A 68,113-nucleotide genomic window follows, 5' to 3' on the forward strand; every position below is an offset into this window, starting at 1 on the left:
CGCCTGGGCCGCCCCGTGTCCCCGGTGGAGCCGCCGCCGCCGCCGCCAGTAGCTCGATGCGGACGGAGCCCGGCCCGGGCCATGGGGATCCTCAGCATCACGGACCAGGTCAGCCCTCCTGTCCTTGCCCGCTTCCTCCTTCCTGGGGCCGGCGCAGCCGCCACGCGAGCCCGGGGATGTGCGGCCTAGGCTGGGCCCGAGCCCAGGTCTCCCGCGGCTCCCGCCCCGCCCCACGCCGTGCTCCCCTCAACCGAGCCGGTGTCCTTGGGGGCCTGGCGACTGGCCAACACACCGCGGGAGTCCCCTGCAGCCAGGACCCCAGAGCGGAGCCCCTCCAGCGACGCCCCTCATCAAACCAGGTGTCCCCCCCCTACTCCCCACCCCCAGTTCCGCTCCGGCCCGCTCTTTGAACGCTGGTTCTCCCTGCAGCCGCCCCTGGTCCAGGCCATCTTTAGCCGAGATGTGGAGGAAGTGCGTTCCCTCCTCTCGCAGAAGGAGAACATCAATGTACTGGTGAGTTGGGATCAGGGAGGATGATGAGCCAGTAATCTGGGCCCTGGTGTTCTGGACCCCTCCCAACCAGTGGGGCGGCTTCGTGGCTCCTTGGCTTGGATGAGGCCGCAGCACTTTCTACCCTGGGATGGGCGCCTGCTCTACATTTGGAGATGGAGAGCAGGTCAGGCTTGAAGCATAGACCAATGGGGCTGAAGATGCCCAGAAACGGTGTTCTCTCCTGAACCATCAGTGTCTGCAGCGCCCCCACCCCTCCTGGAAGAAGGAGACTGCCTCACAGCCCCCTGGCCCTGACCCCTTGACTCCCTGATTCCCAGACTCTCTGACTCCAGCCTCCCTAGGTGCTTGTTTTGAGCTAAGATTGGGATTTGGGAGGCTGTAGAACCTATGGGAAGAGGTGGGGTGGGGAAAGGCCTAGAGCTCTAAAGACTGGGGCTGGGGTCTGTGATAGTTAACCGCCACAGCCGCTGCTCTTTTCTGCCTTCCCAGGACCAAGAGAGGCGGACCCCATTGCATGCTGCTGCCTACGTAGGCGATGTCCCCATCCTCCAGTTGCTACTGATGTCAGGTGAAAGTAGGGAGCTGGAAGGTGTGGCACATAGGGAGGGGACCTGAGGAAAGAGAATTTTTTTTTTTTGTATCCCAGAATTGTTCTCTGGTGTTTGGTCTGGGAGAGGCTTCATCTCTATCCATATTCCCTGGCCTGATTACTGGCTGCCTTCCCCACTTGCTCCCACCAAAAGAGGAAATTATATCCCCACAGGTGCTAATGTCAATGCTAAGGACACACTGTGGCTGACTCCTCTTCATCGTGCTGCTGCTTCCCGAAATGAGGTATCGGCCTCCTATGTCCTTTCACCCTTCCAAAGAGATGAGTTGGAAATTAAGGATTGGAGAGCCTCAGCTCTCTGCCCTAGAAGCTGGTCTACCCCTAGGTCAGGATATTAGACCTCGGCCCCTCCCTCCTACCCCTAGAACTGGCTGGTATGGGGGGCTGAATGTTGCCAGCTGATGTGACGTCAGGGGAGAGCTTAACACTGGCCTGGCAGACTGCAGGGGCCCCTGCTGCCAGGCCTGAGTGACTCATCCTTCCCTGGGGGGCCACCTTGGAGTCTGATCCCCCTCTGGGCACTGAGATTTCTTAACTTGTGATGGAGGGATTGGGGGTAGTGATCTGTTGCATTCCTGACTCTCAGGCAGCATCAAAGTTGATAGCACAGGGGTCAAACATGCCTCATCAATTGGGTCCATCAACCCTGAAGAGTGGGAGGAAAAGGAGACCTGGCTCTTGGTTTGATGGTCACTTCCCTGGCTCCATCCCCCAGGGGGAGGGACTAAGACCAACGGGAATAGGATGTTTTGTGATTAGGAGGAACATTTTAGCCTGGGTTTTGGAGAGGAACCAGTATCTGCTCACTTACTGAGGTAATAGCAATGATTTTGGTGCCTATGGAAGGACTAAAGGAGGGTATTCAGGGCATTAAGGCAGGAGTGGGTATTTTTCCTAGAAGTAGGGAGGGATTGGCATCCTCTACGTATGTGGATTTGCTTGGTAGTAGCTATATGGTTGATTAGAGTTAGAGTTGGGGAGCAATACCAGGTGACTTGAGGAAAAGGAAGGGGCATTTTTTTCCTCAGCAACGTGGGGAAGATTTTAAGTTCTAAAAAGATCCGGAAGATGGGAAGTAGGTATTGAGAGGCTACGTATGTTGGAAAAATGAGAAGACACTCTGTGCTGGGAGGGATGGGGCCCCACGTGCCAGACTGACCCATTCTTCCCTCCACTATTGTTTTACCTCCTGCTCTCCCTCTATTTTCTCTCTTATCCCCTGCTCCTTAACAGAAGGTGCTGGGACTGCTGCTGGCACATTCAGCAGATGTGAATGCCCGGGACAAGCTGTGGCAGACCCCATTGCACGTGGCTGCCGCCAACCGGGCCACGAAGTGTGCTGAGGCTCTGGCACCCCTATTGAGCAGCCTCAACGTCGCTGACAGGAGCGGACGCAGTGCCCTGCACCATGCAGTGCATAGTGGGCATTTAGAGGTGAGGACCGCTGTAATCTGTGCCCAGTCTAGTACCTTACCTTTCCTTTGCTTCCCTTCCTGCTCACCTTCCTCTGTTTCTGGGTCATCAAGTCTAAGGAGGAGCAGGCTGGATGACTAGGTAAACACTTGGGCTCAAGCACCAAATGAATGGTTGGGTTAGATTGAAATTCTTGACTTGGTCTTCAAGAGGGTGATAAATTCTCTGAAGTTGCACAGAAAATGTTTGCATACATGCCTTTTCTGAAGCGAGTGTCCATGTGTTTCCAAATGTTTTTGAAGATTGTTCAAAAGAATTTAAGAACCATCAGATCTTGGGGCGCCTGAGTGGCTCAGTTGGCTAAGCGTTCGACTCTTGATTTTAGCTCAGGTCATGATCTCACGGCTCGTGACTTCGAGCCTCACATTGGGCTCTGTGCTGACAGCGTGGAACCTGCTTGGGATTCTCTCTCTGTCCCTTCCCTGCTTGTGCATGTGCGCACTCTCTCTTTCTCACTCTCTAAATAAATAAACAAACGTTAAAAAGAAAAAATAGAACCACCAAATCCTATGAAGAGACCCTCTTGAGTTTCCCTCAAACTTCCAAACCTCTCTGGGATCTCCTTCTTATCTGCTTTCTCTGTTCCCTCTAGTTTTCCACATTGTTCTGTTCAAAAACAAAGACATTTGGCTGCCTCAGCCTTTTCAGGAGGTGAGGCTTCTGCTCTTAGGTACATTGAAAGCATGAACCTGGCTCTGAACAGGTGTGTTTCATATCCTAATGCAGACGGTGAACCTGCTCCTGAACAAGGGAGCCAGCCTGAATGTCTGTGATAAAAAGGAGCGGCAGCCTCTGCACTGGGCAGCTTTTCTAGGTGAGAAAGCGTTCATGGGAAGAATAGGAATTTGACATTCAGGATTTCCAAGGCAGGGCTGGGGATTGCAGCCTTTGGAGAGAGGCACCCAGGGTCTTAGGTCACTTCCACCCCCTTGAGAGTTTCCTCTCTCTTCCCAGGGCATTTGGAGGTCCTGAAACTGCTGGTGGCACGGGGGGCAGACCTCAGCTGCAAGGACCGTAAGGGCTATGGGCTGCTCCACACAGCTGCTGCCAGTGGCCAGATAGAAGTGGTGAAGTACCTGCTCCGGATGGGGGCTGAGGTCAGGGTGCTGAGCACTGGGGCTGGGCACTCAGGGCAGGGAGCTGGACGTCAGAGTCTGTGTATGGAGATGGGAGGGTGCTGGGATTGTTGGAGTGGTTTTGGGAGGTCGGCAGTATAAGATGAGATGTGGTGAATAATGCTTAACCATAAGTAATAGTGCGCTCAGTCTGTTGAGTCAGGAACCTGAGGTATCTCAGGCAGTTGTTGAGATTCTGGGATTTTCTAGGCTATCTGTGCCAGCTGCTACTTTGTTTAAACTGATACCTCCCTATCCCTTACCTGTACTCCTGAAAATCCAGATCGATGAGCCCAATGCTTTTGGAAACACAGCTTTGCACATCGCCTGCTACCTGGGCCAGGATGCTGTGGCTATTGAGCTGGTGAATGCAGGAGCCAATGTCAACCAGCCAAATGACAAGGGCTTCACGCCGCTGCACGTGGCTGCAGTTTCCACCAATGGCGCTCTCTGCTTGGAGCTGTTGGTCAATAACGGGGCTGATGTCAACTACCAGGTGCCTGAAGGGATGAGGCTGCAGCCTGGCTCTGGGGGTCTGGACCATATCGTCCCCTCTGGATAAGTCTGGGGAGTTTTCCACTTGCCTCCTGGGTTCATCAGGCATTGTCAGGGACCCAGGAGAATGTGGGTTGAGCGGATGTTTGTATGACTTTACTCCATCCTCAGAGATGTGTCCTTTCAAAGGGGAAGCAGAGTATTTTCTGTGCTTTACACTGAAAAAAAAAATTGCCATGTTTTCACAGAGCAAGGAAGGGAAAAGTCCTCTGCACATGGCTGCCATCCATGGTCGTTTCACCCGCTCCCAGATCCTCATCCAGAATGGTATGGACTCAGGAGACTTTGTGCTTCTTTCTCCTCCTCCCCCAGAGAGCTCATCCCTAGAAACCCTTTTCTTTCCTTAGTTTACCTCCCACATCTTCCAGTCAGTATGGGCACCTGGAGCTCTGAGCAAGGCACCTGTAGAAATGGCCCTGGTCTGCATGCCCCATCCCCTAAGGCTTACAGACCAGATAACACACACACATGGAAGGCTTAGCTTGGGACATGGCATATAATGAGTACTCATGTGGTAGCTGACTATTATGAGTGGTCTGGAGCCTAAGGTCTCCCTGAGTTTGTGTGTGTGCATCCCCTCCCAGGCAGCGAGATTGATTGTGCTGACAAATTTGGGAACACGCCACTGCACGTGGCTGCTCGCTACGGACATGAGCTACTCATCAGCACCCTCATGACCAATGGCGCGGATACCGCCCGGTGAGTGAGGCAGGGCCCCTTACATCTGTACAGTCTGCTCACCTCAAATGTGGAGGCACAAAGAAGCTTGCCAAAGGGAAGCTTCTGGAACCTCACCGTCTCCTAGGCTGGGGGCCGGGAAGGGGGGCACAGAAGAGAAGTATATAACTGGTCCCTCCTTGACTTAAGGACTGAGTCCCTCAACTTCTCTCCAGGCGCGGCATTCACGACATGTTCCCTCTGCACTTAGCTGTTCTCTTTGGATTCTCTGACTGTTGTCGTAAGCTTCTTTCCTCAGGTATGTGTTGACTGGTTGGGGGGTTGGGTACATGTAGGGGAGTAGAGGCCTTTCCCCACTCTGTTCAGTGCCCTCAGATGGGATCATGGCTGTTCTGGCCCTGCAGGTCAGCTGTACAGCATTGTATCTTCACTCAGCAATGAGCACGTGCTTTCAGCTGGGTTTGACATCAATACACCTGACAACCTTGGCCGCACCTGTCTTCATGCTGCTGCTTCTGGAGGGTACGTTCTCTCCCTTCCAGGTGCTGAGAAGGGTTCTGGGCAAGGGCCTGGACCCTTCTTTGCTGCCCAGATCTTTCCCCATCACAGTGAGAGCAGTCACAGCAGAAAGGTCTGTCCAGTGCCATCCTTCCTTAGCCCCTCGCTGTGCCAATGGCTCCTCTTTGAGGCTCTCCTTCTCTTAACCCTCATCCTCCTTCCTTTTAGGAATGTTGAATGTCTTAATTTGCTGTTGAGCAGTGGAGCTGACTTGAGGAGGAGAGACAAATTTGGAAGGTGTGTCGATATGCAGCAGTAGACACGGGGAATGTGCTATAAGAGACGAATGGTGGAGGGAGAGGGAGTGGTAGTGACTTGGAGACTAAGTGAGGAGTGTATTACAGAGCAGCTTCAGGCTGCTCATGTGGTTGCATTTGCGTCTGCCTTTGATTCTTTTATTCATCGTCCTTTGCTTCTCCTCAGGACCCCACTGCACTATGCAGCCGCCAATGGCAGCTACCAGTGTGCGGTCACACTGGTGACTGCTGGGGCGGGTGTCAACGAGGCCGACTGTAAAGGCTGTTCTCCCCTCCACTATGCTGCCGCCTCTGACACCTACAGGAGGTGAGACTCCCACTTTGGCCTTCTCAGCCCCACTTACCTCCCTGAGCCTCCCCCGACTTCACTCTCTGTCCTCCAGAGCGGAACCCCACTCATCTTCCAGCCACGATGCTGAAGAGGACGAGCCACTGAAGGAGTCCCGCAGGAAGGAGGCCTTCTTGTGAGTAGCTGAGAGGAGCCCTGGGATGCGCTTTCCCAGCAGTGTCGGCTCTGGGGTGATTCTCCCGCTCGCTCCCCGTCCTGCTATCTCATTTCTGCTGCTTGCCATTGGCCAGCCAGCAGTGTGTTTGGAGCACTTTGAGCTTAGTCCTGGACTAAGCATTGTGAGTAAAAACAAAAGCACGAGATGCAGTTCCTTCCCTCAGGGAACGGATGTTCTTGAGACAATCAGAAAAGCTAACCACACAAAGCCTTTTATTTATTCCAGAAGATTTAAGTGAGGATTTACTTATTAGGTACCAAATACTGTGCTGGGCGCTAAGGATAAAAGACAAGTTACCCTAAATTTCTGCCTTTGAAAACTAATGATCTGTTGGATATAATAAAGGTAAATGAAAGGCCATTTATGCATTCTAATGTAGGATGTTAATGATAGAGAAAGTGGTGCAGAGTATATGGGGACTTTGTCCTATTTTCACCATTTTTCTATAAATCTAAAAGTGTTTTGAAATAAAGCATTAATTTTTTTTTAAAGAATACTTACAATCCAAGAAAATCTGAGCTTTGACAACTTAACCTTTCTGTGTCTCTGTTTCCTTAATCATCATAAGGAATAAGAGTAGTAGCTGCTTCATGGGGTCTTCATGAGGATTAAATGATTCAATACATATGAAGGGCTTAGAACAGTGCTTGACACATAGTAAGTGCTATATACTAGATTATTATTACTGCTAGTCCTACTATGCTATGGGAAGGGTGCCAAGGGAGTACAGAGGAAGAGGCACCTCACTGGGAAGGTTACTCACAGAGGAGAGGATACTGGGACTGAGTTTGAATGAGTAGGACTTCTTCAGATGGACTGGAAGGAGAAGGCATTCGAAACAAGGGGTCTGGAAATGGGGGAAATGTTGATTGGCAGGTTGGTAACATAATTGTGCTCTAGGTTCTCTAGGAGAGTGTTCCAAGGATAAAGGCATTAGAGCCAGAGACTTTCAGGGCTGATGTGAAGGAGGTGCTGAGTCTCAAGCTAGGGTCAAATAGGCAGGAGTTAGCCTTCCTAGAGCAGAGGATGGGTGTTGGCCAGTTAGGCTTAGAGGGGCTCCCTTTGCCCCTCTCCTGTGCTCTTCCCACACCTGGGCCCTCCCAGCTGGGCCTGTCCCTGCCTCACAGTCTATCCCTGCCCCCGCCCAGCTGTCTGGAGTTCTTACTGGATAACGGTGCAGACCCCTCCCTGCGGGACAGGCAGGGCTACACAGCTGTGCACTATGCAGCCGCCTACGGCAACAGACAGAACCTCGAACTGGTACGTGTGGGATCTGGCCTGGAGGGGAGGAAGCAGGGGCAGGGCACACAGTCACCTTTGTGTCTGTGGATTCCAAAACCGAGGGGTGGTTGACTCAGCTGTGGTCTCTAGGTCCAGGGGTGTAGGAGTTTACTGTGGGTAGGGGGCAGGGGATAACATCTTGGGAGTTTGAGAACCTCAGCACCTACTCTTTTGTCCATTGCAGCTTTTAGAAATGTCCTTTAACTGCCTGGAGGATGTGGAGAGCACCATTCCAGTCAGCCCTTTGCACTTAGCTGTGAGTCCTAGGGCTTTTCCTCTTGCCTTCCTTGTCCCTGCCTGACTTTTGGCCCACACACAGGTGCAAGCACTTGTAAATCTGTCCTGGCTTCTGCTTTATTTTTTATTTATTATTTATTTATTTATTTATTAATATTATTTTTTTAATTTTTTTGTGTGTGTTTTTTATTTATTTTTGAGAGACAGAGAGAGACAGCAAGAGCAGGGAAGGGTCAGAGAGAGAGGGAGACACAGAATCCGAAGCAGGCTTCAGGCTCTGAGCTAGCTGTCAGCACAGAGCCCAATGCAGGGCTTGAACCCACAAACCATGAGATCATGACCTGAGCCGAAGTTGCTTAACTGAGCCACCCAGGCACCCCGGTCCTGGTTTCTGCTTTCTTGAGGGGATGTGGCAGGCAGGCAGGACCAGGGGTGGGTGTAGTGCAGGTTGAGTCTGAGGGGCCCAGAGAGCTCATAGGGAGGACTATGCCTGGAAGTTTCCCCATGGGGCCCAAGAGCAGAGTGGGGCAGTGTCCCAAGCTGTATCCATTGGTTGCCTGCCCCACTCCAGGCCTACAACGGTCACTGTGAAGCCCTGAAGACACTGGCTGAGACGCTGGTGAATCTGGATGTAAGGGACCACAAGGGCCGGACCGCGCTCTTCCTGGCCACTGAGCGAGGCTCTACTGAGTGTGTGGAGGTGCTTACGGCCCACGGCGCCTCTGCCCTCATCAAGGAGCGCAAACGCAAGTGGACACCCCTGCACGCTGCTGGTGAGTACCCCCTTTAGGCTGCTGCTCCCTCCCCTGGCCACACCAGGCCTTGGAGACTCGTCCCAGATTCCTCCTGAATGGGATTGGGGTTGGGAGTGGAGCAGGGCAAAGGGAGTGGGAACCTTCAAGTCCTGATTCGTGGCTTCCTGTCCCTCAAGACTTCAGCCTGCCCCAAGTCTTTCCATAATCTCCACCCTGGAGTCCTTTATGCCTGACCTGGCTGCCTCCTTCCCCTTCACCATGCCCTGACACAAGCCCTTTTCTCTTAGCTGCCTCTGGCCACACTGACTCCCTGCACTTGCTGATCGACAGTGGGGAACGTGCTGACATCACTGATGTCATGGACGCCTATGGACAGTGAGTGTGGGCCAGGGGTAGGATGCGGGTTTTCCCGTCCCTGCTGGCCCTCATCTTTCTCCTGCCCCCTCCATAGAACCCCACTGATGCTGGCCATCATGAATGGCCACGTGGATTGTGTCCATCTGCTGCTAGAGAAAGGATCCACAGCTGATGCTGCTGACCTCCGGGGCCGCACCGCCCTCCACCGTGGGGTAAGTGACCTCCTGGGTGGGGCTTCCCACAGACAGGCCTGGACATGGGAGCACGGGACCCATCAGCAGTAGGATAGCAGATTGTCTAGCAGGTGGGCCAGGATTTTGTGCCCAGGGTCTTACTGGGTCTTATTGTGTTTGCTCCAGGTTGAGTACCTGACATCTGTAGCTGATCTCTCTGTGATTCCCTTGCTTTGTACTCTCATACAGCCACATGCTCACTACTCACACCCTGCTTCAGGATACCCAGACTCTGGTCCTGGCCCACTGGATAATGATGCCATTATCCCAGTCCTTCTCTGCAATCACCTGTCCCAAAGCCATTTCCTCTTCATCCCACGGGACTCTTTGATCCCTTAGTCCTCTTACTGTACAATTTGTCCCCTACACCAGAGTGCCTGGATTCACTCTCGCCATTCTGGTTGTCGGTTGGCAGAGAGAGGATGGAGGAAGGAGGTGCTGATTCCTAACATTTAGGGTGATTGCTGTGAAAATAAGGATTGGAGCCCTGGAAGTGGTTCTTATTCCTGAGCCAGCTCCACTGACTGGCTATTGGAAAGGGAGTGGCCCCTCACCCTCCCTCACACCATCATGTCATCCGCAGGCAGTGACTGGCTGTGAGGACTGCCTGGCTGCCCTGCTGGACCACGATGCATTTGTGCTGTGCCGAGACTTCAAGGGCCGCACCCCCATCCACCTGGCCTCAGCCTGTGGCCACACTGCAGTGCTGCGGACGCTGTTGCAGGCCGCCCTTTCCACAGACCCCCTGGATGCTGGCGTAGACTACAGTGGATACTCGCCCATGCACTGGGCCTCCTACACTGGTGTGGGCCTGGGGCCTTGGCAGCACAAGGATGGGAGTGTGGTTGGGGGAGGGCAGACCGGAACAGACTGAAGGAGGGACTTGATCTGGAAGTGGAATGCAGTGTCCAGAGATGGCACAGGACAGATGTTGGGAATCTTGTTGTCTCACTTCACCCCCATGGCTCTTCTTTTCTTCTGCTCAGGACATGAAGATTGTCTGGAGTTGTTACTTGAACACAGCCCGTTTTCATACCTGGAGGGAAACCCCTTCACTCCTTTGCACTGTGCAGTGTAAGTCCTTCCCTGTGCCTCAGCCCCAGTCGAGGTTCTGTGACCTGGGCGTACGACAGGCATTCCATTTCTCTTGTCCTTCCTGCTGACCCTTCCTTTCCCCCCAGAATTAATAACCAGGACAGCACCACAGAGATGCTGCTGGGAGCTCTGGGTGCCAAGATTGTGAACAGCCGAGATGCCAAAGGACGGTGAGTGGTGCGAGGCTTGGGGAGAAGCCCCGATCACGTCTGGCCTCTTTCTGCTCAGGCAAATGAGCCCTCTGTTCTCACTCTGCCCTGACTCCCACACCGCAGGACCCCTCTTCACGCCGCTGCCTTCGCGGACAATGTATCTGGGCTCCGGATGCTACTGCAGCATCAAGCCGAGGTGAACGCCACTGACCACACTGGCCGCACTGCGCTCATGACGGCGGCCGAGAACGGCCAGACCGCTGCTGTGGGTGTGTAGGGGCCGCGTGTGGAAGGGAGGAGCCCCCCTTGGGTTTCTGCAAGATGGGGGAGCCCTGCCTGTGGGACTCAGGAAACAGGAGGCATGTCTTTGGTTATTTCCCCCTCTGCAGATGGGATGCAAAGCATATGCAGATGGGAGGGCCGGGAGCCATAAGGGCTGCTGCTTGGGAGGGAAGGCGTTACTCCTTTGCCCCCTTTCTCTTGCAGAATTTCTGCTGTATCGAGGGAAGGCAGACCTTACTGTGCTGGATGAGAACAAGAACACTGCCCTCCACTTGGCTTGTAGCAAGGTGTGGCCTGGATTGGTGGTGGTGAGGGCCACATAAGCAGGTGGGCTTGATGAAAGAGGTGGAGAGAGGCCTGGAGTGGCAATCAGGATTATCTAGCCCATATAGCTCTTTGTCCCCTGCACCCTTCCCAACTTCTGCTCTGCAGCCTGTCTGCCTCTACTCCATCTCTATTCCTCTTCCTCAGGGCCATGAGAAATGTGCCCTCATGATCCTGGCAGAAACCCAAGACCTTGGCCTTATCAATGCTACCAACAGTGCGCTGCAAATGTGAGTGCCCAGGGAAGGGGGCTCCTAGCTAGGGGAGGCAGATGAGTAAGAAAGAGCCATATGCATTCCCGGGGTTCTCTGGAGCTCACAATATCTGTTCAGCGGTCTTGCTACACTGGCCAGGTGTGGAAAGGCAGCTTGGATCTCACTGACTTCTCGCTCTTTTTTCCTTTCTTCCAAGGCCACTCCACATTGCTGCCCGGAATGGTCTAGCTTCTGTGGTGCAGGCCCTGCTGAGTCGTGGAGCCACAGTGCTGGCTGTGGATGAAGAAGGTGGGTAGGGTCCAGAGCCCCCTGCCTCTCCTGGGTTTGGGGTCAGGGACATTCTTCAGGAGGTGACTTCTTAACTTTGCTATAAACTGGGTTTTTTTCCCAGGGGAACTCTTTAGAGCAGGGACCCAATTCCAATATGCTAGCGTTTCTGAGGGAAATCTGATGGAACTAGGTGGAGCCAGCAGGGTCCTGAGGAAGACCTCACATTCACCTCAGCCTCATGTCCGTCCGTCATCCCCCTACCCCCTGCCACCCTTTGCCCCACACTTTGACAGTCTGCCTGTCAGCCCCCCTGGGCCCTCATAGCCCTTGAATTCTGATTGTGCTGGTGCTTGCCCCCTCTGGCCGCCCTCCACAGATGAGAGCTCAGGGCCTAGGGGAGGGTGGATGGGGCCCCGGAGGTACAGGACCCTGTGCCTCAGTTCTCCCCCTCTGCCCTGCAGGTCATACCCCAGCGCTGGCCTGCGCCCCCAACAAAGATGTGGCAGACTGCCTGGCCTTGATCCTCTCCACCATGAAGCCTTTCCCACCCAAGGACGCTGTCAGTCCTTTCAGCTTCAGCCTGCTCAAGAACTGCGGCATCGCAGCAGCCAAGACGGTGGGTGGCTGCGGCGCCCTGCCCCATGGGGCTTCCTGCCCCTACAGCCAGGAGCGGCACGGCGCCATTGGGTTAGATGGCTGCTACTCGGAGTAGCCCCCCATCAGTGTCCCTCCCCCTGCCGGTGGCTTGATATCTTATTCTATTTATTTAGAAAAAGTCTATACATTTAGGGCACTTTAAAGGAGAACACGACTGGGTGGGGGGGACAGAGGGGGAATAAAAGCACTGGGGAGCAGCTGCTCACCCCTTTGCCACACCATCCTGGCCTGGCAAGGGTCTGGGACCGACAGGGAGCACCCCAGGCCCTTGGCACCCCCAGGGCAACCCCTTCTGCCAAGTGTCCCCAAATGATTGCTAAATGCCTGGCTACCCTCTCTTTTACCCCATCTCTCAGTTCCCCCTTTCTGCTGCCAACTCCCCCCACCCTTCTCTCTGTTTCTCCTCTGTGTCCCCCTGCCCCTACTGCCAGGCAGATCCCTCCTCTTCTTCCATACCCATCACTGCCTCCCTGCTCGGCTGGCCCCTCCATCCCCGCAGCAGTGAGAAGCCTTAATTTCTGGTACTGTGTGAGCACTCTGGGGGTGTCCCCCTCCCCCTTCAGGGGCAGCTAGTGGATGAGGGGGGAGGGTATTTAGCACTGGGGCCTGGAGCTTTTCCCCACTTCTGTACCCCATCACCCCTAAAGTTCAAATGCAAAACACTTGAAGCAGCAACTACTGTACCTGGGCCCCAATCCTGCACTCTCCCCTGGCTCCTCATATGCAAATCAAGGGCTGGTTCTGCCCCCACAGCCTGCTCCTCCCTGACTCCCTTCCACTCCTGGCCTGGCCCCCTAACCACGCACTTTAACCTTGCTTCTTTCTTTTAACTTCTTTTGGGAGGGCAGAGCCTGTGGCCATTCTCTCCCTGGCTCCCCTCTCCCTTAATTTTGAGGCTTGTCATGAATTTTTAAGTAAGCATTTTATCCTTTAGGCGAAGAAACAAGTTAATTTCCTGCCCATTTCAAAACCACAGCCCTAGTATGTCCTGTGTGTTTCAGGCATGTGTTTGCATGTGTGAGGAGGGAAGGACAATGTTCTTCCTCCTGTGCCCCCCAAACCCATAGGTCCTCTGTGCCCCCACCTGTTATGTCCAAGAGTCCTCACCGCCCCCAGTCACTCCTGATCTGAAGCCAAAGATGGTGGGAGGGGCAGGGCAGACTAGAGACCATGGCTACTCGGGACCCAGGCTTCCCCACCAGTGTGAGGATGAAGCTCTGATCTAGGGAGCGACGAATACACACTGAGACTTGGTCCCTGCCCTCCAAGTAGCAGGGAGAGATGGGATTGAGCTAGGGGCTGCACTGAGAAGATTCCTAAAAGTCGCACCCCAAAGCCAAACTGGGCCAGAGTGAGGAGGGGGCAGTTTTCTCTCTAAATGTAGCATTGAATTTGGCCCTGGTCCCTTCAAACACCCTGTCCATCCATCTCCCAGCTAAGCCTCCTGGACAGTTCAACCCACTCCCATAGCCCAGTGTTCCCTTCCTCACACTCAATACCTCAGCCAGGGGCCAAGACACAGAACTTGAATAGAGGTCATGCCCCCTCCACCCACACAGTGCATCCTTGCCCAGTTTGGCTGCCATCAGTATTGTCCCCTGAGAACTGGACAGGCTTCGTTTACACAGTACAGGGTCTCCTCCGGGGGATTCCTCAGTCTCCTCCCCCCCGCCACCCCTGCACGCTTGCTTTGTTCACAACCTCACCCACTTTTCAGTTTGTTTCCTGTAAGTCTTGCCGCCCTTGCCAAGGGTGGGCTGAGGGGGGAGGGGGCATCCCAGGGACCCCTGCCTCCCTAACAGATACCCTTAACCATACCTCATGCTGGTTCCCTGAAGCCTGGGGTGTTTGTCCAAGTCCTTTTTTTTTGTCATGGTCTCTTTCTATCCCCTCTCTCTGTGTCTTGCTTCTCCCAACCCTCAGTTCCTAAACCATTTCAAAGCTTCCAAATGACCATTATTGGTGAGAAGGATTGTGCAGCTTTTAGTTTTTAGTTTTGTTTTCAAAGCCAAAGGGCCTTGCGACACCCCTCTTGCCCACCTCCCTTCACACCCTGTCCTCCCCTATACGACAATCAATGTGACCTCTCTTAAGGGCTGCAGCCCCCCTAACCCCAACCCCGCTGGTTCTGCAAAGCTTGCCCCTAACTTCAACTCTCTCTCCTGAAATCTTCCCATTCCACCCCCTCCCTCTCATTTTGGTGCTGGGAATAGGTGATGGGGGGCAGGGGGAGCAGAGAGATGGATTCTCCAGAGAAGACTCATGGGGTATCAGTCGTGTTCTCTTTTCTCAATGTTTGGCGATGACAGGAAGATTCTGAGTATTTGTCAGGAGCCCCATTGTGTTGCTAGATGAGATTTCTGGTGGCTGCCTGTCCCCCTGCTGCCCCTTCAGCACACCGTCAGCAGTGCTGGGGCAGGTTGTGGGGAGTCCTCTGCCCCTCCTCATGTGGCTGTGAGGAGGCGTGGAGGTTGAGCAGCTTCCTCTCCTTATGCCAAAGGAAATCCCACACCCCACCCCGGGCTCCCCAGCCCCTAGTGTTTTTTGAAGCGTTTTGACCATTCTCATGGCCACTGCATATTTATTTTAATGTTAAGATTTTTTTTAAACCTCTTTGACTTAAACGGGTGTGGAGAAGTAAAACAGGCAGAATGCCCCCCAATCTTAAGGGGGTAGGGTGGGGAGGAAACACCTCCTTCCCTTTGCCCCCCCCCCCCCCCCCCCCCACCGCAGCTCTAAAGCACTTGCTTCAAGTAATAAGCACTTTTGAGAAAAGGCCTATTTTAAGTGAGGACCCTGGGAGCAGCCCCAGGTCCCAGCAAAGGAGACAGAGCGAGGGCTACATAGGAGACAGGGAAACAGGTGTGTGAATCAGAGGGCGAGATGAAGAGCCAGTTTTTAGTTTCTGATTTTTGGGGAGATGTTTCTGATTGGGCGGTGGCTTTGGTAGGGTTGTGTACTATCCTTCAGAAAAACAAATGGCACAAACTGTGGGCCCCAGGATGGGCCAACAAACCCGGGTCACTGCCACTGTCCAACTGAGACTGATGGGCCACCTCCCCCGCTGTGGCCCCCTGAGCCATAGGACTGCTGAAAACCACTGAATGTACAGCCCAGGTTGGGGTGGGGAGTAGCCCCTGGGGGAGGGGGCTTCTCCTTCTGTTTGGTGCTGTGGGGGGTGGGAGAGATGAGACTGAGGGACTGCCACCCCACTTAGACATGTGTTCCTTGGGGTGGAGGGGCTGAGGAGGGCCTACCTCCCTCTCTAACCCCAGCATGGCCCCTCTTCCTTCCTCATCCCTATCCGTTTTGACTGTAAGTCCAGCTCACCTTTGCCTTCAATATGTAACCAAAGGAAAACTCAATACTGTTTCCACCACTGTCTGCCCACCCGAGCACCTTCTTACTCCCTGGACCTTAGCAGGGGAGAAGAGGCTGGGGGTGGGGTGGGGGGCGTGGGGCCAGAGTGAACGGTTCTACAGCTGTATCCCCCAACCTTCTCCGGGGTCTTGGAAGGGACCCTGAGAGGTGAGGCTGGGGCCTGGCTGGAGGGGCTGGGAACAGGCACACTCTGTATCTTGTGCACATGAGTGTTTCTTCCTCTGAGTGGCTCCAGTGATTATGCTCCAGCAGGGAGGCCTCTTCCTCCTTCCCTCTCCGCCGTTTCTCCCCTTCTCCCCATACCCCGTGTTCATCCCCACCTCCCCTTCCCACCGCAAAGGAAAATAGCCTTACAGACCCTAGCCCAGAAGCCCTCCTCCTGGGGCAAACCAGTATGGGGCCCCATCCCGCCTAGTTTGAACCCTACCTTTTAAGAAGGAGGGATAAGGAGCAAAGCAGCCCCTTCCCCTCTAATCATGGTGGCTCCAGCCCTCCGTGGCCTTGACCCAGGTTGGGCAAGGGCGGAGGCAAGGAATCCTTGAGGACCAAGCCCAGTGGTCTGGGAAGAGGGAGGTGGAGAGGGAAGGGCCTGACTTGGGGACTCCCTCCTCCCGACCCAACCCTAGAGAAGCGACCAAATCCCAGAGATGGGAGGAAGCTGGGGTGGGGAGGGTCTGCTCTATGAATTACTTGAAGGTACTGACTCCGAGGCTGCTGTTGCCCACTAGGGTGTGAGGGGGACACTGTCACTGCATTTGGGAGGGCAGAGGGTGGCAGGGTGATGAGAGCATCTGCCCTTGGCCCTCACTCGCTCCTGCTAGGCCCTTTCCCTGGGGAGCCTGGCTTTGCCCCCCAGGGAAATCGGGAGAGCCTTCCCCTCCCATCTCCATCCCTCACTCTGGGCACCCTCTCCAATTGCACTAAAGTAGCTGTTGTGCCAGTCTTACCCCCACACCAGGGTGGGGTCTCTGCTTCCAGTCCTTTCTCCCCCGACTGCCTCCACTCCTGTCCCGGACAATCTCCTTGTTCCCCTGTATTCCTGGATAGCTCAGCTTTGTATGTGTGTGTTTTGGGGGGTGGGGGGTGGGTTCTGGCTGGAGTGGGTTCGCTAGGGGTTTGGGAAGAGCTAGGGGAAAGATGGAGGACAAAGTCTCCTAGCCCCTTCCTCAACTCCAAGCCACAGAAGCCTGGGAGGGAGGGTGCCTACTCTCGCTACCGTGTGTCTTGCAGATGTGCCAAAATGGGGGTGGGGGGGAGGGGAGGGTGCCTGGCAGAGCGGCCCCCAGGGTGGCTCTCTCAAAGCAATACAGTTCCTCCTGCCTGGGGGACGGCAAGACAGGGGAGAGGGTTGGGTGGGGGACCTGGGTGTTCCCTGTGTACAGCTGTGTATATTCAGGGGTGTTCTCTGTCTGGTACCTGCTGTGGGCGTCTATGTGTGTGTGAACCTCCCCTTCCCTGTGCCCTGCATGACCTGTGATGCTGCAGACACCACCATCCTGTGTGCAGGGGTGTGTTGGGGGCACCGAAGGGCATGTTTCATGTCCTGTTGCACCCTCCGCCCCGTGACCCATGTACTCGGTTGTAGGAAGTAAAGAGAACTGAGCACAATTCACTGGATTCTAGTTGAATCTTTCTCTAAGCAATTTTCCCATTCCTGCCCTTTTCCCTGCCCTGGATCCACCTGTGGTGCTAGCGTTGGGGTCAGGGGTGTTTAATGCTGGTGGGCAGCAATAAAGGGCACATCTGCCCAGATGCCTGTATCCCCAGGGTGCTGAGGGCAGCAGGAAAAAGTGGGGACCTGGCGGTGCATTTGCCCCACCCTTCCCCTCATCCCTGGGCTAAAGCACAATGCGCTCCCTGCAGATTGATGCACCCTGCAACCTCCAGGCCCCTGCTCATGTCCTCCCCCAACCTGCTTTGAGCCCTCCTCCCACCACATCCTGGTTTTCTATGCTGTTTTGGTGCAAGTACAACTGTCGTAGTCATGGCTTTGGGATGGGTTCTGTTTATTAAAATCCTATTGCTCCTACTGGCCCTGTGTCCCGCCTCCATTCCTGTGGTTTGGGGAAAGGAAGGGCAACCTGGCACCTTTCCACTGGCCCCCGTCAGCCATCAGAGACCAGGGGCCATAGCTGCTCCTCCAGCATGGCTATGGTGAGCATGAGGCCGCCCCCCAGCAGCAGCCCCAGCCCCTGCAGTAGCACATAGAGCATAGGGAGGGGCTCGGGAGGCCGAAGCAGGGCTGGTAGCTGAAAGAAAATCAGAATGTCAGGATCCTGGCATTGTCATTGCACCGCTCCACCCCCCCACCCCCCAACCCCCCCAAGCATGAGAAGGAAGCATCAGAAAGTACCGGCAACCCCTCTGAACTCTTCCAGGCCCTTGCTTCTCAGACACCACCCAGCCTCGGTCCAGCACCTTTCCAGGTGGCCGGTGGTGGAGGTGGAAGAACCTGTACTTCCCCCTCCGCTGAACCCACCTCCCTGCTTCCCTTGCTTTTTCTGCACTACCCCACGCCTCTCACCATGTCCACAAGGGCCACATAGAGGAAGACCCCAGCAGTGACCCCAAACACCCAGGGAGTGAGAGGGACGGGGCCCAAACTGAGCCCGACCCCCAGGGCTGCACCCCCTAGTCCCAGGGCTCCAGACACCAAGCTCAGCAGCAGCAGCCTCCGAAAGGGCAGCCCTGCCTGGAGCAGCATCGCGAAGTCACCTGTGGGGAAAGAGGACAGGGTGGGAGGGAATAAGCAGGGCCACCCCTTACCCATGTCACCTGCCAGCCTCCCAAATTCCACCCCTTGGAGGCTTCTCCTTTCTGGAGTCCACCCCACCCCACTTCTGCCATTCCTACCCAGTTCATGGGGTAGCTCATGGCAAAAGACTGCTAGGGTGGTGCTGAGGCCACTGGAGAAGCCATCGGAGAAGGCAGCACCTGGGGTTGGCAGAATTGGAGATCGTCAGTCTGGGAGAAAGCACTCCCTGGGGGAAGGTGGGCCTTGCATTCCCTCCCCTCCCCCACTTCCTGGTAGCTGTCTCTTCCTGTCACACCTATGGCCAGCCCATCAGTGAGGTTGTGCAGACCGTCTCCCAGGAGGACCATCCACGTTATATTGGCGCCACCGCCACCCTGGTGCCCGTGACTGTGGCCTTGGTGCCCAGTAGGGTCTGTGGCTGGTGGGGACTGGCCGTCCTGCTCCCTGTGGTGGCTCTGAAGTTCCAGCTCTGCAGGAAGGACAAGGACAGTGCCGGTGGCTGCAAGTGAGAAGCTGGAGCTGGGCACCTACTCTTCATTTTCTCCTGGTTACCTGGAGCTGCCTGCAAGGGCTGAAGGGCCATCCCACTGCCATCCTCCAGGTCCAGAGTTGGTGCTCTGAGATCCTTTCTTTTTCGCCTGCAGCATCTCTGAAATGGGAGGGTATCCCTCCTGGTGGAGGTGGCAGCAGAGCCAGGGGCTAAGGAGAGGCCCGGCTATGAGCTGGGAAAGTGAACACCTGGGTTCACCTCTGGCACTTGGAGATGTTTTTTGGCCTTCCTACTCTCTTCCCAGGTTGGCACTCCCTGTTTCTTGTTGACTTGAACTTGGGAGAGGAGGCCACTTGGCCAGAAGTCTCAGGTCTGTGCTAAGGAGCCCCTACCCATTCTTTGTTAGTCGTCAGGACCTGCACACTGAGGCAAAAATCAGCGCACCAGGAACACACTCGACACCCTCACCTCCTGGTCTGTGTGGCCACTTCTTGGCCAGGACTCTAGTGTTGGCAGGAGGAGGAGAAAAGGGTATCACTCACTGGCCTGAGCCCTCGGCGCCGCAAAAGCCCTAGCATGTTCTCCAGCACAAAGAGCAGGAAGAGACCTCCGAGTACTGACAGTCCTGGTCCCAGGTCCTCCTGTGGTTGTCCGCTAGATCCAGCATGCTGCCCTGCTTGTGCCTGACAGAAAGGGGGTTAGGGCAGACCCCAGAAGCCCCTGCACCCGACAACATCCCCCTCCTGTGTGGGATGTGGCAAGCCTTCACTCGCTGCTAGAAGGCAGCTGTGGGCTGAAACTGAGGTTGGGAGTGGAGCATGGGAGCTGGCAGGAAGGGGGAGGGGGGATTTTGTGATGGGGAACACCTTGGGTACGTGGAGGCTGCCCATCACGGGGGGCAGGGAGCAAGGAAGGGGCTTCACGTACATGTGGCAGCAGGTGTAGCAGTGCGTCCCCACAAAGAGTGCCCACGGCCAGGGCCCCCAGGAAACCCAGCAGGGGCCGCAATAGACGAGGTCCCAGGAGCCGCAGCAGCAGCAGGGAGAGGGGAGCAGGAAGGCTGAGCAGCAGGACTGCCAGGCCACTATGAACCAAGGCTGGGGAGAATCAGGGACTAAAGTTAGGCTACAGATGGAAGGAGGGCCTCAGAAGCAATGCAGGGCCAAGATACACTGCAAAGGGAGGCAGGACCCCAATAAACCCATTTTGCTTGGCCAGGGGCCCACTCCCTGCCAGGGTTCAAGGCACCCTGCCACCCACTCTCACCCACTGACCAGACAGAAGATCCCTTGGGGGAGGTGGGGTTGGGGCCTGGATGCAGACACGGCTGTCGATCTGATAAAGCAGGGCTGGACACAGCAGAGCAAACTGACGAGGGGTCAGAGGAGCAGCAGGGCTCAGGCCAAAGTTGACCAGCAGCTGGGAGCCATTCAGACACTAGGGGAGTTGAGTTGGAGGTCATACATTGGGGCATCGCTGAGAACTGTGACTCAGATCTTTAATGTCCTTACATTGTAGATTCTTGGGTCTCTCCAGGATCCCCTTTGCTTATGCTGGCAGGTGCATCAGGGACTGGGGATGGTTCAGTACCATCAGTGTGTGTTAATTGTTAATGAATATTCAATTCAGTGCAGATTGGGTGCTAGTAAACATTGCCACCATCTTCCTCCCCGCCCCCCCCCAAGCTCCTGATGATTTCATTGATTTGGTGATGGAGTTGGTTGGACAACTAGAGCACTCCATTGCAGAATCTTAGAAGGGAAAGAATATGGAATGCCATCCAACTTCCTTGCAACAGCCCTGTCACATGTTCATCCATCCAGGTTTGGTTTAAATGCTTCCTGCAATGGGGTGCCCACCCTCAACAGGCCTGCTTCACAGTTAGCTTTGGCTGCCCTCTGGTGTACATGGAACAGGTTCACTGCCTTTCTGGCTGAAGACAGCCAGCTACTCCCTGCAGGTTTCCTCTCCAGATAGCCAGCCCCAGATCCTACCCCCAGCTGCTTCTCTGGATTCTCTGCTTTGCCAAGTGAGGCCCCTAAACTGGGCGTTGGAGATTTGGGTGTGGATTCATGTGCGCTGAGCCCAGAGGAACCATATTTCACTCTTGGAATAACATACCCTAAGATCACATCTGGATTGGGTTTTTTTTAATTAACTGTATTAAATTATTCCCTAAACACTTTCAAGCCATCTAAATCCCACAGTCCTTCTCCCCCTCCTCCACCCTCACCCTGGAGATCATCAGACTCACATCCTCATTCAGATGGTCAGCCAATGAATGGTCCAGCAGCAGAAGTCTGTGAAAGAGGTCCAGGCCCGAGGGGGCTGGTCCATGGGGTGATGCTGGGGCCTTTGGATCCTCTGGGTCACCCCACCCTGAGGGACCCAGAGGCAGCCCAGCCCAGACATCCACACTCAGCTCAGGGTCCTGTGATCTGGAATGGAGGGGATAGCAAGCCAGACTGACTCATGTTCTTTAAGAAACTGCCCTTGTGGTTCCTTAGGGCGCTTAGGGGAAAAGGGAAGAACAACCACTAGCTTGAGCTTGTGACCCAGAAACCATGCAATGTTAGTTCTAGAAGGATCTGAGAATTGTCAATTTATAGGAGAGTCTAGGAATGAGGGGTCTGAGGGTGAGAGAAATGGGGCGGGAGCAGCCAAAAATGCTATAAATTGGGAGCCGAATCAGCCTGGAGACATTGAGCACTGGGACTAAGAGGAAAGAATTGGAGGGCCCAGGGATTTGGCAGAAGAGAAAAATAGAAAGCTGTAGAGGCAAAGGGAGCCTTGAAGGAATAGTAGGAGTCAGATTTTGAAAAATTTGGAATTCTGGAAATCTCATTTTAGAAAGCTAGAGGTAGGCAACTGGAGACTGATCCAAGCACTGAGAAGAGGTGGGGATGTGGCATTTTGGGGCAAGGGAAGGGGTAGTAGTACCTGTGCGTGGAATTGTCTCCAACTGGGGGTGTAGCCCGACCAACCGGAGGTCCATGGTGTCCCAGGCGGAGTCCCTGAACTCGGCCTAGCCCCAGGCTGTGGAGAAGCCGTGCTAGGCCCCCGGCTGTCAGTGTCCCGTTCTCCCCATACAGGCCAAACAGTTGGGCCAAGTAATGGTTCTGCTCCTGCTCAGCAGGGCCCAGGTTGGGGGCTGAGCCCCCTACCAAGCCCAAGGCTACCCCCACACACAGGCCAGCCAGCAGATGACTCATTGGGGGCCCCATTATTGGGGGGAATGGGTTAGAGGCTCTGGTTCTGGCTTCTATTCCCCTTGGAACATCCTGAGGACTGTGCCCTGGAAGAACAAGAAAAAAGGGCCCAGGCTTCTGCTCTGCTGTCCAGCTTGTGCCTCCTGTTTGCCAGTTTCTAGAACATTTTCCTTGACCCAGAATGCCTTCCTCACCTGTTCCAGAGCTGACTCTTCATCCTGTCCCCCAAACCCCACCCCTCAACTCTGCCCCACCTCTTTGTCCTCCTTCAATCCACGGGGCGGGGCCTCACCCTCATTGGCAGTGTGAGAACGGTCACCTCAGGTCCCAGTCAGGCCTTAGTGTGGACGCTAAGAGGTTCCTGAGTCAGGGAGGAGAGTGGGGCTCAGCCTCTAGGTGCCCTGGAGGAATGGAGGCCACCTCAGGTAGAGTGCTGGGATGGACAAGCACCCCCCACAGCCCACCTGTGTTGGGGCGGGGCCAGGAAGGGGAGGGGCCAGTGTGGGAAGGTTCACATCAGAGAGGAGTTAATGGTTCACTGGTCTCTGGGGTGGGGGTCAAAGGTCAGTCTTGGCTGGGGCCCCTGAGTAGGGAGGGGCCACCCTCTGCCCCTGGAAAAGCACATGGCTAAGGAAACCCTGAGCCTGGCCTCTTCTTCTAAATAATTCACCCCACTAACCCAGTTATATATGTCATTTTAGCCTTTCCCTGCATATTCTTTAACCACCCCTCGACCCGCACCTTACAGCTTGCATTGGGCTTCCTTCATCTCCAACCCCCATCCCCACATTCCCTGGGAAAGTGGGATTCAGGTGTCCCTCAGCTGGAAAGGAGGTAAAGAGGCAGATAAATGGCAACCCTAGGTGCATGGGAAAGAAAGCGTTCTTAGCAACTCCTTGTCCCAGCAGAGTTAAGAGTCAGAGCTCTGGAAATAGATGATCAAGAAAGGGGAAGCCCTGGTGGAAAGAGGAAAGAAGTATTTGTGCTCTCCTCAGATGTTGGACCTGGCGTAAGATCAGGGGAGCATAGTCTGATTAGGGCAATTGGTCCAGGGGGCTGAGGTTGGCATTACCTGACAGCAGGAGACTGGAAGGACGCCCAGAGGAAGGGGGACACAGCCTTCTTGGCTCCAGCTGTGGGGGGGTAGGCAGGCAAGCGGGCAAGGGTCACTTGCAGGGAGGGGGCAGGGGAGGGACACTACCTTAAAGGGGCAGGCCTGCTTTGCCTAGTCTTCCTTACTTGTAACTTGTCTTCCTTCTATCTCCTAGGGACACACAAACTTTCCCAGATGTCCGACTGCTAACCTCTTCATTTTCCCACAAAAAGCAAGAGTCCAGTATAGAGTGGTAACATTTATTAGCAAGGAGGGATTTGATTCAATTTCCACATCACGCACACAAGAAACGGGCTGTGACTGTCGTTTCTAAGAAGAAAGAGGGCAGAGGGCCTTGAATCCCAGGAGATAGGCAGCTTTAGCTGGGCAAGGCAGGGAGCATGGGCTTAGGGTGGATAAGGCCACTGCTCACGACCCCTCCAGTGAAATTCATTGGCTAAAATACTGCTGCCTATCCACCCCCACCCCCAAAAGCCAACAGCCTATTAAAAGGCTGTGTTCTCTAGGAGACACTTGAGTTGTAGTGGGTGGTGGGAAGGGAGGAAGAATGTCTTGTTATCTCTTGCTGCTCCTCCGGGTCTCTTTGCCGTTACTGACAGGATTGCTGGAGGGCCCCGGAGGGCCAGCAGGTGTGTGGTTGGGCTGGCTTCGGGTAATTCGGGTGCTGGGCGGGTGCGAGGGTGTGTGAGGCGGGTGCGGGCCACCACCAGGACCTGGTGGGGCACTCAGTCCATTCCCGTTCTGGTTTTCAGAGGCTAGTAGTGGGAGAAGGGGAAGAAACAGAGGAATTAGAAAACTAAGGTAGGAGGGAGTTCCATCCCCAAGGCCTCCCTTCATGCCCTAGAGAGTAGCACAGTCTTCCTCAAGCACAGGGTCACATTCAGGCCAGCTGGACCAGCTGCAAAGAGTGGGGATTGTGCAAACGGAGCCTTGAGAAGACTCAAACAATCATTTGGGAAGTTGCTATGTGACTCCTAGTGTGATATTCTTCTCTTCCATTCACCTTTGTATCATGGAGGTCAGACCTAGAATTCATTCGCTGTTTAGTTCTAGGCTCAAGGACCTCTGACAAAATGCCCCTTCTTCAAAAGTCTTTGTTAAAATTGGAGAAGCATGTGAACGGCAAGGGCCCAAAGCTTGTGTTAGAATGTAAGAAGCTTTAAAAAAAGATAGTGTGGTGGGTATTACAATACATTTTCATTTTGGAAAATATAGATAGGAATAAGCAAAAAAAAAAAAAAAAAAAGCATACCCCTCAAATAAGAAGTAACATTTTGGTGTATATTTTACAAGTTTATGTGTGAGATGCTTTCCTTGAGCTCTGATGACTGTGCTCATCACTACCTTGGCCCCTACCAGGGTGATCATCTGTAGCACTATCTCCTTCACAGACTCTCGGTTCCTAAAGGCACGTGCTGTGTTTTATTCCTTGGCATTTCTCATCTGTTTGTCAAATGAAGACAGAGGCCTGCCTCTCCTATACAGAGGGCACTATGAACCCTAAATGGGATAGAAGGTCATAGGCTAGTGATTCTCAAACCACTTCTCTACTTGGACCCAGGATCTTCCACCAGACTAAGATATATATAGCGAAAACTAAAAAATAATGCCTTTTCCTCACTTCACAGAAAAAGTTAGGAATATACAGAGTTAATATTAAGTTATGCCAGACATACTTTTTATTAAGACTTTTGTACCTGTTAGCAGATAACAAAGTGAACAAACATCTGGCAAGTGAGTATTAGGGGCCAACAGGCTTTTAAAATACTTTTTTATAAATTATAGTTATGGAGACCTGGACATATGTAACAGTCATATTTTCCATTGAAAATATGGATGCTGATTTACATGATGGAATTAAATGTTTCAAAAAAAAAACCCCATGACCCTGGTGGTTATGACACAAACAATTCTGAAAACCATGGTAACTGGGGATGTAGATACAGATTGAGCAAGGGGATAAGCAGCCTGAAGCCTAGTGTCACAGGGACATCAGTGGCAAGAAGAGCCACATACCCAGGCAGTAGTAGGGTGAGCTGGGAGATGACCCAGAAGGAGAAAAAGAGCAGTGAAAACCCAATTCCTAAAGAGAAGCCAGGGGACGAAGGAGGTAGTGTTGGTGGGTGATTCTAACCAGAAGAGACCAAAAAGCAGGGTCTTGCAGTAAATAAGATAGAAGAATCATAATCCTGAGGCCCATGGGCTAGAAAAAGGGTCTTTAGTTTCAAGAAGAGTGGTGACTCCCAAAAGGGAACTACTTGATGCCCTGACTCTGTACAGTGTAGACTGCATGTTAAGTCACATACATCCATGTTAGAGCCATGTAACGAATCGAAACGGCAAGGGGGAAAAAGGGCAAGGACCTGCCAGAGAAGAAGCAGAGAGAAACACGCTTGAATGAAGGAGCGCTATATTGGCGGAGAAACTGTTCTCATTTGTGTTCTTGAGTGGTAGCGGCAAAAGAGTTCCAGAGCTCTATTAGTGATAGAAACAGATCCCCAAATCTTTTCCCCACAAGGACTTGCAAAATAATTTGAAGAATTAGGTAGAAGGGATACATGGAGAGAAGAGACTCTGGGAAAAAGCATGAGGGCAATGCATCTTCCCATGTTGGGGAGAGAACCAGTGGAGGGAAGGGAACAAGTTTACCTGGAGAAACGGCAGGGGGTCCAGTGGTAGGCTGGGGAGCTGTAGGGCTGCTGTCGCTCTGCACCTGAAGGCATAAATTAAATACTCAGACCTTGCTCCCTACCATGCTTCTTGGCTAGACCTGCCCTCTTTCCCCACATCAAGGCCAAGGGACTAACCGTCTTATTGGGTGCCTGCTGGGCACTGTATTCTGGGTTTGGCTCACTGAAGTTAGGAACCTCAGAATAAACCATACAGAATCTGCAAAGGGAGAAACTGGTTAAAGCCTGAGACCCAGCCTCTGGAGGCCTCAGAAAGGTACAGATACAAGGCATGGACTGTATACACTTATGCTGGCTGGTGCTTCTGCATCCCAATCCCCACAACACTTACTCTCCAATCTTTTGAAGATCACCCCCACGTCCAGTGTATAGTGTCAGACAACCTTTGAATACTGAAGCGTACCTGTGGCAGCACAAAAAGTAGGACTCAAAGTACTCAGAAGAGTAATAGGGACAGTTAACTCTAACCTCCTTGACTGTTACTAGCCTTGGATAGACAGAAATAACCAGGAGTTACCCTTTGGTGAGCCGAATAATGTCTCCAGGCTGGATCAGATTACCCACGTCGTCCCACACAGAGATATTGATGCTGCCCGTTTTGTCAGCCACTTTGCAGGTCCGAACTTCGTGCCCGTCCTTTGTCTTGGTCACTCGGCCTGGAGGGAACAGACAAATGTTGGGATGGGGGCGAAGAGAGAGGCTCAGAGGGATGAGATCTAGATATGGGTGGGATGAGGGAGAGTGGAGGGACAGCACCATGGAAAGGGCCCTTAAGTGGAAAGAGGCCTGAGTGGCGCTGGAGGCTTGGATACGGCGAGTTCCATCTATGCTACACTCGACTACAACTTTCCAGGCCCAGGTCTAGGAAGGAGATGGGGCGTAAACAGCGTCTTGGGGGTGCACCCTGATATCCCGGTAACTAGTTAAGAGAGGAGGTGGTGCTCTTCCCCTCTTGTTCCCCCCTCTCCCAACCCGGAGAACCCTGTGCAAGGGGCCCGCCATTCTAGAATAGCCACCTGTCTCCAACACAATGAAGATGAGGTTCAGATTCTTGAGCCCGGGCTTGATATCTTTCACGAAGGTCTCCGTCGTCATGCTGCCCGAGCCTCGGCACTACACTAGAAGGGGAAAAGGGGAATGAAGGCTCAAGGCTTAGAGTCTTCGCCCCCATGCTCCACTTCCCAAGGCCTACCTACCACACTAGGCTGGGGTCAGGCAGCCGCAAATCCTCTAATTCTTCTAAAAGGTTATAAGCCAACTTCCCCAGGACTCTCCAACTTCAAGATCAGAATTTGAGGGTCTCTGTATAGGCTGCTTCGAGACTGGAAGGCCCCGTCCCGAGATGCTCTTTCAGTCTCAAGCCCAGAAGTCCGGGAGCCAATGGAGACGGGGGTAGGGAAACTGGTGCAGACCCAAGGAATGGAATCTTACTCACCAAACCTTCCCGAACCCTCATCCGGACAACCCAGGACTCGGTCCATCCCCTCCCCCACCCACAGCCCACCACCCACCACCCACCCAGCCCGCCGGCCGGGCAGTGCACGCAGCAGAGCCGCCCGCAGGGGGAGCCACAAGGCCCCGCGCCGCCGGATGCAGCCCGGTGGAACGCGGGAGTACGGACATTCCCGGAAGTTTCCGGCTGGCCGCCTCCAACCAATCAGCACTGTCCCGGCGCGCCCCGCGCCAGCCGCCGGACCCCGCCCAGCCAACCGAGATCCAACATTCACCCGCCGCAAAAGGGGCGGATTTTAGTCATTAAAGGAGCCTGGTATATGGTTGGCTTGGCCAGGAGAAAGATTGACCACCAGGAGGCGCCTCGCGCCCCAGTTTTCCTTTGCTTGACTGGACGGATGTACCTAAGGCTCTAAGATTTTGTCTCTTTAATACATGACACTGTAGAAAGGACCAGGGATTTTGGAATACGGCGGACAAAAATCTGAAACAGGCTCAGCACTTCACTTGTTTTCTCGACAATTCTTCAAATATGTAATTGCATTTTGCATACAAGGAAACGTAAGTTATATAAAAAGCAGTGCTTAGCACACACTTTCTTTTCCCACTGCTGTAACCCTCATCTTTATTCCTGATTTGGGGTCCTCATTTTTTTTAACGTTTTATTTTTGAGAGAGAGAGAGATCGTGAGCAGGGGAGGGTCAGAGAGAGAGGGAGACATAGAATCCGAAGACACGCTCCAGGCTCTGAGCTGTCAGCAGAGAGCCCTAAGCGGGGCTCAAACCCACAAACCGCGAGATCATGACCTGAGCCGAAGCGGGAAGTTCAACCGACTTGAGCCACTCAGGGGTCCTCATTTTTAATGCACGTCTCAGCTCGGTCAAGGGTTTTGGGAAAAGTGGACTTCACTCCGTACGACCTTTTTGGAAGAATGTAACCCGGGGCACAGGGGACAGCATTTGCATTACTCCCTCTCAGAGTTTGAAAGACACCTCTTCCTAAGGCACTTATCTCACTAGATCCCAGGGTCCCGTCCACCTCCTCTTCCAGGCCTCAGAGAATTTAACAGAGGAAGCCCCAAACCTTTAGTTTCCCTAGGGACTTGATAGAAAATCAACAAAAGGTTCTAGTTCTGTATTGTGTATAAGCCAATTATATATGTACAAAGCACTACATTTGTTTAGCGAATATCCATAGCAAATACTGTTTAATATCAGATTAGCTTAAGAGGTCATGTAACTGTAATGCTTTGTCTCGATTAATTCCTTACCTTCTAGAGCGCTTTTAGGCTCTGCCTTGATTTTCCTCAGACCCCAGGTTTTCCCGCCCACACCCAACTACGGTGTTGTATCCTAAGGAAATCAAAGCACAGCCTAGGAAGAGGGACATTTTATCTCCTTTTCCTGCCCTTAGGTGCTTCAGGGAACTCCATGAGTGTCCGGAGAGCCAACGTAGATACAACAGGAGTGCGGCTAGCAGATAGGCAGGCAACCCGTTGGGTCCCCAGATCAAAGCCTTGCGGTTAGACACTCCAATTCTCCACCCGATGGTCGCAGTATCCACTGCCGTGACTATAAGTCATAGTGTCGGGAAGCTCCGGGATCCTGACCGCCACTCTAGAAACGGCAGATGGCAAGTCACACTGCAGGCCAACTTCTTCGCAATGATCTCACACCTCGCCGCATCAACTTTAGGAGATGGGACACGTACGCCTTTACTAAGCGAAGTCTCTGCCTCCCTGGAGCAAGCCTCCGGCTCCGCCCCCTACATTGGTGCAGGGAAGAACATAGAGTTTTCCCTCCCAAATGGCTATATAGTCCTCGGTGGTATCATAAAGATTTCCGGTGTAGAGAGGGGGCCCGGCTAACCTTACACCCTCCTCATTGGTCGCTCTTGGCGTCTAGGCTAGGTCCGAGTTAAACAGAGAGGCGGAGTTTGGTGACGAAATTCCGCCGGGTTGCGTAGCAGCGGTGGGCGGGGGAAGGATCCGTTTCACTCGGCGACGAGTGGTTGGACCCTTTCCTCTCCTTCCCCTTCCCCTTCCCCTCCCTGGAAAGGCTGGGACCCGGCACCCGAGCTATCTCGTGGCCGCTGCGACCTCAGCTCCAGCCGGGCTGGGGTACGGAGAATCCAGAACGCTTCCAGGGCGGTGCGTACTGCGCCTGCGCCGGCTCCCACCTAAAGTAGGGTGTGGGAGGGGAGGGGGCGATGTCCCACTGGGATTGGGGTGGGGGTTCAAGGTATTGGAGGTCTGGAGAGGGGATAGAAGTAAAGATGAAAAATGGAGGAAGGGAGCAGGGATAGGGAGGAGTCGGGAGGTGAGAAAGGGGCGCCGGAGGGTGGGTTGCGGGGGAGATCCATTGGAGTAGGGCAGCCTTAAGTGCGGGAGGGAGTCTGGGCTGGCTGGAGGACAGGGAAGAAGGGACCAGGGGTTACGACGTGGTATTTAAATAGGCAGTGTTGACGGGTTGGGAGGGGAGGAAGGGAGCATTCTGGGGGCCAGCCTGGGCAGGGGCGGCGGAACCTGAACCCCCGCCCTCGAAGCGCCATAGCTTGGCTCCTCTCCCGTGCCTTGTCTTTGGCAGCCTTGTCTTTATCCTCCATTCCTTTTCCCCCTCCCCCTCCCACCCCTCCGTGAAAGAATCTCACATTCCTTTCATCCCTTCCATGGGTTTGCAGCCAGGCCCTTTACGCAGACTTCACTCACCTGAAAGCCTTCCTCAAACCACAACTCTGCGAAATTGGGGATTGGGGAGGAGTGGGCTGGAGAAGGAGCAGAAAGCTAAGAGAGGTGAGAGTGTTTTGCTTGAGGGACTGACAGATATCTTCCCCATTCAGAAACTGATTTCATTCCCCTTAATAGCAAATGTGGGCTGTGATAGTGACAGTCTAATTGCTTCCTATACAGGTGGTTTTAGAATCTGACAATAGGACAAGAAGCTGATAGTGTTGCTAGCTGATAGTTTCCCCCCAGATAGGAATGGGGTAGATTAATGGTAGGGAATCTGAGTGATGTGATAGTGTTACTACCCTGTGTGCTCAGCTGGGCCTAGTTGAAAACTCCTGTTTTGCTCTGGTTAAGGAAGCATCACAGTAAGGTTGTTGTTGTTTTTTCCCCCAGCGTGAGTAACAGGTTGCTTTCTGAGTCTGAACCTTGTCAGTAGAAGATTGAGCGTAGCCAACAGCAGTGGTTTGTGGAAGCATTTCGTGATGTACAGGTGCATGTATCAGGCTGTTGGGCAATAAGGTGTTGTCAAAATGGAAGCAGCGTTATACTCACCTCTGTGTTATGGATGAGGGAGAAACAACTCCCTCCCATCCCCAACTCCCTCAAAAGAAAGTGTGTCTGGCATTGCACATTTATCTCTCTGTTAGTTTAAATATGCCACGCTAAAACATGTTGTGGCTGATTAGCATAGTAAACTAATAAGTGTGTGTGCCAGACTCAGAAGATGAAATTGTCTCAGTTTTATGTATGAAAATTATCATCATCCTATTCTTTTGTAGCACAGCCCTTAATCTATTGATAGCCAGGTGATGGTGAAGAGAGGAGTTGGAATAGTTGCTATGCTCCTGTGTAGTAGTGAGTAGATCTCTCAGCATCCTTCATCTGAAGCCTTGTCCTCCTTTACTTGGTCCCATTTCTTTAGTTTGCCTGATCATACTGCTACTTCTAGCCTTTCTAGTTGCCCACTCTAGAATAATTTCCTGTTGTTGTTTTTTTTTTTTTAATGTTTATTTACTTTTGAGAGAGAGAGAGGAGAGCAAGGGAGGGGCAGAGAGAGGAGGGAGACACAGAATCCAAAGCAGGTTCCAGGCTCCAGAGCCTGACACGGGGCTTGAACCCACAAACCTCGAGATTATGACCTGAGCCGAAGTCAGACGTTTAACCCACTGAGCCACCCAGACACCCCCTTCCCCCCCTTTTTTAATAAAGCCTGATTCCCTCAGGAATGTTTTCTGATTTGGGAAGTAGAATCACACCTGTATGAACATTCTTGAGTATCTTCTCCTTATGAAATAGTATTTTCCAGTTGGAGGGTAAGATTAGCACTCTTTTTAGATGAATTAAGTGAAAGCATTTGGGAAACATTAAAGCATCACACTGTGCATGTAAGGTGTCATTGATCTCTGCGTTGTAGAGCCACAGATCTGGAATCATTGACATTATTTGTGGTTGTGTACACCGAATAAGAGAATCTTTCTGTCTCAAAGCAGTGCTTCTTTATGTTTTTTCTTGTCCCTCTCTCAGCCTCTGTCAGCTATGGTTTGAATCTCCTGGACTGTGTGCATGTGATTCCTTAGCCAGTGACCTCGATCCTTAGAAGTTAGTGCTGTGTCCTCAGGTCTGAAACCTATAGGCCTTCATGGAATTGTCTCCTCCTCCTCAACAGGTTGCCAGATCCAAGTCTGTATAGTCTCACTGCCAAGTGGAGGTAGTTCCCCTGACTCACCTTTTTCTTCCTTGTTCCTATTAATAGAGTGCTCCTGCTTGTGACATCACATCCATCCCCTTGGCGATAGAGCTTTTCACTAGGAAGGAGGACTCAGTCGGAGAATAGCCAACAAGATGGGTTACTGGGAGCGTCTCCTGAGTGGCACTGAGTGGAGGCATCAGGGGGTTGGAGCCTTGTGAACAGGGAGCCTACCCCCCAACACTTGGAAGGTAAAGAGCCTTGATTCAGAGTCCCATTCCAGAATTCAGGTCTCTTCTCATACTATCTGAGTTCCTCCTGCTTTTGAAAACCTGAGTCTTGGAATTCTTCTGTATAAAGCTTTCTGTGATTAACCCACATCAGTCTGTTCTTTGCCTATTTATGTCTTATAGTAACCTTAACTTTTCTTTGGAGAATTGCTTAGTAAATTTTATGTGTATGTGTTTTATATCTTATATACTCATTGGGTTCAAGTCTGCACCTTAGTTTAAGGACAAGGATTGTGTTTTCTGTATCTTTTACATGTGTCTCTTTTGGCAAGGGAGCTGTATATAGAGAATGAAGATGAGGTTTGGGGCAACCACAAAATAGTGCTGGTGACTAAGTGGGAGGTCCTTGATGGCCTTTGAAGCCTGGTAGGCCTCCCTTCAAGTGTTAAGTGAGTTCGTAAAGAATTGTGTGCTCTCTGGATTCTTTTGTAAATTGAACCAATTAAAATATACCTAAGGAATTTTAATTTTAAAATCCCTTGTGATAGAGTGCATGGCTGGCTCAGTCAGTAGACCATGTGACTCTTGATCTCAGGGGATTCTTGATTTTGGGATCATGAGTTCAAACCCCACTTTGGGCATAGAGCTTACTAAAAGAAAAAAAAATAGGGGTGCCTGGGTGGCTCAGTCAGTTAAGCATGGCTTAACTCAGGTCATGATCTCACAGTTTGTGGGTTCGAGCTGTGCTGACAGCTAGCTCAGAGCCTGGAGCCTGCTTCCGATTCTGTATCTCCCTGTCTCGATGACTCTCCCCTGATTATGCTGTCTCTGTCTCTCAAAAATAAATAAAAAACATATAAAAAAATTTAAAGAAAAAAAAAAACAACCTCCCCCCGCACTGTGGTATTATCTATGATGGATCACAGCATTCTAGAATTAAACAGAACGTTTGGGTCAATGTAGCCTACCCCCTCATCTCACAGTGAGGAAATTGAGTTCCTCAGAAGTAATTTCTCTAAGAGGAGGGGTGACTTCAGTCTAAGGACTCCGCTGCTTAAAGAAAAAAGACCACTTCCTTTCACATAAAAAGTCAAGAAAGTTGAGGCGCCTGCGTGGGCTCAGTTAAATACATGACTTCGGCTCAGGTCATGATTTCATGGTTGGTGGGTTCAAGCCCTGTATTTGGCTGTTTGCTGTCACTGTGAAGGCCTCTTCGGATCCTCTGTTTCCCCCCTCTCTGCTCTCTTTCTCAAAAATAAAAAGGCAGGGCACCTGGGTGACTCAGTTGGTTAAGTATCCATCTTCGTCTCAGGTCATGATCTCTCGGTTCATGAGTTTGATCTGAGTTTGAGCCTATCTGAGCCTTGCATCCGGCTTTGTGCTGACAGCTCAGAGCTTTGAGCCTGCTTCAGATTCTGTGTGTCCTTCTCTCTGCCCCTCCCCTGCTCGTGTTGTGTGTGTGTGTGTCTGTGTCTGGGTCTGTCTGTCTCTCTCTCTCTGTCTCTCTCTCACTTCCCCCCAGCCCCCCGAGAAATAAACATTAAAAAAAAATTTAAGGGGCACCTGCTGGGTGGCTCATTTGGTTGAGTGCCCGACTTCGGCTCAGGACATGATCTCAGGGTTCATAGGTTAGGGCCCTGCGTCAGCTTAGAGCCTGGATCTTGCTTCAGATTCTGTGTCTCCCTCTCTCTAGCCCCACCTCCCACGCTGTGCTCTGTCTCAAAACTGAATAAACGTTTAAAACACATTTTTTTAAAATTTTTATAAAGGGGTGGTGGTGCACCTGGGTGGCTCAGTCAGTTTAGTGGTCTGACTCTGATGATTTTGGCTCAGGTCATGATCTCATGCATGGTTCATGAGTTCAAGCCCCACATCAGGCTCTGCACTGACAGTGTGGAGCCTGCTGGGGATATTCTCTTTCTCTCTGTCTCTCTCTCTTTCTTTCTGCTCCTCCTCTGTTCACACACACTCTCTCTCAAATAAACTTAAAAATTTTTTTTCTTAAAAAGTCAAGAGAGTTGCCTAAAGAGAGGAAGGTCAATTAGTGATAAGGACAGGGCACCTTCAATAACGTAATTACCACTTAATTTATTTTTTTAAATATATATTTTTTAATGTGTATTTATTTTTCAGAGAAAGAGAGAGAGAGACAGAGCACGAATGAGGGGAGGAACAGAGAGAGGGAGACACAGAATCTGACACAAGAGACACAGGCTCCAGGTTCTGAGGTGTCAGCACAGAGCCTGACTTGGGACTCAAACCCATGAAACATGAGATCATGACCCAAGCTGAAGTTGGATGTTCAACCGGCTGAGCCACCCAGGCATCCATACCCACTAATTTAGATATTTTTGTTCTATATACTGAATCTCAGAATCATGTAATTTGTAGAGCACTTTAGGACTTACATAGTCCTAGATGCTTCATTTCTTGTGGAGTATGAAAACTGAGGCCCAGGGAGGTTAAGTAACTTGCCCAAGGTCACACATCTGGTCAGTTATGGAGCTAGAACTGCGTCTAAGGTTTCTGGATTCCCAACTCAGTCTCCTTTTTTCCCATTCACTGAGAGACAGGAAGATTTGTAATGAAATGTGAGACCCTTTGCCAGTTAATTTTATTCACTAGATTGAAATTCCTAGACATTACCTGTTTTCTTACACTGGAGCCGGTTATGGGTCCCATTAGCTATGTGGTGGTTTGTAGTATCCGGGCTGGAGAATCCTCAGCCTCTTACGTCTGTTGCAGTCAGGGCGGGGGTGGGGGAGGGGAGGGACAATTGGCAGAAGTGAGTCTACAGTACATACACCTGGCTTTTACCCTTATGTTTTTGCCAAGGATTGGTGACAGCATGCCCTGTGACTCTAAAATAGGAATTATAGAGTGGCTTCTCTGATATTTATCTTCATGGGGGGGGTGCACACACGCGTGTGACAGAAAGAGACAGTGTGTATGGTTTACACATCTGTACATGGGTTCAGGAAGCCTGAATAAAGGAAACTAAATGTTCAGGTTCCTTTAGGAACCTCTCTCCTAGCTCTCTCCAAGGTAGACCAAAGAAAGCAACTACAGCAGCAGGTTAAAAGGATACAGAAAGGAATACGAGAAAGCTCATATTTTTATGATAATGCTGACCAGGACTAAATAGAGAGACCCCAGTGTAACAGTAAGGAAATGAGTAACATAACACTGGGTTCTGGCCTACAGAAAGGAAGGCTGGGAATGCAGTCTTCCGGATGTTCAAATTAGGGAGGTTGGCCAAGCTTCTATGAGCCTGAAGGGACAGACACCTCGGTGCTGCTTTAGTTCAGCTCCCCAATATGAGTGAAACCTTTCAAGGCCTTGTTTTGTTCTACAGCTCAAGGAGAATGATCAGGAAACTGCTTCCAATGGCTGTGGTTACTGGCTGTGACTCTTGAGGTCCCTGTAGTTTCAGTTTTATTAAGGCTTCTGCCTCCAGGGCAGTGAGCAGTTGAGTTCTTCTGGGGCATTCCCCTTGGAATGATAACCCGCCCCTGCGACAGCCTCGTAGCCGTGTTGAGAGACCCAGAGAGGAGAAGGCATAATCAAGATGCCTAGCCCATCAGCTTGATTATCAGCGTGGGGACAGGGCAAGGAGTTGGCTTCCAACTTCCAACTTCCAAACATATGATGTTTGTTTCCCATAGATGACAAATAGGGAATACCCTAATCAGATTAGAAATCTAAATTTCCCCATAATTCTTGAGGCTGGACCCCTGAAAGAATGCGATTGTATTAAGAGTAGATAAAACAGGATAATCTCTAAGCATGCAAAGGGGCTTATGATATAGAAGGAACAGTGCCCAGCATCTCCTTAGAGCTTTGTAAACCTGACTTTTTGGTAGTAACCTTATAGCTCCTAACCCTGACTTGTGGCTTCCCGTGGGCTCTGGCCATCCTTTGCCAACAGAGGCAAGCTCTGTTCTGTTTATTTTGGGGATATGAGATCTCCTGAGACCCCATTAAGGTAAGTTCCAGAATTTGTATTCCTCCTTGAAACAATATTGTTAGCATTGATGTAAAATGGAAGTTCAGGGGTGCCTGGGTGTTTTAGTCCGTTTAAGTGTCTGACTTCAGCTCAGCTCATGATCTCACAGTTCATGGGTTCAAGTCCCATGTTAGGCTCTGTGCTGACAGCTCAGGGCCTGGAGCCTGCTTGCACCCTGTCTCTCTGCCCTTCCCTGCTTGCTTATGCTCTCGCACATGCACACGCTCTCTCTCTCTCAAAAATAAATAATCATTAAAAAGAGTTTTTAAAAAAAGATAAAATGAAAGTGAAACTAGGTATTTATTCAGAGGCTATAAAATGCTGATTCAAATGGGCACATGCACCTCAGTGTTTATAGCAGCACTATCAACAATAGCCAAATTAGGGAATGAGCCCAGATGTCCATCATCTGATGAATGGATAAAGATGTGGTATATAAATACAATTGGAATATTAATTGGCAATCAAAAAAAAAGAAATCTTTAAAAAAATTTTTTTAATGTTTATTTTTGAGAGAGAGAGAGAGCATGAGCAGAGAGAGACAGACACACAAAGCATCAGAAGCAGGCTCCAGGCTGTGAGCTGTCAGCACAGAGCCTGATGAGGGGCTTGAACTCACGAGCAGTGAGATCATGACCTGAGTTGAAGTCAGATGCTTAACCGACTGAGCCACCCAGGCGCCCCAAAAAGAAATGAAATCTTAGAGTGCCTGGGTGGCTCAGTCAGCTAAGTGTCCAACTTCGGCTCAGGTCGTGATCTCAGTCATGGGATTAAGCCCCACTTTGGGCTCATGATGCGGAACCCGCTTGAGATTCTCTCTCTCCTCTTCTCTCTGCCCCCTCCCCTGCTTCTGCTTTCTCTCTCTCTCTCAAAATAAATAAATAAAAGGGCATCTGGGTGGCTCAGTTGGTTAAGCCTCTGACTTTGGCTCAGGTTATCATCTCCTGGTTCATGAGTTCAAGCCTCACGTTGGGCTCTTTGCCTGGAGCCTGCTTTGGATTCTGTGTGTCTCTCTCTGTTCCTCCAGTGCTCCCTCTCTCTCTCTCAAAAATAAGTAAACATTAAGAAGAAATATTTTTAATTAAAAAGATAAACTTAAAAAAAAAAAGAATGAAAACTTGCCATGGGCAACAACGTGGATAGAGCTAGAATATACTATGTTAAGCAAAATAAGTCAGAGAAAGATGAATACCATGACTTCACTCATATGTGGACTTTAAGAAATAAAACAGATGATAAAAGAGGAAGGGAGGGAAAAATAAGACAAAAACAGAGAGAGGCAAACCATAAGAGACCCTGACACAGGGCTCAAACTCACAAACTGTGAGATTGTGACCTGAGCCGAAATCAAGAGTCAGTGGCTCAACCGACTGAGCGACCCAGGCGCCCCTCTTCCTATTTAAATGTTTTAATGTGTACAATAGGGGTGCCTGGGTAGCTTAGGTAAGTGTCTGACTTTGGCTCTTGTGGTTCTCGGGTTCGAGCAGGCTCTCTACTGTCAGTGCAGAGCCTGCTTCTTTCAAAAATAAACGTTAAAGGAGCCTGGGCAGCTCAGTTGTTTAAGTGTCCAACCTTTGATTTCAGCTCAGGTCATGAGCTCATGGTTTGTGAGTTCGAGCCCCACGTTGGACTCTGCTGATAGCAAGGAACCTGGTTGGGATTCTCTCTCTGTCCCTCCCTTGCTCATGCACTCATGTACATATACTCTCTCTCAAAATGAGTAAACTTAAAAAAATTAATAAGTGTTTAAAAATGTGTACAATACAATTAAGTTTTAGTTTTTATTTCTTAAAGGTTTTTAAGTTCACTCTGAGCCAGGTGTCCCTAATTTTTATTTTTTAAATTGTTTTTATATAAATGGGACTTGGGGCACCGGTGGATTAGTCATTGAGCATCTGACTGTTGATTTCAGCTTAGGTCATTATTCCAGGGTTGTAGGTTTGAACCCTGTGTGGGGCTTCTTGCTGAGCATAGAGCCTGCTTGGGATTCTCTTTCTGTCTGTCTGTCTGTCTATCTGTCTGTCTGTCTCTCTCTCTCTCTCTCTCTCTCAGCCCCTCTGTCCCAAGCACTCTCTCTCTCTTTCTCTCTTAAAAAAAATAACCGGACCATACTATTCATAAAACATACATTTTGCAACTTGCATTTTTCATATCGGGAGGGATATTTAGCAGTGGTTAAAAGTTTGACTCTGGAGCCAGTTTGCCTGGGTTTGAATCTGGCTTCACCACTTGTTAGCTATATGATCTTGGACAAGCTTTTTAACCTTTGTGCATCTGTTACTCATCTATAAAATGTGGATAATGACAGTCCCGACCTCGTAGGGTAGCTCATAGAGTTGTAGGAATTGGATGAGTTAATACACAAGAAATGCTTAGAATAATGCCTAGCAGGAACACTGGCTGGCTCAGTCAGTTAAGCTTCCAACTTTGGCTCAAGACATGATCTCACAGTTTGTGAGTTCAAGCCCCAACCTACTTCGGATCCTCTGTCCCCTGCCTCTCTCTGCCCCTCCCCCGCTCATAGGACTACTCTCTCTCAAAAATAAACATTTCTTTAACAAAATTATTTTTAGTGTTTACTTATTTTTTAGAGAGAAATAGCACACAAATGGGAGAGGGGCAGAGAGACAGGGAGACAGAGAACCTGAAGCCGGCTCCACATTGTCAGCATAAAGCCCAGGTGGGGCTTAAACTCACGAACAGTGAGATCATGACCTGAACCGAGATTGGACGCTCAACCCACTGAGCCACCCTGGTGCCCCTTAAAAATAAAATCTTAAAAATACTGGGACTCCCAGGTGGCTCAGTTGAGTTTCTGACTCTTGGATTTTGGTTGGAGTTGTGATCTCTTGATTTGTGGGTTTGCCAGTGCAGAGCCTGCTTGTGATTCTGTCTCCCTCCCTCTTGCTGTCCCTCAGCTGCATGGGTGTACTTTCTCTCTGTCTAAATAAACTTTTCTGGGGTGCCTGGGTAGCTCAGACAGTTACGCGTTCAACTTCGGTTCAGGTCATGATCTCGCGGTTCACGGGTTCGAGCCGTGCTTTGGGCTCTGTGCTGACAGCTCAGAGTCTGGAGCCTGCTTCAGATTCTGTGTCTCTGTCTCTCTCTGTCCCTCCCCTGCTCTCTCACTCGTGCTCTCTCTCTCAAAAATAAATAACATTAAAAAAATAAATACATATAAAAAAGTACTAAAGTAATATACTTAGAGACAGCTTTTCTGAATCCTTCTAGAAACTCTTCAGTATAGATGTGTACCCACATAATATACTTCTTAACAAAAATGGCATTATGTCATATATGCATAAATATGTCATTTTGTTATGTAAATGTATAATGTATTAGATAAAATGTATACTAAGTATATTTAAGTAATTTAAATAAATTATTAATAAATAAATATATTTAAGTCATACTAGTGTCTCCTGGTATTGCATTTTTTAATCTTTTTTTTTTAATGTTTATTTACTTTTGAGAGAGAGAGAGTGCTGGCAGGGGAGGAGCAGAGAGAGAGGGAGACACAGAATCTGAAGCAGGCACCAGGCTCTGAGCTGTCAGAACGGAGCCTCATGCGAGATTTGAATCCACGAACTGACCATGACCTGAGCTAAAGTCGGACGCTTAACAGACTGAGCCACCCAGGCGCCCCTCCTGTTACTGCATTTTATAGATGTAAGGAATTCTGGATATTTGTGGTCTTGATTCTTTTGCTGTTAGGAACAACACTGAAACAACCTAGTACATTGCTTTTGCACCTTTATAATTATTTCCTTAGGCTAAGTTCCTAGAAGTTGGATTGTTAGATAAAGGGTATATACTTTTTGGGGATATTTAGGTGTTTTTGTTGTTCTTTTCAAAACATTTTTTAGGGGCACCTGGGTGGCTCAGTCGGTTAAGGTTAAGCGGCCAACTTCAGGTCATGTCATCTCACAGCTCGTGGCCTTGAGCCCCGTATCGGGCTCTGTGCTGACAGCCTGGAACCTGCTTCAGATTCTGTGTCTCCCTCGCTCTCTGCCCTTCCCCCTCTCACACTCTGTGACTGTCTTTCAAAAATAAATAAACATTAAAAAAAATTTTTAACGTTTTTATTAGTGAAGTATAGTTGACATATAATGTTCTATTATTTTCAGATTTATAACATAGTGATTTGACAGTTCTATACACTCATTGCCTACCACACTGTAAGTAAGTGTAGTCACAGTGCAACATTATTACAGTGCTATTGACTGTATTCCCTGTGTATACTTCTGTCTCCATGACTTGTTTTATAATTGGAAGCTTGTACCTTTTGATCAACATTTTCTTGCAAGAGTTCCTTTTTTCCAGACCTTACTATATAGTATATGATGTGTTATATATGTTATGTTATTAAAACATGTATAGGGGCGCCTGGGTGGCTCAGTCAGTTAAGCGTCCAACTTTGGCTCAGGTCAGATCTTGCAGTTTGTGGGTTCAAGCCCCACGTTGGGTTCTGTGCTGACAGCTCAGAGTCTGGAGCCTGCTTCAGATTCTGTGTCTCCCTCTCTCTCTGCTCCTCCCCTGCTTGCGCTGTTTCTATCTTTCAAAAAAAAATAAAAAACATAAAAAATTTAAAAAATGAAATTTCTTTAAAAAATGACGTATAGTATAGGACTCATTTAGTGAATGTTTTGGACATGTTTGTTTTAACCTTAACACTTTTCTTTCACAGTTTAGGATAATTATAGATTTATTTCTTTATTTGAATATTGGATACACATGGAGAGAAAAATCTTTTATTTTTTAAGATTTATTTACTTATTTAAGTAATCTCTGTACCCAACATGGGGTCAAACTCATGACTCTGAGATCAAGAGTGACTCACTCTTTCCACTGAGCCCCCCAAATACCCCAAGAAAATCTTTTTCAAAGGTACAAAGGGATAATTAAGGAAATTAAAGTATATTCCTCCTATTCCTCTTCCTTAGTTATCCCTTCTCAGCAGCAAGCACTGTTTGCAATTTCCTCTTTATCTTTCTGGAGAGTTCCATGCATACATAAGTAAAAATACACATACGTGGTTTTTTTTGTACTCATGATGGCATACTTTACATATACTATTCTGAACCTTGTTTTTTTTTTTTCCTTCCTCTCTTAACAGTATATCTTGGTAGTCTTTTCATACCTGGTGCTTTTTATTTTTTTTAGAGACAGCAACCAAGTGGGGTGGGGACGAGCAGAGAGAGAGAGAGAAAGAGAGAGAGAGATTGAGAGGGAGAATCTTAAGCAGGTTCTATGCTAAGTATGGAGCCTGATGCAGGCTCAATCCTGGGATCATGACTTGAGCCAAAATCAAGAATTGGACGCTTAACTGACTGAGCCACCCAGAAACCCCCTTACCTGGTGCATTTTATTTATTTATATAAAAAGTTTTAGTGTTTATTTTTGAGAGAGGGAGATAGTGTGTGAATGGGGGAGGGGCATAGAGAGGAGACGCAGAATCCGAAGCAGGCTCCAGGCTCCGAGTTGTCAGCATAGAGTCCGACTCGGGGCTTGAACCCACAAACTATGAGACTATGACCTGAACTGAAGTCAGAGGCTCAATCAACTGAGCCACCCAGATGCCCCTTAAACCTGGTGCATTTTAAAGGCAACAATGCTTTTTCCCCCCTCTGATTAATGTTATCGCTATTATAGAGAAACCAAATTATAATTTATTTAATTAAATATTAAATTAGATACTGTAAAGTCAGCAGTTGAACAGATGAATTAGAGATATTCGGGGATATTTTTCCTGTCCTATAGAGGCTCCCTCAGCTACCTCCTCTTCTTGACTTTTTTTCTTGCCCCTCCTCCTCCTCCCAACTCTGTGTTCCGTCTGGACTACTAGAGTGGCAGTAGCTATTATCCAGAACAGACTAATCAGTCTTGGGTTGCATTGATTGAAGTAGAGAAGAAAGGTGGTAATAGTCCTTCTGTGCCCTTGGTCCGTCCACATGTGGAGCTCTGGATGCGAGGGACAGGCATTCTAGAATGCTATGACAAAGATGAGTCTGGACTAGATATTTTGCGTCTGTGCCTTTGCTGCACCCTATCTTGACCTTTCCCAGGAGTGTCACCAGCACAGGGTGATTGACTGCTGGGTGCTGTGGACAGGATTCCCGCCCTGGATGTTAAACCCCATGGTCTCTCACAGTCCATTCTAACTCTAAAGGCAAACATAAGACTCTTAACCAGGTCCATGGGAGAAACTTCTGGATGTGATCAAATTCTTTTATTTCTTTACTTCAAAAGTAAAAGCTTTCCTGTATTTTTTAGTCTTGAGTAATTTCTAAATTTAAAAAGTATATATATATATTTATAATATAGAAGACTTTAAAATTGAATTATGACTAAAAAAATGTATATCTATGAAAGTATTTGGTACTAAAGGTAGAAGAAAAACATCCTTAGTCCCACACACAAGCAAAACCTCTGGTAATGTTTTGGTGATTCTTTCTGGTCTCTTAATGTATGGGTGATTTATAAATACATGTAAAGTTTACTGGCACGATTTTCGAGAACTGATCTGGACTGCTTTTTGTACCATTCTTCTTGCTTCAGAGGTATTCCTCTTCCTGTTTAACAGGTTTCCGGACCTCCTGCCTCCCCCTGCCTCAGTGACCAGACTCTCTCCTGTCTTTACTTCTCCTTCTTCACTAGCACTTCCTTGTCGCTACATGAACTTTGATGGACCTTTCTCATTGGAAGGAAAAACACCTCCATACAACCCACTTCCTCCTCCTCCTGCCCTCCTCCAGGTAGTTGTCTTTCCTTTCCTCTGAAATCAAGCCGTTGACAGAGTTCTCTGCAGCCCCTGCCCGCTGCCTCTCCTCTTGCTCACTCGGAACCGCCGCAGTCTGGCCCCCACTTCACGCCCCATGACGTCTGCTCCTCACAGTGCCTCCCAACTGCATGCAGCCACGCTCTGCCTTGGCATCCAGCCTCACATCCTCACAATATTTCTTTCTCTTTTTTTTTTTTTTTAAACAAGAGGGTCAGTTTATTAAGTAGGAAGTGGGGAAAGTGGGGCACAAATAGAAGTATGCACCACCCAAACTGAACCAAATCTGAGATTCCTGAAAAAACATCTTTAGGTCACACAATTGGCCACTTCTCCCCTGCTGACACAGGGGCTTCTCAGGGGAGATGAGGGAATAAGTCAGGTGACAGGCCCAGTGGTTGCTTCCTGGGGATGGCAAGGACCTGGGAATGATTTCGGTAGAACTTTCTTTTTTAATTTTTTAAATTTATCTTTGAGAGAGACAGCATGAGTGGAGGAGGGGCAGAGAGCAAGGGAGATAACAGAATCTGAAGCAGGCTCCAGGCCCTTAGCTGTCAGTGCAGAGCCCGACATGGGGCTCGAACACAGGAACCACAAGATCATGACCTGAGCCGAAGTCAGATGCTTAACTGGATGAATCACCCAGGGGCCCCGATCTCTGTCGTGATCAAGACCAGGTCTTGAGCTCAGGATTGAGACTTCGTAGTGGATACAGCCAGACCCAGAAAGATGGCTGCAAGCATGAAGCCCTGGGCAGCAGTGTGGGTGCACATAATGAGCTGAGAGCAGTGGCGCCGAGCCCGATGGAAGCAGTAGAGGCTGTAGGTTAGGGCGGCCAGCCGTGCACAGCCAGCCTGCAGGTATCATAGGGTTCTTGCAGGTCGTGCAACAGAACTTTTCCCAGAAGCTTTACAAAGTGCTGTAGACACTGGTGCTCAGCCACTGGGCGCTGTGATGGCTCAACGGGTGCCCCCAGAGTAACAAGGCCAGGAGCTGCCAGGTCCCGGGCAACAGCTTTAGGAGAAAATACTGATTTTTGGGTCTTTTTTTTTTTAATGTTTATTTATTTTTGAGAGACAGATAAACACAGAGTGTAAGCAGGGGAGGGGCAGAGAGAGAGGGAAACACAGAATCCTAAAGAGGCTCCAGGCTCTGAGCTGTCAGCACAAAGCTGGATGTGGGGCTTGAACTCACAAACCTTGAGATCATGACCTGAGCCCAAGTCAGAGGCTTAACTGACTGAGCCAACCAGGCGCCCCGATTTTTGGTCTTTATTGGTTTTGACTACAGCTTTTGACACTTCCTTCCCTCCTCCTAAGTACTCCACTTCCTTGACTTTTTTTATTGTGGTTAAAAAGCAGATAACATAAAATTTGCCATCTTAACTTTTTTTGAGTGTACGGTTCAGTAATGTTAAGTATGCTCACGTTGTGAAACATCTCCAGAACTTTTTTATCTTGCAAAACTGAAACTCTGTATCCATTAAACAAAATTCCCCTTTCTCTAACTCCCTTGACTTTTATGAACCTCTCCTCTCCAGGATTTTCTCTTATCTCTGGTCAATCTTTCTCAGACTTTTCTTAAAAAATTTTTTATTCCCTTTCCTTTTAAATGTCATTATTAAAGTATTCTCATGCACTGTTGGTGGTAGTGTAAACTGAAAAGGCTTTTCCAGAGGATAGTGTGGAAGTATATTATCTAGGAAAATAAATAGTAGGCACACCATTCAACCCAGCAGTTCCTCCTCTAGGTATCTGCCCCAGAAGAGAAATTTGATCTTGTACCCCCAAAGAAAATCATGTTACCAAGGTGTTAAGTGCAACATGATTTGTTTCGGGCGGGGGGGGGCGGGGAATGGCAACCTGGCAAATATAAATCATGAGGGGAATGGCAAAACACATTGTAACCAATGTTTAGAGTAGTAGATTGGAATTTTTTTAAGATTTTATTTTTGGGGCACCTCGGTGGCTTAGCTGGTTAAGTGTCTGACTTTTGCTCAGATCATGATCTCACAGTTCATAGTTTCGAGCCCCACGTCAGACTGCTGACAGCTCAAAGCCCAGAGCCTGCTTCACATTCTGTGTCTCCCTTGCTGTCACACTCTTTCTCTCTCTCTCAAAAAAATAAACATTAAAAAATATATTTTTTTATTTTTAAATAATCTCTACACTCATCGTTGGGGTCAGGCTCACAATCCTGAGATCAAGAGTCACAGACTCCATTGACTGAGCCAGCCAGGCGCCCCCAGGAATTTTTATCACTAGAATATAAACTACATGAGAGCAGGGACCTTGTCTTTCCTGTTCATACATGAATCTATGTACAGCAAAGAAAAAGAACTGAAAAAAATGAATGTATACCAAGCAATGGATGGGGAGAGTAAATTGGGAAGAAAGATTAAGTTACATTGTCTGAATCTTTTAAAATGAGAATGTAGTCAGGGTGCCTGGGTGGCTTGGTCAGTTAAGTTTCTGACTTAAGCTCAAGTCATAATCTCATGGTTGATTAAGTTTCTGATTTAAACTCAGGTCATAATCTCAGGCTCTGTGCTAGGGGTGCAGAACCTGCTTGGGATTCCCGCCCCCCGCCCCCTTCCCTCTCTCTCTCCCACCACCATGCTCTCTGTCTCAAAATAAATAAGTAAACTTAAAAAAATAAATGAGGGGCTCCTGGATCCTGGGTGACTCAGTGGGTTAAGCATCTGCTCAGGTCATGATCTCCTGGTTCGTGAGTTTGAACCCCACGTCAAACTGTGCTGACAACTTGGGAGTCTGGAGCCTGTTTTGGATTCTGTATCCCCTTCTGTCTATACCCCTCCCCCATTGGCCCTTACTCGCTCACTCTTGCTCTCTCTCAAAAATAAATAAATGTTAAAAAACTTAAATAAATAAAAGGAGAATGTAGTCATGTATTACTTGTAAAAAAAGGAAAGCTAAGAAATAAAGCAAAGAATCAGTACCCCCAGGGTTCTGTATTCATCAGACCCTTCCTCATATTCTGTTTTTATTCTGCATACTTTCCCTGTGGCCTCTAAAAACCCCTGATGTCAGCTTACCATCTTCAGGATTTCTACTTGGAATCTCAAACTCTACATGTCTAATACTAGGATCATTGTCTTTCTTCCCTAATTCTTTTTATTCAAATTCTTATTTTGGTAAATACATGTGTTCATACATGTGTACCATACCAATTCTTATTTTGGTAAATAAGAATTCACCACTAACTATCCAAGATGAAATAAAGGAGTCACACAGATTCTTCTCTGTGAAGAAGAAAGAGTATAGATTTTTCTCTTAAATGTCTTTATTTGAGCTTTTATCCTTTTCCTTTTTTTTTAATTCTTACTTATTTTTGAGAAAGAGAGAGCACACGTGGTGAAGGGTCAGAGAGAGGGAGACAGAATCCAACAAAAGCCTGGGCTCCAGGCTCCAGCTCTCAGCTCTGATCCCGACGTGGAGCTCGAACCCACAAACTGTGAGATCATGACCTGAGCCCAAGTCAAATGCTTAACGAAATGAGCTACCCAGGCATGCTTGAGCCTTTATACTTTTCTGAAATTTTACAGTAATCTCCTAAAAAGATCTCACTTTCTCTTATCTTCCCTACCCCCTACATTTTCTATACTGTTGCCAGAATTATCTGACAAACAGAAAACTGATAATATCCATTTCTTTTTTTTTTTAAGTTTATTTATTTATTTTGAGAGATACAGCATGAGTTAGGGAGGGGCAGAGTGAGGGGGAGAGAGAGAGAGAGAGAGAGAGAGAGGAGAGAGAGAGAGAGAGGGAGAGAAAGAATCTGAAGCAAGGCTCTGCACTGTGGGCTCAGAGCCCGACACGGGGCTTAAACCCACAAACCATGAGATCATGACCTGAGCCAAAAACCAAGAGTCAGACGCTTAACGAACTGAACCATGCAGGAACCCCTGATCATGTCAATTTATTAATCAAAGGATCAGAGTTAATGTCACCTGGAATGGTAGAAATCAATATGTGCTACTGATTTGATGTATTAAGAACATGGTGTTACTTCCGTGGCATTTTTGCCCAAAATGAAACCTGATTTTAATTATCAGGAAACATCAGACAAACCCACACTGAGAGACCTTCTCATTTAACTGGCCTGTATTCTTATAACATCAAGATCATGAAAGACCCAAAAGCGTTAGTAACTTCTTCAGATTTTTTTTTAAGAGAGTTTAAAGAAGTTTGACAATTCAGTGCAACACATAGTCTCGAATGTTGTTTTGCTAAAGATTGGGACAAGTGGCAAAATTGGAAAGGGGTTAGTAAGTAATAGTATTATGTCAAAGTTAATATCCTGATTTCTATAATTTTACTATCATTGTGTAAGAGAATGTTCTTTTTAGGAAATACACAGTGAAATTATTTAGGGGTAAATGCAACACGTTTACAATTTATTCTCCACCAGTTCAGAAAAATTTTATCTATTCATGTTTATATAGAGAGATTATTTAAAAAATATGGTAGGGTGTTAACATTTAGGGAATCTAGGTGAAGAGTAAATGGGATCTTTTTACTATTCGTGCAACTTTTCTGTTGTCAGAAGTTGTCAGAATAAATTAAAACGTATAAACGTATGGCAACAAAAGCAATCCTTCAGGTACTTCCATAGCTTTCAGCTTAATTTCAAGTATAGTGTAGTGTCCCAGGGCCTTCAGTGTTTGGGTGCTGCCCACCTCTCTGTGCTCATCTTCCAGCACATCTCTGCCCAAACCCTTAGCGGACTTCTTGCTTCTTCATGCTATTTTATCCATCCTAGAAGTCCATGCGGTGCTCCATGATGCTAACTCATCATTCTTCAAACCAGTGGATTTGAACCAGGGGTGATTTTGTCCCCTAGACGATATGTGTCAAAGTGTGAAGACCTGTTTGGTGTCACAGTTGGAGGACTACTACTGACTGCCGCTGGGGAGAGGCCAGGACCGCTGCTAAACACCCTTCAGTGCAGGTCAGGCCCCTGCAACAATGAACTTTCTAGCCCAAATGACTACAGTGCTGTGGTTGAGAGCCCTTGTTCGAAACGTACTTTGAGAGCCATTTCTCAGAAGTCCTTCTGGCCGTCCCCAGTCTGATTTAGAAGCCCCTCTTCTGTGTTCCTCTAGTACCTTTTGCTTTGCTCTTCCTCATCACTTACCTCATGGGCACTAGGTTTCATTAGGCTTATTGGTGTATAGATGGCACTCAGTACATGTTTATTAAATGAATACTGTGTAGATTGTTTTACAGTAAGGTTTTTGGCTAAACTTTTTTAAGTTTTTTGTTTTGTTTTGTTTTTGAGAGAGAGAGAATGAGTGGAGGAGGGGCAGAGAGAAAGGGGGACAGAGGATCTGAAGCAGGCTCCATGCTGACAGCAGTGAGACCGATGTGGTTTTCGAACTCATGAGATCCAAACTCCTTACATAAGACTTCTCATGGCAAGGCCCTTGCTTGCCACTCCAGCCTTTTATCTAGTCACTTCCTCCTTTGGATCCTTTAGGTCAACTTTTTCTGAATGACTTAGAGCTCCCTGAACCAATTATACGCCCTCTTACTTCTGGGCTTTTGAATGTGCTGTTTCATGTACCTAAAGCCTTGATGCTAATGCCCCACCCTACCCCATGCCCAACATCTAGCTACTCTTGTTTGCCTTGGTGGTGACACTTACTCCTGTAAAACTTCTCAAAAATCACCCTCTCAGCCTGGGTTAGGTATCCATGTCTTTGTCCTCATAATGCCCTGTCAAACATACTTCTTTTCTTGTTTTTAATTTTTAAAGTCTGTTTGTTTATTTTAAGAGAGAGAGAGAGAGAAGGGGAGGGGCAGAGAGAGGGAGGGAGAAAATCCCAAGCAGGCTCCACACTGTCAGCACAGAGTCCAACATAGGGCTCGAACTCACAGACCGTGATATCATGACCTGAGCTGAAACCAAGAGTTGGACACTTAACCAAGCCTCCCAGGCTCCCCATCATTTCATATTTTAAATGTATGCTTACGTAATATCTTCTACCATTAGAATTAAGTTTCTTGAGTCAGATTTCTTTCCCCCAAATGATTGGCACATAGTAGGCTTTCAGTGAATAATTGTTGGACAAATGAATGGATCTTGGCCATGAGTTCCAAGTTGACACGTATTTGTAGGCTTCTTCTGAACTGGCCCCTTTTTCCTCTTGCTCCTTCCAGGACCTGGGTTTCAGTGATGAGACATGGGGTATGATGTAACCCGTTTCCAGGGGGATGTTGACGAAGACCTTATCTGTCCTATTTGCAGTGGTGTCTTGGAGGAGCCAGTCCAGGTGAGTTGGTGCGGTAGCAAGTTTGGTGGGCAGTAGATGACAGTAGAGGTAATAGAAAATGTTCATAGGTAATGGGACCAGTGGGAAGTCACTGTGTTCCGGCCCCCCTCCCCCACCCCACCTCACCCCCGCTAGCAACACATACATACAGAATAGAGGTTTGGTGCAGAGAAGTAGTGGCAGCTACAAAAGGAATAGGACCTTTCAGAGTCTGTCTAGAGGTGGATGCCACAGAAGTCCAGTGCTTCAGATTTTCTTCTGAGGTCACTCTGAGATTTATTCTGCTGTAAAATGGTCACATGTTTTCTGTCTTCTGACGGTAGCTCGGGAACTTCCCTCGGCAGGGGCTCTGAGTAGGTTCCATGTTCCTACCTATGCTTGAACTTCTGGGCTCTCCTGATAAGTTCTCTCTGTATTTTGATGATGTGGTATTTCAATTAATCAGCCAGTCTGCCTGCAAGCCTTTTCATCCTGCCTACTGTCTGACAAATAGGGAGTGGGGAACTGTATGTACTGTCCTATTTTCTTCTTGGATTTACTGGAAAAAACAATTGAAAAAATTTTTTTTAATTTTTAAATGTTTATTTTTGAGAGAGCGAGAAAATGCAAGCAGGGGAGGGTCAGAGAGAGAGGGAAACAGAATCCAAAGTGACTTCATGCTCCAAGCTGTCAGCACAGAGCCCGACGCGGTGCTTGAACTCCCAAACCATGAGATCATGACTTGAGCTGAAGTCAGTTGCTTAATGGACTGAACCACCCAGGTGCTCCTTAATATTTTCTTTAATGTTTATTCATTTTTGAGAGAGAGAATGAGTGTATGAGCAGGGGAGGGGCAGAGAGGAGACATAGAATCCGAAACAGGCTCCAGGCTCTGAGCTGTCAGCACAGACCCCAGTGCAGAGCTCAAACTCAAGAACCCTGGGATCATGACCTGACCCGAAGTTAGACACTTTACCGACTGAGCCACCCAGGCGCCCCATGGAAAAAACAATTAAAAAAAATTTTTCATTTTTTAATTTATGTCCAAGCTAGCGTATAGTGCTGGAAAAACCAATTTTTTGCTGTAGCCGCATGCTCTGCATTTTGATATGAAAGTTGCCACCTTGGATAGGTTATTTCTCTACAACCCTTGCCAGACCAGCGTCAGTTTTATCTTCCTGGGGCAAGTATGAGGAGAAACTCATGATTAACAGGCAAGTATAATAAGTGAGACAAAGTCTTAACAGTAGCATTCATGGGACCTCATCCTGCACGGTCCTTATTGCTTGTCCTCTGTAAATACCAATTAATCCTCTGGCAGTCCTGGCTCGCTACACATAATCCCATTTTCCAAACCAGGACACTAGTCAGCGAGATGTCACTGCTTATACAGCTCCCGGGGGCTCCTCTTGATCTTTTGAGTTTATTCTTACTCCAGTTTTCAACCACTCAGAGGAGCACACATGCCTGAGCTGACTGAGAACCAGACTGCATTCCAATGGCAGCCAGCCCTGGGCCTTTGCAGCCACCTGCCAATGGAACCAATTGGCTGGGTGTGGAGCAAGCTATCCTGGTGGTATCAAGAGGTCATGGCGTGTGTCAGTCCCTTCCCTTCCCCTAGCAGGGCCTTGTCTGTTTTCTGGCACTATCATTTGAGGTGAGTCACGTGTGGAGAAGTCAGTGTTGGTTCACCACAGTGTAAGTCAGGAGCTGCCCCCCCACCTCCACCTTCTGAGGAGTAGGCCAGGGAGACCTCAGGATGCCAGGTTACCAGACACATATCCAAGTGTAGAAGGTACCTGCTAGGAATGCTGATTTCCCTACATGATATTTATTTAATTTTTGAAAAGGTGATAAGTTCATATGGTTCAGAAATCAAAACAGTAGAGGTATACCATGAGAACTCTTTTTTTTTTTTTTTTTTTACCATGAGAACTCTTACTCCATCCTGTCCCAACCCATGTAATCCCCCCGCAGTTAACTCTTTTTATTATTAGTTCACATGCCCAACTTTCTGACACAGAGTGTAGCACATTCGGTATGTTTCTGCAGGGGTGGCAGGATTGGATAGAATGGTTATGGAAGAGGTGACAGTCGAACTGAAATCTGAATGATAAGGGGATATTCATGCTAGGATTTAGAGGAAGAGCATTTTGGGCAAAGAAGAGCCACAGAACCAGAGATGCTGGGGCAGGAGTGAGGTGGGTATAGACAAGGAACAGAAAGGAGGCCAGACTTGCCTGAACACAGCCCTGGGAGCATGGTGTGAGGTGAAGAGAGGTCAGAGGCACAGGGCCAGATCAAGCAGAGTTTTACAGGCCCTGAGTAGGGGTTTGGACTTATTTTAAGTGCAAAGGGAAGCCATTGTAAAGTTTAAACAGAGGAGTGATATGATCTAGTTTGCATTTTTAAGTGATCACTATGGCTGATGAATGTAGACTGAATTTTAAAGGGGTGAGGTAGAAGTGGGGAGACCCGTTAGGAGACATGTTTGATAATACAGGTGAAAGATGACAGCTTGAACTGGGTTAGTGGCAGGACAGATGGGCAGAAGCGGACAAATTTAGGATTTTTGTTTTTGGAGATAGGATCTGTAAAGATTTTGAAAAGAAATATAGCTTTGAAAATTAAAAATCTATTGACAATCGCATTAGTGACTTTACGAATGACTCGTTCCCTTATGAAACCTTTTCTGTATTTCCATCTTCGGTGCCTGTGTGCACCTTGGAGGCAGAACCCATCTTGTATTGTCAGCACATGGCAGAGTGTTTGGGAAATGGCACACCATTTGTTCATCAGCAACTACTAAATGCCTACCGTGGGTGTCCGATGCCAGAGGCCAGATACTGTCTCCCCAGAGTCCAGGGAATCCTCTCACTTTGAGGGATTAAATTTTAGAGGTTATGTGAGTTATCAAAGTAAGCTTAAATACGATCTCTATGAAATTGAAAAGAATGTGACTCTGAGAAAATGGCCCTGTTAGGGAGGATAGGCATGGCCAGTGGGATTCAGGGCAGTGCCTCAGGTCAGCCCTTGTTTGTTTTACTTTCTTACATTGCATTTTTGCCAGTAAATCTTTTCCCTGTGTCCTCTCTACTTATCCTTCAAGACCCATATCAAATTCTATTCTCCGTAAATACCTGCCCTGATTGACCTAGCCTAGAAAGATCTCACCCTCCTCTGGATTTCTTTGGCAGTTATCATGTCTGCAATCCAGTTGGCAATTAATAATCAACTGCCTTGTGTCATCTCTTCTATTGTCCTGGAATATTATTTATACCTCTTATTGTTACATAACTTTTTACTTGTTTGTCTTATGTCACAATCCATTTGGAAGCTTGAGCACAGGAAACTTATCTGAAGCCTGTCCCTACGCAATGTCTTGCCCATCGTGCATCTGTCCTTCCCTGTGACCCCCGGGACCTCTGGCCCTGAAAGCTGCTCAGAGGCTTGAGTAGCTTTGCGGAGTTATCATATTCAGGGTCTTAGCTCCTGCTAATTCTCTTGTGCCCCTTTTGCCCTGCTCTCCCTTCTAGGCACCTCATTGTGAGCATGCTTTCTGCAATGCCTGCATCACCCAGTGGTTTTCTCAGCAGCAGACGTGTCCGGTGGACCGTAGCGTTGTGACGGTCGCCCACCTGCGCCCAGTACCTCGGATCATGCGGAACATGTTGTCAAAGCTGCAGATTGCCTGCGACAACGCTGTATTTGGCTGTAGTGCTGTTGTCCGGCTTGACAACCTCATGTCTCACCTCAGCGACTGTGAGCACAACCCCAAACGGCCTGTGACCTGTGAACAGGGCTGCGGGTGAGCTTACTTCCCTTCTCTGCCTCACACAGATAAGGGTCTTCCTGTTTATAACCCCCCCCACCTCCGTTCCCGGATCCCCTGCTCACTAGCAGAGGAGGTCTCCCGTGCGTGTACAGGAGGAGTGTCTGTGGCCTCCCTGGCTCTCTGCCCTAAGATCTCACTTCCGTGCTGCTTTTCCAACTCTGATCTCTCTGCTCTTGCTTTAATAAAAGAAACGAGGCAGTGGTTCCCAATCTGTGTGCTAACACTAAGGATTGATTTCCTTTATTCTTCCCTTTCAGCCCAGTACTACTTTCTCTTGGTCACATTGACTGCTCTAATTTCTAGCCTTCTCATATTTCCTCTTGCCCTGTTTTTTTCTTTCTTTGGGGTGTGAAATAGTGGATTAAATGCTGTTAGCTAGCGCTGTGAATCTAGGGCTTTTCAGAAGGAATGAGTGCACAGGCAGAATCTGTAGGAGGAAAGGAAAGCCATGTGATAGATGAAACACTGTCTTAAAAAGGGAAAGAGGCCCAGAGAAAGTAGATAGTAAAGAGTTGTGGGGGGAGCCTTGGAGAAGGAAGTAAAGGGAATAAATAAGAGGGAGGCCTGAATGTTAGAAATCTGGGGTAGGAGAAAGCCCCCTCAACAGTTTTGCGCATTTGCCCACATGTCCCATTGAGTGCTCCTGTTCTGCTTGTTTCCCACCCTGGGTGGCAGCCTGGAGATGCCCAAAGATGAGCTGCCAAACCACAACTGCATTAAGCACCTGCGCTCAGTGGTACAGCAGCAACAGACACGCATCGCAGAGCTGGAGAAGACCTCAGCTGAGCACAAACACCAGCTGGCGGAGCAGGTAGGGCCCAGAGAACACAGGGGAGAACCTGTCCTCGATATGCAGACGAGTGTGTGTAACAGATGTGTAACGATGTGTAACTACAGGCGTGTGTCTGCGTTATGTGCAGAGAGCCAGGGTTGAGAAGTACCAGTGTGTGCCTGCAGCTCGTGCCTGTGCTTGTGTGTCTGGGTGAGTGGATACTCTGCCTGTGGCTTGGTGGGGAAGCAGATGGGAGCTCTTCTCCCTTTCATCCCGTCAATGTCATTCACTCACCTCACAGTCATCAAATGCCTTCTCTAAGAAGCTACTCAGCTAAGCACTAAGGATACAGCTGTGAATGAGACAGTCATATCCCTGTCTTCCTGAAGTGTATAGTTTTGGTTTTTCCTCAGATCTCTCAGTTGTCCTCATTCTCAAGCTAACTTCTGTCTTTCATCTGTTGTCTGCCCTAACCCTCATCCCTGGTTCTCCTTCCCTCCAACAGAAGCGAGATATCCAGCTGCTAAAGGCATACATGCGTGCAATCCGCAGTGTCAACCCCAACCTTCAGAACCTGGAGGAGACAATTGAATACAATGAGATCCTAGAGTGAGTGTCACTCAGGACATGGAGTCACTTGCTCCATATCCTGACACCGAGCCCTGAAAGGAGGAAGTGCAGGGGATGGCAGAAGGGGGGGCTGGGGTTGGTAATAAAAGGGCAGGGCTGGGGCCACCACTTTTCAGATGTTGGGATGAAGGAAAGGGAGGGGCAGAGGAGAAAAGGATAACTTTCAACCCTACTATAGGATCTCTTATTCTTTTGGGTGGCTGGAGGGGAAAGCTTACCCAAGGCTGCAGTTCATCCAGACTTATGTACCATGTACAGAGCCCTGTATTAAAGGCTGTGGAGTGCTGGGAGGGCCAAAAAGAAATTGACATTGTCCCTGTCCTCAGATAGCTTACAATCCAGAGAAGACCATGCACATCGAGGGGAGGGATCTAAAACGCAGCACACACAAGCAAAGTCTAAAATCCCTTTCAGTGCCGGAGTCCTCTGCAATTCAGACTAAACTCCTAAGTGTGAATCAATATATATAGTGTAAACAGTGCTGTGTGGGACACAGTCTAGAGGAATAATCGCTTCATTCGGTAAACACTTGTTGAGCACTTAATACATGCTAGGCACTGTGCGTGTTTATTATTGGGATTTTTAAGAAAAATGACAGAAACTCTGCACTTTTGAGTTTCATCTGGTGAATGACATGTGGTGACTCCCATGGGACTAACTAGGGAAGGATTTGGAGTGCCTGAACCAGTGATAGAAAAAGGAAGATGGAAGGTTAGGGTTAAGCTGAGTGCTGAGTGGGTGGTCATTCCTTTTAGGAGAAAATGGCCAGTGCAGAGAAGGGGGATGAGCTGGAATGACCACCTTCAACCCCCTCCACACAGGTGGGTGAACTCCCTGCAGCCAGCAAGAGTGACCCGCTGGGGAGGGATGATCTCGACCCCAGATGCTGTGCTCCAGGCTGTTATCAAGCGCTCCCTGGTGGAGAGTGGCTGTCCTGCCTCTATTGTCAACGAGCTGATCGAAAATGCCCACGAGCGTAGCTGGCCCCAGGGTCTGGCCACACTAGAGACAAGACAGATGAACCGGCGCTACTATGAGAACTACGTGGCCAAGCGCATCCCTGGCAAGCAGGCCGTGGTCGTGATGGCCTGTGAGAACCAGCATATGGGTGACGACATGGTGCAGGAGCCGGGGCTTGTCATGATATTTGCGCATGGTGTGGAAGAGATATAGGAGATCTCCGCGGGCTAGCAGGAAGCGATGGCAGTCAGAAAGCCCATCGCTCCGTCAGCTGGTCCCTGAGTTCTCCCTACTATCCATAGTACCGTGACTTACACACGGGCCACACGTTTCCCCGCTCTTCAGGCACTGAAGGGCCCCGGGGCACTTTGCTCAGCCTTTCAGGTGGGAAACCCAGATTCCTTCCTTTTACCTAATTTCTTCCCCTAAGATGTCTAAATTTTCAGTCAGTTTGGGAAAGTCCTCACCTGTATATCTGTTTTCCTGCCTAGAGTCCCTGGTTCAATAATTTTAGAAAGCACAAAGAATTTTCTCTAGAGGATCAGGATGGAGTGAGGAATATCTAGTCGCCCTCCTCCAAAACCAGGGAATCAGAGCAGGCAGGCCTGTTGACACTGAGCAGCACTTAGAGGGCAGCTCTGGGGAGCAGACATCCTGAAGAAATGGTAAGGGTGGAATCAAAACCCTAGAAATAAATAATGAGGCCAGTAACTGGCCTTTAGAGACAGACTGGACCTCTGTGCCAAGCAGTACCCTGTCCAGTCCACCTTAGAGGTGCAGTCTCCTGCTGGTTCTGCAGGTGTGCAGGTTAGGATGCCGATAACTTTCAGATGAGCTCTTTCCTACATTTTCTCATAATTAGGGAACGGCAGGGTTGGGGGTAGGGGATTAGTCTGTTGAGGTGGATGTGTTCAGCAAGAAGCAGCTCTCTGGCTTTTGCTGAAATCAGGTAGGCAGTGCCTCTGGCATGGGCCATAACAGTTCCATAGACCCCTCTCCAGCCCTGTGATTGTAACCAGTTATTTTGATAACTCCCTTTGACCATTGTTTGTATTTCCTTCTCCTCCCCCCCGCCCCTTTTTTTTGTAAAGAATGGCCTGATTATGGCTACCCCACTTTTCCAGTCCAGCCACATTGTTGGCAATCTAATTTATTTACTTTTTTTTTTTAAGAAAGAAAAAAGAAAAAAAATTAACAAAGTTTAAAACTTTCTTTTGATATTCCTATTGTGGGGATTGTGGATAGGGTGGGACGGGACAGGGATGGGATCTGTTTTATATTTTTCCTTTTCAGCACAACCTTTGGCTTTAATATAGGAAGGGCCCAAGGGAGTCCTTGGCTGAACTTAGGTCTGCCCCAACCCTCCATAACCCCATCTGAGATGAGGCACTTCCTTTGTTATTCCTGTGATGGATGTGACAGTCCAATATTGATGCCTGTGCCCTCTGGAGAACTTGGCTCCAGTCCTTCCAAGGGTCTCCTTGTAAAACTCTGTATTTAGAGTATTACTTTTGAAGACATTGCCACCCCCCGACCCCCAGTTTCCTTGGAGATATGTAGTTGGATTCTAAGCTTCACCAGGCAAGATGGGAGAGACATATCTCTGTGTCTCTAAGTACAGGCTGTGCTTTGTTTTACCCATGCCCTCAGAGAACTTAAGCTCCATTTTAGGCTACCCAGGCATTCCTTGATCCCTAGCTAGGGTGGCTGGTAGAACTAGAGAAGGGGAGGGACAGGGGGTGTGATTATTCTAATGCACCGGTGGGAGTGGGGTTGAAGAGATATGGCCATTTAACAGTTTGTTCTCTCTTTGGAGTTTTATTCCGGGCCGGCTTGCTTGCTGTAGGTCTGGGGAGTTGGGTCATGGCTCCACTGGGAATGGGGTGGAGGACACAGCTTGAAGAGAGTAGGGAATAGTCCTATGTTCCAGCTCCAGGACATTGTGCTCAGGAATTTGAAAACGCTGCTATACTTAGTCTGGTTACTACATTTCTTCCACTCCCCTCTGGCCCTGCCTGCCTTACCGAGGCCCATACTCTCCTGTCGTCACCCTCGGACAGAGCCAGGAAGCTTAGTTAAGGCTTCCCTCCCCTTTGCACTAGTCTCTCTGCGGGTTGCTGGTTGTGTTACATGTGCTGTTCCATGGTGTTGACTGCACTAATAATAAACCTTTTACTCAACTCTCAGTTCTTAATTCAACATCACTCCCCTCCTTGTGATGCTTTCTCCTCTGCTTTACCCTTTCTCTCACCTTGATTCCCCTTATTTCTTGCTTTATAACCTACCTTTGTTGTAGCACTAACCTCTGTTTTAGGAGGATTCCGTCTGGGAGTGTGCATCTCACTTCTTAGCTCTGTGTGGACTCCTCCCGCCTTCCCTCCTGTCTCCTTTTCTGTAGAACCCAACGTGTTCTCTCCAGAGATCTGAACTGTGTTTTTTTCCCCAGGGTTTGCTTTGCCCAAATTCCATGTCTTCCCTAAGCATTCCTGGGGTTTTAGGACAATTTCTACAGAAGACATGCATGCACCCTTCTCCACTGTCCCACAAGCACCTTTACTTTGGAATCTGGGATTCCATCACAGCCAGGGAGGCCTCCACTGCCCAGTGTCTCCTAACCAGGGAAGTAAACATGAGGAAAGGAACCTGGAATGATGGCACCTGCTGTGGTTGTCGAATCTTGATAAACCCTTTCACAGGCATTGCTGCCACCCTCTCCCTGCCAGGAGAAAAAAATCTTTGCCCCCAGTAGTATATTTGCAGTTTTTTCATTTATGATGTACTTCATGTAAATTCATTAGTACTCTGGATACTCTAGTGTGGTTAAAAGACAAAAGGGTATGACATTCCTGTGCTCACTGAATCTTTTACACTTTCATGTGCACAAGGTCTGATTATAAAACACTGGTGAACACATCAAATATGTGTAACACCATATATATATATATATATGTGTATATATACACGTATGTATGTGTATGTATGTATATATACACACACACACGTGTGTGTGTGTGTGTGTGTGTGTGTGGTGTCTAGTGATACCAGGAAGTGTGTTTTTATTTTCCTGAAGCTCATTCAAAATTACTTTCAGAACCGTTGCTCATTCTTATGAATGTCACAAATGGTGCCAAATCTTTCTTTTCGGGTGGTTTGGTTTTTGGAAACAATGTTCATTGAATATCTATACTCTAAGGAACTCAGGTGGGGATGGGTGTCATGTAGCACAATGGCACCGACTTTCAAAGAACATTCTCCATAATGGAGAGAAGTATATAGGACATAATAAATGTGGTAAGTAGATCTACAAGCAGTATGTGAGCAGTTTTAAGATAAAGGCCGCTATTCTGATGGGTACCAGGAAATACTTTCATAGGAGAAGTGGTATTTGTTCTAGATCAGAGGTTGGCAAACTAAAGCTTGCATCCTGCTGCCTGATTTTATAAAAACGTTTTACTGGAACACAGCCATGCCCATTTGCTTACGTATTATGTGTGGCTGCTTTTAGATTCCAGTGGCAGAGCTGAGTAGTTGCCACAAGACTATGATCCCCAAAGCCTAAAATATTTGCTACTTGGCCCTATAGAAAGTTTGCCAGCCCATTACAGACTTTTAAAGTCAGGAGAATGGGTGGGGAAATACAGAGGACTAGTTTTGATTTTTTACTTCAGTATGTTAATTTGAATAATCACATTTTCCTACATTGCTAACATAACATGCTTAAAATTAACAGTCTGTATTCACATTTCCCCAGCTGGCTCAAGAAAAGTACTTTCAGAGCTAATATTTGTCCAGCCCTGGAGCCAATCCGGGAACCATGCATTACACCAGGTTAGGTGTCTTTTTGTACTCTGAGTCAAGATTCCTGCAACAATCTTTTTATAACACTCATTTGTTGAAGAGATTGGGCCAGTTGTCTTTTGGAGAGAGTGGTCTTTTGAATTTGATTGATTGCTTCTTTGCGGTGCCCTTTAACTTCCTCTACACTATTTTTGCTAAATAGAAGTTGATCTAGAGCCTGAGAAATTCAAGTTAAACAGTTCTGAGGATAAAAGACATCACAGGGGACATGTTGTATGTTGTGTAACATTAGGAGACAGGCCCAGTGGTCCCACCATTAGCCTGATCTCTTCATGGTATATTTGTATGGTTGAGAGGTTTTTTGTTTTTTGTTTTTTTTTAAGGCTGGCAGCTTTTAAAACCTTTTCAGGTGCCCTGAGAAGGGGCTGCTGTCATGCAGCTCAGGTGGGCTGCTGTTCCCGTATTGCCAAATCTTATTGCTTCTCAAGAATCATTGGACGTCCTAGTGTTTATTCTAAATACCACAAACTTTAAATGTTGGCTCAATTAAGAAAATATATATTCTATGGGCCCCCAAAAAACAGGGTCCACCAGTTTGCAACCTCTGCTTTAGGTTGAGATCGTAGTGTGAATAAAAACAAGTCATGGTGAAGGATATATTGAAGAAGGAAGACACTGTAGCAATCTGGAGCGTAGAGTTTGTCGAAGGAAATGGTGGAAGATAAGACTAGAAATAATTTGGGGCCAATTCTTGGGAGGCTTTGAATACATGACAGGGAATTTGGTCTTTAATTTTTTAGGTAAGTTTTTGACAAGAGGAGTAACTTCCAACTCTCAATTCTGGTGGCAATGGGAAGACAGTGAAAAATTGGTGACAGTACTAAATAATGCAGTAATTCATGCAAGAGGATGAGGGCTTGAAAGAGGAAGAAAGAGGACGAGACAAAGGGAAGAAAGTTGACGCCTTGGTAACTGACTAGATTCACTCAGCCAACACTTAGGGCATACTTGTCATGTGCCACACGTGACATGTATTTGACATACACAGATAATTGAGAAACAAGTCCTTAAAGGAATTTGCCGTTTAGTAGTTGACATACACTTTAACAAGTAAAGGGAAATATAGAATAATATATTGCTAATTAGGACACAGTACAATGCAATGACAAGGAGGAGCATCTACCAATGGTGAGATGCTTCTCAGAAGAATGACTTAGGGGTAGGGGCACCTGGGTGGTTGAATTGGTTGTGTCCAACTCTTGATTTTCAGCTCAGGCCATGATCTCATGGTCATGAGATCCAGCCCTGTGTCCAGCTCTGCACTGGGCATGGAGCCTGCTTAAGATTCTCTAGGGGGAGGGGCACCTGGGTGGCTCAGTCGGTTAAGCCTCCAACTTCGGCTCAGGTCAGATCTCGCGTTCGTGGGTTCGAGCCCCGCGTCGGGCTCTGTGCTGACAGCCAGCTCAGAGCCTGGAGCCTGCTTCCAGTTCTGTGTCTCCTTCTCTCTCTGCCCCTCCCCCTCTCATACTGTCTCTTTCTGTGTCAAAAATAAATAAAACATTAAAAAAAAATTAAAAAAAAGAAAGATTCTCTAGGGGTGCCTGGGTGGCTCAGTCGGTTAAGTGTCCAAATCTTGATTTTGGCTCAGGTCATGATCTCATGACCTATGAGTTTGAGCCCAGCATCGGACCCAGTGTAGAGCCTGCTTGGGATCTCTCTGGCCCTCCCTCCTTTCTCTCAAACATAAATAAATATTAAAAAAAAATGTTCTCTCTCTGCCTCTCCCCCACTTATTCTTTCTCAAACATTTAAAAGAGAAATGACCTTTAAAAAAATCCTTTAAAAGAAGAATCACTGGAACTGAGTTCTGAACAAGATCAGATACTGGCAATGAGAAAAGAGGGTTGAACATTTATCATGAGTCATGTATTATTGTTAAGTATTAAACATCTCATCATCCCAATAGTTTTTATCAAAAGGCACCTACTGCCATCTCCATTTTCTATGTGGGAAATAGCCAACAAAATTCACATAGCAAAGGATTAGAACTGGGATTTGAATGAACCAAGGAAGTCAGAGCTTGAGTTCCTAACCACTGCACATAACTCATTTTTGGTCATGTAACCAAAGATGAGTCACAGATAAAGACTGAGGTTTCTCATCTGTGAGAATGAAAGGTAGGGTCATTATTAATCTGAATAGGGAGGAGGAGAGGATGAGCAGGTTTCAAGGGTGAAGTAATGATCTCAGGTGGGGAACACTGGGTTGGAAATATTATCACATAAAGGTATTTAGCCAGTAAATGGAAACGTGGATCTGGGGCTTTAAGGCATTAAGTGGATTTGGGAGTTAACCAACCCAAAGGTGACCAAGAAATTCTAGGAATGAATGCCACCAAAAGGACAGGAGGAAGGCTAAGAATGGAAGTGGAGGGGGGGGGGATTCCAGAAGTAATCTGGAATAAAATCTGGAAAATAGATGCATGATAAAATTGGCTACTACTGCTTTTTGAAAATAATTTTCAGGGGCGCCTGGGTGGCTCAGTTGGTTAAGTGTCCGACTTCAGCTCAGGTCATGATCTCATGGTTTGTGGGTTTGAGCCCTGCATCAGGCTCTGTGCTGACAGCTCAGAGCCTGGAGCCTGCTTCGGATTCTGTGTTTCCCTCTCTTTCTGCGCCTCCCACATTCATGCTCTGTTTCTCTCTGTCTCAGTAATAAACAACAACAAAAAAATAATTTTGAAAGAATGATTTTGTTGTATGATAATAGGGTTATACTGTGTGTGTTTTGAGTACAGTTGACAAGTAATGAATCATTTAAAAGTGGCTCATAAACTAGCTGTGAAGGAATTCCAGAAATTTTTGTGCAATGACAGCATTCCATAGTCACATAAAAGCAATTTTGGATAAGATCATAATTTTGTCACTGAAAAGTTTAGTATAGGAAGGAATTAGCTACTCGGTTATAAGTGAAGGAACTTCATGAGAAGATAACTAGGTTGTCAGTGGAGATGCTCAGTGTGATTTCTTTTTTCTCTCTAATTTTTTTATGTCTTTATTTTGAGAGACATAGAGAGCGAGTAGGGGAGGGGCAGAGAGAGAGGAAGACACAGAATCTGGGCAGGCTCCAGGCTCTGAGCTGTCAGCACAGAGCCTGACACAGGGCTCGAACCCACAGACTGTGAGATCATGACCTGAGCCACCCAGGCGCCCCGATGCTCAGTCTGATTAAATTAGGGGTATCTTGCTGGGAAGAATTAAGGATTTTTTTTTTTAATGGCAGATTTAGGCAGGGTATGTTGATCATAGGAGCATGTTTCTATTTTTGTTTTAAACATCAAATTAGGGGTGCCTTGGTGGCTCAGTCAGTTGAGCATCGAACTTCAGCTCAGGTCATGATCTCATGGTCCGTGAGTTTGAGCCTTGCGTTGGGCTCTGTGCTGACAGCTCAGAACCTGGAGCCTGCTTCTGAATCTGTGTCTCCCTCTCTCTGCCCTTCCCCCACTTGTGCTGCCTCTCAAAAATAAGCATTAAAAAAATGAACATCAAAATTTACTAATATCTCACAATATCAGGGCACCTGGGTAGCTCAGTCTTTTGGGCTTCTGACTCTTGATTTCAGCTCAGGTCAAGATCTCTTGGGTCCTGAGATCAAGCTCCACGTTGTACTTTGTGCTGACAGCTTGGAGCCTGCTTGGGATTCTCTCACTCCCTCCTTCCTCTCCCCGTCTTGCACTTTTTTTCTGAAAATAAATAGTTAAGTATTTTTTAAAATGTTTATTTTTGAGGAGGAACAAGGGAGGGGCAGAGAGAGGGGGACAGAAAATCGGAAGTGGGCTCCATGCTAACAGCAGCAGAGAGCCCAATGCAGGGGCTTAAACCCATGAACTGTGAGATCACGACCTGAGCCGAAGTTGAAAGCTTAACCGACTAAACTACCCAGGTGCCCCCAAATAAACATTAAAAAAAAAAAAAAGAATATCTCACAGTACTTAAATACAGTTACTACAGAAAAAAGTATTTACTCTCGGGCAACACTGCTGATTTATAAAACCTCCTAAAATCTTACTTAATTTTCCAATAAAACTCTTCCCTACCATTTTCTTTGTAAAAGGGGTAGTTTTAAAATTCAGTGTACAACAGTTCCATTCTATACATGTGGGTCAATCTTAATCCTTGCCCTTCTACAAATGTTTTTTCTTTTTACAAAGACTTTTATGTTTCTGTACCAGCTTCCCCAGTGAGCAGAATAAGAAGGGCAAGAGGAGATGGGGCAAAAGAGAGCTTAAGGTTAGGGGTGTCTGGGTGGCTCAGTCCGTTAAGTATCGGACTTTGACTCAGGTCAAGATCTCACAATTTGTGAGTTCAAGACCCACATCGGGCTCTTTGCTCACAGTTCAGAGCTTGGAGCCTGCTTCAGATTCTGTCTCCCCATCTTTCTGCCCCTCCCCAGCTCATTCTCTCGTTTCTCAATAATAAATAAACTTTAAAAAAAATTTAAAAAGTTGTCTAGTTAGCCTCAAGGTCAAAATATAATCAAGAATGAGGCTGCAACAACCCCTCTGGAGCCCTCAGATTTCCAAATAGCTCTGAGGCTCAAAGTCTTTGATTTGCCTGGAACACTGTAGATTATCCAGATCAACTACCTTCATGAGGCCAAAGTCACGAACAAGATACTGTACACCCTCTGCTCGATTGTCTCTAAGAAAGAAACTTAACCATCATCTGAGTCCCATGGTGGACACCTCATATTACTAGATACTGAGTCAAGATCTACCTTCCTTAAGGTACCTACTGAAACCCAATAGTATCTTCTGCAATTGTTTTTGTATGACGACCTTCCAATTAGATGAAAAGTTGGCTGTCATGTCCTTCTTGAGGCTTCTCCATGCTAAACACCACAGTTCTTTCAGTATGATCTCAGGTTCCTTCTCAATTCTGGCAATTGGCCAATGGAAACACTGAGAACCCTCAGGGCAAAATCAATGTGACTCCTATAGTGGTGAAACTGGGACACCTGTAAGGCCGCTGTAACAAATTAGATGATGTGATGGAAGAAACAGTGATTGATGAATGATGGGCATGGGAGAAAAGAAAGTGCCAGATTAATTCTAAAGTTTGGAAACTAGATGGAATTGAGAGAATGGTATTAACAGAAACGGGAAAAGTCGAGAATGTCATCCTGGGAAAGGAGCAGTTTGTGTTTGGGGTGGGTGACCTTAGGTCAGCTATGCAGTCATAGGTAGCTAAAGTACAGGACCAAAGTTTGGCTTGGGATTTTTGTCTTGGGAGTAGGGACAAGAATGGAGCTTTTGGCAGAATTCCACTGGAGGAGGGAGAAACATGAGATGGAGAAACAATGGTCTAAGAGAAAGAGTACAGTGTCTCTGAAGTCCAATAAGAAATCAGTGGTTTGGGGGGCACCTGGGTGGCTCAGTTGGTTAAGCATCTGACTTCGGCTCAGGTCATGATCTCACAATTTGTGAATTTGAGCCCTGTGTGGGGCTCTGTGCTGACAGCTAGCTCAGAGCCTGGAGCCTATTTCAGATTTTGTGTCTCCCTCTCTCTCTGCCTCTCCCCTATTCACACTCTATGTCTCTCTCTCAAAAATAAATAAACATTAAAAAAAATAAAGAGACACCTGGGTGTCTCAGTCGGCTGAGCGTCGGACTTCGGCTCAGGTCATGATCTCATGGCTTGTGGGTTCAAGCCCTGCCTTGGGCTCTGTGCTAACAGCCCAGAGGCTGGAGCCTGCTTCAGATTCTGTGTCTCCCTCTCTCTCTGCCTCTCCTGCTTGCATTCTGACTCTCTCTCTTAAAAATAAACATTAACAAAATTCTTAATAAAATGAGAAAAGAACAGAAATCAATGGTTTCAGGGCTCCTGGGTGGCTCAGTCGGTTGAGCGTCAGACTTCGGCTCAGGTCGTGTCTCACAGTTCATGAGTTCATGCCCCGAAGTGGGGTCGCTGCTGTCAGAGCTTACTTCAGATCCTCTGTCCCCCTCTCTCCCTGCCCCTCTCCTGCTCACACTCTCTCTCAAAAATAAATAAACATTAAGAAATTTAAGGTTTCAGGGGCGTCTGGGCGGCTCAGTCGGTTAAGCATCCGACTCTGGCTGAGGTCATGATCCCACAGTTTATGAGTTTGAGCCCTCATTGGGCTCTGCACTGACAGCCCAGAGCCTGGAGCCCGCTTCAGATTCTCTCTCTCTCTCTCTTTGTCCCTCCCCCTTTTTCAAAAATATACATAAGAAGGAAAAAAAAAGAATTCAGTTTCAAACATAGCAAAGTGTTTACAACAGAATATTAAGATAGCATGAAGCTGGAGGCAGAGTATATACATTTTATTCAAAAAACAGAAGGAAGTAGCCATGCCTATCTGGCTCAGTAGGTGGAGCATACAACTCTTGATCTTGGAGTTATGAGTTCAAGCCCCATGACAGGTGTAGAAATGGGTGGCTTAATCAGTTCAACATCCAACTTGGGCTCAGGTCATGATCTCACCAGTCGTGGGTTCGAGCTCTGTGCTGGGCTCTGTGGTGACAGCTCAGAGCCTGGAGTCTGCTTGGGATTCTGTCTCCCCCTCTCTGTCTGTCCCTCCTCCACACGCACTCTGTCTTTCTCTGTCTCTCTCTCTCCCTCAAGAATAAACATTAAAAAATTTTTAAATAAAAATAAAAAATAAAATCTAATACAAGAAATAGAAGGAAGTAGAAAACAACATTTGGAACACTGGAACATTTGGAACTGTCAAGTGAAGGTATAGTTTTGTTCTGATTTAATGCATTGATCCAGTGCGATGGAATTTGAATGTGTTATGGTTGGATGTTTATGTAAATTTCCTTAGAACTTTGAAATGAGTGGGCTTTACAAGCCGATGTCGAGAAGGTAACTTTAGGGCATAAAAGCAAAGTCAAATACGAGCCAGAAACTAAAGAATGCCTGGAGGGACCTGATCTTACGGTATAAGGACATGGGAAGGGAATGGTGAAGGAATTGGAGAGTTCAGGTGGGCTGTGGTGATGGTAGAAGTTTATCTATTATGCATAAAGGTTTGAAGCCTTGGCCTCTCACCTAAGACGGTTACAGGGAAAGCATTTGAGAGTGAAAGGTATGATCTCCAAGTACCAAACAACTTGGCTAGCATTTGGGTCCAGAGCCTCCATTTTGTAAGCCATGGTGCCTTCTTCCCTTCACAGTATAGTTGTTGGTTGCCCTCTGCTGGTCAGTTTTGGTCTATGCCTCTCCAGACATTTAAATCTGAGAGCATGAGCAAAATGGCATTTGGTAGGAAGCTTGAGTACTGAGCCTGTTAGTTTATTAATTCATTCAATACATACTTACTCACATCTATGTATAAAGGCCTAGAAAGGAAATACAAACAAAAACAAAATACACAGTCCAAACTCTCAAGAAGCTTATAGTCCAGTCTGAGTGAAGGTTAAAACATGTATACATAACTACTATAAAAACATACCAGGGGCACATAGGTAACTCAGTCAGTTGAGTATTTGGCTCTTGATCTCAGCTCACTGGGCTCAGGTCATGATCATGGTTGGTGGGATCTAGCCCTGCCTTGGGCTCTGTGCTGACAATGGAGAGCCTACTTGGGAATCTCCCTCTCTCTATGCCCCTACCCACACGCGCACACGTGGGCTCTTTCTCTCTTAAAATAAACATTAAAAAAAAAAAACCAAACATCTATTTACTCAACAAAGGTGTTTTTTTTTTAATGTTTTATTTATTTTTGAGAGAGAAAGGGAGACACAATCTGAAGACAGGCTCCAGGCTCTGAGCTGTCAGCACAGAGCCCGACACAGGGCTCGAACCCACGAACTGTGAGGTCATGACCTGAGCCGATGTCAGACATTCAACTGACTGAGTCACCCAGGCACCCCAATAAACAAAGGGTTTTTAAATTTTTTTATCTTTTTTTTTTTAAATTGAGACAGAGAGAAACAGCATGAACGGGGGAGAATCAGAGAGGGAGACACAAAATTGGAAGCAAGCTCCAGGCTCTGAGCTGTCAGCACAGAGCCCAATGCGGGGCTCGAACTCAGGAACTGCAAGATGTGACCCGAGTCGAAGTCGGCTGCTTAACTGACTGAGCCACCTAGGCGCCCCTACAAAGGTCTTTTTTAAATTGAGTGGCTTTATATGTGCCAAGAATTTACATTCATCTGGGGTAGAAAGACTTCACAAAATATGGTTGGGGTATTGTGGGCGACAAGAGACTAGAGAAGACTTCCCAGGAGAATCGACATCGAAGTGGAGGTTGAGTAGAAGGTGAGAATGAGAAAGATGATTTCAAGTGAGAACATAATGAACACAGACAAATACTACACCAGGAATGCCAGTGGATAGAATGTAGTGAATGTGAAAGAATGGTTAGTGAAAAGGGACCAGGTCAGGAAACCCAAAAAGCAGCCATGGAAGGGTTCAAGGTCTCTGGCTACAACCAGATGACTTAGTGCAGCTTTCCATATATTAATTCATGTGGTCCTCATAACCCTACTTTCCTCATGAAGGCCCCAGCTAGTAGTGGGTCTAGCCTGCACTCACCCTGAAAAAAGTGGACAGACATAAGACATTTAGGAAGCAGAATAAATATAACTTTTAATTCTTGCAGAAGTGTGTCAAAGGAGATGGTGGTGGTAGAATGGATGGTGGTGGTAGAATGATGGGTCCCAGCTGGAGGAATCAAGAGCCTCAAAAAGGAAAGATAAAAGGATGTGCATGATGGGAAGTGATAGATGATGGGTGTGTGGAGGAGGGAAGGGTACAATGGTGAGGGTGACCTTGGAAAGAAGAGCATGAAAAAGGGTATGAAGGCAGGAAACTCCCAAGTCTAAGTGTGCAGAAAGCTCTATCAACTACTATTGAACTCCCTGCACTTGAGGAGCTCTATCTTGGAGAAGATGTGCAAGAAATGAAATACAAAAAGAACATCCTCAACAACTATCCTAGATATTTCCCATGATCAGAAATTGGGGGATAGGAAGAACCAGGTAAGGTGAGTACAGGTAGGTTAGAGGTCAGAGAAGGAATTAATTCTCTAACTTGGCTAATACACAGAGAATTTAGAACAGTACTTGGAACACAATGAGCATTCAGTAAAACATGTTTTCTCCCCACACTCCAGCTCCAGCCATTATGTTTCATGACATAAGCGGTTACGTTTCAACAGGCTATAGTCCCTCCC

The 68,113-nt window shown here is 48.2% G+C and overlaps 4 protein-coding genes across 11 annotated transcripts; 2 read left to right on the top strand and 2 right to left on the bottom strand.

Annotated features, from left to right (window-relative positions):
• Positions 1–6: 6 nt before the first annotated feature.
• Positions 7–15,488, top strand: ANKRD52 (ankyrin repeat domain 52). Its single transcript, XM_029954177.1, has 28 exons — positions 7–108; positions 430–513; positions 1,003–1,081; positions 1,277–1,347; positions 2,357–2,557; positions 3,323–3,410; positions 3,551–3,693; positions 3,995–4,207; positions 4,455–4,533; positions 4,851–4,965; positions 5,160–5,242; positions 5,349–5,466; positions 5,671–5,739; positions 5,926–6,066; positions 6,143–6,223; positions 7,414–7,525; positions 7,731–7,802; positions 8,355–8,556; positions 8,826–8,913; positions 8,990–9,107; positions 9,712–9,931; positions 10,115–10,202; positions 10,310–10,393; positions 10,499–10,644; positions 10,862–10,944; positions 11,129–11,211; positions 11,393–11,484; positions 11,928–15,488. Exons 1-28 carry the CDS (start codon positions 82–84, stop codon positions 12,176–12,178), a joined length of 3,231 nt encoding a protein of 1,076 aa, XP_029810037.1. The 5' UTR covers positions 7–81; the 3' UTR covers positions 12,179–15,488.
• A 2,001-nt stretch (positions 15,489–17,489) lies between these two features.
• Positions 17,490–23,069, bottom strand: SLC39A5 (solute carrier family 39 member 5). Of its 2 annotated transcripts, XM_029954091.1 has the most exons (12): positions 23,031–23,069; positions 22,251–22,359; positions 21,690–22,044; positions 21,004–21,187; positions 20,024–20,186; positions 19,677–19,846; positions 19,292–19,432; positions 18,812–18,908; positions 18,555–18,728; positions 18,358–18,438; positions 18,029–18,219; positions 17,490–17,753 (listed from the first exon to the last, which is right to left on the bottom strand). In XM_029954091.1, the coding sequence occupies exons 3-12, from the start codon at positions 21,971–21,973 to the stop codon at positions 17,610–17,612; spliced, it is 1,629 nt and encodes a 542-aa protein (XP_029809951.1). In that variant the 5' UTR covers positions 21,974–22,044; positions 22,251–22,359; positions 23,031–23,069; the 3' UTR covers positions 17,490–17,609. The 2 variants fall into 2 exon arrangements, with proteins under 2 accessions (XP_029809951.1, XP_029809950.1); XM_029954090.1 differs by lacking the exons at positions 22,251–22,359; positions 23,031–23,069 and having other exon boundaries at positions 21,690–22,176.
• Positions 23,070–23,297: 228 nt separating this feature from the next.
• NABP2 (nucleic acid binding protein 2) lies at positions 23,298–27,349 on the bottom strand. 2 transcript variants are annotated; one of them, XM_029953906.1, is made up of 8 exons: positions 27,198–27,216; positions 26,959–27,039; positions 26,779–26,880; positions 26,280–26,418; positions 26,094–26,165; positions 25,880–25,961; positions 25,722–25,785; positions 23,298–23,827 (listed from the first exon to the last, which is right to left on the bottom strand). In XM_029953906.1, the coding sequence occupies exons 3-8, from the start codon at positions 26,855–26,857 to the stop codon at positions 23,628–23,630; spliced, it is 636 nt and encodes a 211-aa protein (XP_029809766.1). In that variant the 5' UTR covers positions 26,858–26,880; positions 26,959–27,039; positions 27,198–27,216; the 3' UTR covers positions 23,298–23,627. The 2 variants fall into 2 exon arrangements, with proteins under 2 accessions (XP_029809766.1, XP_029809767.1); XM_029953907.1 differs by lacking the exons at positions 26,959–27,039; positions 27,198–27,216 and adding an exon at positions 27,281–27,349.
• Positions 27,350–29,170: 1,821 nt separating this feature from the next.
• On the top strand, positions 29,171–57,313 carry RNF41 (ring finger protein 41). 6 transcript variants are annotated; one of them, XM_029954373.1, is made up of 9 exons: positions 29,171–29,363; positions 31,696–31,880; positions 42,449–42,620; positions 47,507–47,614; positions 48,826–48,938; positions 52,454–52,725; positions 53,428–53,563; positions 54,030–54,133; positions 54,976–57,313. In XM_029954373.1, the coding sequence occupies exons 5-9, from the start codon at positions 48,849–48,851 to the stop codon at positions 55,325–55,327; spliced, it is 954 nt and encodes a 317-aa protein (XP_029810233.1). In that variant the 5' UTR covers positions 29,171–29,363; positions 31,696–31,880; positions 42,449–42,620; positions 47,507–47,614; positions 48,826–48,848; the 3' UTR covers positions 55,328–57,313. The 6 variants fall into 6 exon arrangements, with proteins under 6 accessions (XP_029810233.1, XP_029810235.1, XP_029810232.1 ...); XM_029954375.1 differs by lacking the exon at positions 47,507–47,614; XM_029954372.1 differs by lacking the exon at positions 42,449–42,620.
• Positions 57,314–68,113: the final 10,800 nt, after the last annotated feature.

This window comes from Suricata suricatta, chromosome 10 (genome assembly GCF_006229205.1).
Source record: "Suricata suricatta isolate VVHF042 chromosome 10, meerkat_22Aug2017_6uvM2_HiC, whole genome shotgun sequence".
NCBI lineage: Eukaryota > Metazoa > Chordata > Mammalia > Carnivora > Herpestidae > Suricata > Suricata suricatta.

Excerpts from the sequence above, each read along its gene's own strand:
- SLC39A5 (XM_029954091.1), bottom strand. The coding sequence starts at position 21,973 with ATGGGGCCCCCAATGAGTCATCTGCTGGCTGGCCTGTGTGTGGGGGTA. Across the intron at positions 18,909-19,291 it reads GGCGCCGAGGGCTCAGGCCA|AGATGCTGCAGGCGAAAAAG; the intron begins GTGAGTGATACC and ends CTCCCATTTCAG. Across the intron at positions 17,754-18,028 it reads ATGTGGCCCTTGTGGACATG|CTACCAGCCCTGCTTCGGCC; the intron begins GTGAGAGGCGTG and ends ATTTTCTTTCAG.
- NABP2 (XM_029953907.1), bottom strand. The coding sequence starts at position 26,857 with ATGACGACGGAGACCTTCGTGAAAGATATCAAGCCCGGGCTCAAGAAT. Across the intron at positions 25,786-25,879 it reads AGCAGGCACCCAATAAGACG|GTGCAGAGCGACAGCAGCCC; the intron begins GTTAGTCCCTTG and ends TTATGCCTTCAG. Across the intron at positions 23,828-25,721 it reads ACCCCCTGCCGTTTCTCCAG|CCTCTGAAAACCAGAACGGG; the intron begins GTAAACTTGTTC and ends TCCCACTACTAG.
- RNF41 (XM_029954373.1), top strand. The coding sequence starts at position 48,849 with ATGGGGTATGATGTAACCCGTTTCCAGGGGGATGTTGACGAAGACCTT. Across the intron at positions 48,939-52,453 it reads TCTTGGAGGAGCCAGTCCAG|GCACCTCATTGTGAGCATGC; the intron begins GTGAGTTGGTGC and ends TCTCCCTTCTAG. Across the intron at positions 52,726-53,427 it reads ACCTGTGAACAGGGCTGCGG|CCTGGAGATGCCCAAAGATG; the intron begins GTGAGCTTACTT and ends CCTGGGTGGCAG.
- ANKRD52 (XM_029954177.1), top strand. The coding sequence starts at position 82 with ATGGGGATCCTCAGCATCACGGACCAG. Across the intron at positions 7,803-8,354 it reads TCAGCCCTTTGCACTTAGCT|GCCTACAACGGTCACTGTGA; the intron begins GTGAGTCCTAGG and ends GCCCCACTCCAG. Across the intron at positions 11,212-11,392 it reads ACCAACAGTGCGCTGCAAAT|GCCACTCCACATTGCTGCCC; the intron begins GTGAGTGCCCAG and ends CTTTCTTCCAAG.